Below are 60,948 nucleotides of genomic sequence, written 5' to 3'. Positions count from 1 at the left end.
AACTAAAACAAAACTCATAAAGTACATTTTTCATTGGATTTTAATCATGATGATTTATCTGAATTTGATTTATGAATATCCTTCTCTATTTAAGCTTAATACGTATCCGTAATTAGTTAACGTTATTGTAATGAAAATGACAAGAAAACCTGTCCAATGCTTGCCACAATGTCATTGAGTCATGTAACGAGAAAATAAGCCCCTCAAAACTATACGTTTGCATGATGTCGAACGGTGGGGCATGTTAACAGATGGTACCAAACTTTCTTCTATATCCGACTTCATGTCTCAATGTGATGGTTGATGGGGAATTTCTTATATGCTATAGATACCACTTAACTTTTTTTTCCCTACCTAAGCTGAGAGCCTTGAGAGGCTATTTCAGCGTAACCTTAACTAGTAGGTGAGCTCACGGGGCTCAAACCTGACGACGTTGCTAACACAAACCCTAGCAAGAGCCATGCTTCACAGTATCTACCACCGGATCGGAAACGCGACCCACTGAGAAGATCCGGCAAGAAACTCAGTGGGCTGTGTCCGAGGGTACTTAACATCAGGCGGACAGTAAGCTCGTCTGCCTGTACATATCACCATTAAATGGTTTGGCCTAGTCCAGAGACGTGTTAAAATATAATGTATCCCTAACAGTATCTTTTATGTGCACTATTATTAGCTTGGCTTCGCATAATACATTTTAAACGATCAATTCACTGTAATTTCATACAAACACCGGTCTACCAAAGTAAGCCCATCGATCAAAGCTCTCGAAGGGATCGGCCGAGCTTTTTATTTGACTTTTGATGAGCGGGAAATGTTGACAAATTCACTGACAGTATTCATTACCAGAGAGCTTTCGTCTTTTCGTGCTTCAGAAAGTTTTGTCTGCCGATGCTCTGATTGGTTAGGATCGAGGAGAGTACTTAAATATTGAATATTTGTAGGACAAATTGCATTGACAGCTATTGAGTAACTAAAATCTGAAAATGTACTTAAGTATGTAAAGAATAATTTTTTTTTAGACGGAATCACTCACCTATCATTCAGTGAAAAGAGAGCTCGGTTTTGTTTTAAGTCGTCGTGGCCTATAAAAAAAGACGTCCGGTGCATTCGTGTTGAGCGAGGCACCGGTGTTCGAATCTTAGGCGGGTACCAATTTTTCTAATGAAATACGCACTCAACAAATGTTCACGATTGCCTTCCACGGTGAAGGAATAACGCCGTGTTATAAAAATCAAGCCTGCAAAATTATAATTTGCGTAATGACTGGTGACACAAACACTTATCATTTTCTCCGATTTTAGCAGATTATTGGTAATATATTGACTACACATATTACTAAATATATTAAATGAGATATTGTTCTGATAACTGAATCTAGCTAATAATTATTTAAGAAATATGGAGCTTTAAGTTCTTACCAAAATTGGACTGTCGCCGAGCACAGAAAATCAAACACGTCAATAAAACGTTCCCTACGTACATATTATGTGTGTGTATATAAAATTCACATCAAAAGCAAGCTTTCTAAATTAATTAATCTCACATTTCGAAAATCTTATAAGGTAATATAAATCTCAAAACATTGAATTACACGCTTCAAAGAAACTCGCATGAACAGAATGAAGCACATTGAAACGAGAGTCTGAATCTCGCTAGGAATCGTACCCGGCCACTCGAAGTACATACGGAGACGTTCAAGAAAGGCCGCAACGAGCCCGCGTAAGTGCGTACTTGGAAACAAAAGTCATAACTCACTTTTTGACAGAGGGCTGGGTGCGTTCACATGACTCACTCGTGTAACTTGTGCTCAGCGAATAATTCGAGAATACACTTTTATTTTATTGCTAAGATGGGTGAACGAGCTCACAGCCCACCTGGTGTTAAGTGATTACTGGAGCCCATAGACATCTACAAGGTAAATGCGCCACCCACCTTGAGATATAAGTTCTAAGATCTCAGTACAGTTACAACGGCTGCCCCACCCTTCAAACCGAAACGCATTACTGCTTCACGGCAGAAATACCACCGCGCGGACTCACAAGAGGTCCTACCACCAGTAAAAGAGTACTATAGAGTTTTATTTATTTAAAGTTTCATATTAAGCTCTTCCAAATTAATTATAATACGAAACGAGTCCAAGTGCACTCAACCTCCGAAATCTTCACATATATTCGACGGTAGAAATGCATACAACCTGGGCTCCTAAGTGCAGAACTAAGATACTGCCAAAAAGATCATACGCACTGGAATCGCATTCACTACATGTCTGTGCATGTGATTTGCTTGCTGTGTAGTGTGTGAGTATTCCTCCGTTTGAAAACATTTAACTATGGAAATTTGAAGGGGAAATCTATGTTCAACAGTATTAGATCATTTAGATCTTGCAGACGCCATAATTATCTAGTGCTTGTGGTAAAAATCGTGCGATTAGCTTAATGAACAAAGGTAAAAGCAGTTGGTATATTATTGAAGATCGTGACGTATGAACATGCGCCCAACGAATTTACTTCGAGTAATATGTAGACAGAAGACAATCACAACTTTTCCGTCTTCACAGATATATTAGACCGCAGTGTGTTGCCTCCCTGTTCGTCATTTTAACTAACATCCGACCAAAAGTTGTGACTAGTACATACCAGATATGTATTCTTTTTATTTTGTAGTATTATAATAACCAAGATATTATTTGGAGATACTCGTGACGTTTAGAATGATGGGATGTAGAGTTATGAAGTTGTTACGATTGTGTTAGATAAAGTAACAACTAGTTTTTTAAAGATAATAAATTAAAATGTATGAACAAGAACGCGCAGCATGAGACGGTAGCGGCGGCGCACGATTTCGGTTAAAATGTTACTTTCACTAAACTTAAACTTATACCACACAAAATTGTAACGGTGCGAGAATGGTTTGTCTATATATATATATATAGTTTGGATAGACGAGCTTACAGCCCACCTGGTGTTAAATGGTTATTGGAGCCCATAGACATCTACACCCTTCAAACCAAAACGCATTACTGCTTCACGGCAGAAATAGGCAGTTAAAATAATTGAGGACTTGCTTCGTAAGGACGTGGATTCAAATATCGTATCGTCAAAAAATAAACAAAAATATACTGAATACATAATAGTGGTCGACATGATGGAACCCAAAAAATAAACTTCAAGTAATCCTTTTGTATATTCTTGGCGTATATACAACAAAGTGTAATGAAAACTGTACTATCGAAAAATCGCTCATTCTATGAGTTCTTTATTATATTTTAACTGTATTGATCCTGCGTGGGTAAATAAACATAATATATTACCGACGAACGTTACATGGCATACAAGAATTAAGGTTTATACCATATACTCGTAACAGTATCATTATCACTATCTATTCCCTGTTTTAAAGTAAGCTCAAAGGACATTTGGATAACTGTTATCATAAAATTGTTATTTATTTACTACGCTAATAACTAATAATTCAAATGCTTGTATCATGTTGAAAAGTTATTTTAAAACTAACATTAAATTCGTAACTAACTTTACCTTTTCATTCAGAATAAATTATAAAAGTTCAGCAAGTTAAATCAACACAGGCAAACTAAAAGAAGATGAGAAAAAATCAATTGAATCAAAACTAGCCTCGACGCTTGAAAGTTCACAAGGAAAAAGCTCTGTATGGAATCCGTAGAATTTTCTCGACGTGGTGGAGAAGTTTTTCTTTGAAGGTAAACTTTTAAAAGCTGATGCAGGCGGCACATTGTTACGGGACAAATTGCAATCGTGTTTCTCGGGATTGTTATTTTGAGTGGTACTAGAATAGAATATTAAAGTTATTTTTTAATACGTTGATACCGTGGGATGCAGATAAACGTTTACGATAATTCCTGGAGAATTTAACTTTTAACTTTTAGTTTGAAAATTACTGTACTTAAACCGTTTCCATCGAATTTTTTAATGTGTTCCACGTCGGGCTACTTTAAAACGCCCACATAATACTTCAGATGTCTCTATAAATTTCAAAGAAGTCAATAAGAGGCTGTACTTCTCAGGGGGACGAAAAAAAACTATCCGAGAAGCAATATCATTGAAAAAAAAAACAATTTCTTCACTGAAAAAACTTAGTGCCAAACTCGACAGCAGGTTCAGTGCCGTGATTCTTAAATCAAGTAAGCCTTCAAAACTACTGAATATGTTCTGTTCAATTATCTATAAAGAGCGAGGTCCACGGTAAGTTCAGGCAACGTTTTTATGTTTTATTTGGATCCGGATTCACCTTTGCGTCGGGCCATAAGAACGCCTCTTATTAAGTTTGGTATATATTTATTTACTGTTTTCGTACATAATAAAATAGGATCCGTATGATTAAGCTACTCTGTAGCTTAGTTTGATAAATATACAGATTATACGAACAGAACGTTACAAAGAGTACACACAGAGCATAGGCAACAAAATGTTTTTATCATTGTACACCATGTTAATTTCTACTAGTATTATTACTATCCAGAAGCAAAGAGCTTTGGTGTTTCGATTAGATGGATGAGACTGAGTCTTTGAGGTTATGTCACAACCTGTGAGGCGACATTTTAATGTCTACGAGCACAGGGAATCACTTAACATCAAGTAGGTCGTGAGTTCGTTTATCCGTCTATGTAATAAAAAACAAACAAACAAAACGCATGGCTTGAAGCCCAACAAGGTCATCCTCTTCGAAGTAACTTTTCAATTTACAGCGAATATTCCAGATACAGTTGTTTTTTTGCTGTTTCACGACTGAAACTTTAGTAAAATGTAGATTTATTTTCTCATTCAAAGTGTAATTATTCCTTTGTTTTATACACTAAGGATAATGAAAAATGTCGCAATCAGCTAACAATTCCATTAAATCTTTTTAGAAAAACTCCTTAAGCTTTGAGCGCGATGGCCCGAAAATGCTAATTTTGAATTACACGTCATTATTTTTTATCTATATGACATTCCTGTTTATTTATGTAACTGTGCTTAAAGCGAATATGCTAAGTGACCAGGATGAGCTTACCTTAGGACATTACAAGGAAAAAGTTAACGCTCTTGAGGAAGCTTTGAGCGAAGATTTTTAAGGACTTTTTTTCAGAACCATTTAGGAACGAAGTTCCTTATGGGACGATGCGGTGGGGTACCCAAACCGGGAAAAAGCGTCCGTAACGTAAGATTTTTATTATTTATGTATAGTCTTAGTATGTAGGCTATACAGTGTCTAATGTATAGTCTATGTGATGATGGCTATTATTATTCATATAAATAGCTGTTTCTTTGTATATTATTATTATTGTATATATTATGTATATTATTATTTTTTTTAAATCATTGTGAATCAAATAAAGTTGATAACTTTGTAAAGTAGTTTTTTTTGTTAATAATAAAATTATAATAAAAAATGTATACCCGAATAATTATTTTCTTTATACTTCGAATAGAACTTAAAATTAATATTTTTATAATAAGGAACTTCGTTCCTATCCGATGTCCTACGACACCACACATCTTTTTTTATTGTACCACATCCACGTACGGGTACAAGGCCCGCCTAGCGTTAAAAGGTTACCACTAACTACTCTTGGTGGGTTTACCCCTACCACGAGGCTACGGTCTGATTTCGTGTTGCGATATCGATGGGCCTTAGTTTCCAATGGCTATTTACCAAAAACGGAGTTCATTGGACTATTTGTTCACCAGAATCGACTACTGGAAATTACATACCCGATCCTGTGGACCGAATGGTAAGCAGTCGACGTCGCCCTAAACACGTCATTACGGATCCTCCCGATCCATCAACGGTGCTTTTGGGTACCACAAGCACTGGTGACCGTCCTCGTCGAACCCTTCGCTTGTGTCGAAGGACTCGACGAGTGAATTCACCCATAGATACAGCCCACTGAGTTTCTCGCCGGATCTTCTCCGTGGGTCGCGTTTCCGATCCTGTGGTAGATTCTCCGAAGCACTGCTCTTGCAAGGGCCAGTGGTAGCAGCACACCCGGTTTGAGCCCCGTAAGCTCACCTACACGTCAAGGAGAAGCTGAAATAGCCTCTCAAGGTTATCAGCACAGGTAGGAGAAAACGACTATAAATAAATTTGCGTTAAGCAGACAAAATCTTTATACAAAAATCTTTGCATTGAAGAGAAATTTTGTAGAATCATTAATTTAAGTTTCTCAAGTAGTTAGAACCTAATTGCGTTATTACGTTAAAGTAATCCGTTAAGATTTAAACGAATTATTACATTAATAATAAAACTAGCTTCGAAACTCGAAAGTTTCTATAGAAACACTTCAGATGTAATTTGGGATGAGTTTGTGGCTCGTTCGGTTGGCCTTATTCAATTTTAGTTTCACTTGTAAATTTAGTTTGCTGAAAAGACTAAGTGGTTAATTTATTTATTTATTATTGTCTGAGAATTTGTGTGGCTAAAATCGTGTAGCCTATTAATAAAGTCGACGTTTTTACTCTTATGTAGTTTCGCTGACCGACTGTGAATATATTTTAATAACATAACTGCTTCATGGCAAAAATAAGCAGGTTATTGGGGTTTTTTTTTTATAATTATGATTGAAGTATTACTGGTGGCCTTTCCAGTTTCACCAGGACAGGTGGGCGAGCATTGGCTCAGCCAGGAGGGGTGGGAACAGCTGCCCGAGCGCCTCCGAAGGAGACCTAATAACTCAAGAGCAGCTGCTACGCGATTGAATCTACTACCGGATCGGAATCGCGACCCACTGAGAAGATCTGGCGAGAAACTCAGCGGACTGATGCATGCTATTTGCATATTTACTACTGTTAGTAGTCTATAATAATACTGTTAGTATGCCTTTCTATAAACTTTACAGCTATAAATTTTAATGCACAAAGCTGTTCAATCATCGTGGATGTCGACCATAAATACATTTTATGTAAATTTAATAAAATAAATTAATAAGCCTGACTTCTTCATTCATATATATTTAGAATAGACCGAGTTACTTCTTCATTGGGCACCGGTCACTTTAATTTAAAATAAAAAAATAAAAAAAATTATTTGTTAATGAAATGGTTTTGTTATTACCGTTTTAGGTGGCAACTAATGACTCGTGAAAACAAACATGTTCATGGTTTTATCTAATAATAAACGAACAAACAAAATACTTGTAGATAAGATTGAAGATGTAATTGTTAGTATTTATTTTGTGACACAGTGATGCAAACTTACATCAGATATAAAATCAAATTGGTTAAATTTGCTGATATCTTTACGTACCCATAAATAGTTTATGTTCACGAACACTCAGGAGCGGCATGGTTACGACAGTAATCGGATAGTAATAAGAGAGTATGTGCCTCGACCTGGACTCAATGCCATTTTTCTCGGTCATCCGTTTCGTCTCACCCACTAGAGTCCCGTCATCCTCGCCTTATGGTCTCCGCTTAGCTTCCTGTACCCCTTCTCTAGTTCCTCAACCGAATAATGATGGTGGCCCGTGTTGTCAATCCCACATAAGTTAGTACCACAGCTTTGACATGAAGCAATGAAACCCGCAATTTTTTTATTTGCGTAATTACTGGTGGCAGGAATTCTTGTGAGTCCGCGCGGGTGGGTACCACCACCCTGCCTACTTCTGCCGTGAAGCAGTAATGCGTTTCGGTTTGAAGGGTGGGGCAGCCGTTGTAACTATATTGATACCTTAGAACTTATATCTCAAGGTGGGTGGAGCATTTACGTTGTGGATGTCTATGGGCACCAGTAACCACTTAACGCCAGGTGGGCTGTGAGCTCGTCCACCCATCTAAGCAATAAAATAAAAGTGTATTCTCGAATTATTTGCTTATTTGCTAAAATCCTTAATTTTCCAATCTCATGTTAAAGTCATCGTGGCCCGAAGGATGAGTTTGGCGTACTCGTATCAGATGTTACGAGTATGTCATTGTTAAAGTATATAATATTATCTAAGGGAATACGTACTAAACAAATGTCCGCCAAAATCTTCCATAATTAAAGAATAATCAGATAAATTTCCCATTGTTGTATCTATGGGCTCGTCCACTCGTCAATTTAAAATAAATAAATTAAAAGCTTTTAGTTCGCTTCCCATTATATTACAAACATTCAAATGACCAGTGGGCGTTGCTAGTGTGGCTATTAAATATCCCACAAAAAATTGGAGCAAAGCAAACCTTGCTAACATTGGAATTAACCTCACTGCTTAGAATTCTTTAAGTGTCAAGATTTTATTATGACCGTATATCAGTGTTATGTATATGTCGTGGATAACGACTTTTAGTTGTCGTGGATAACGACTTTAGTAATATTAAGACGGTGGTTTTGATTATTATTTTAAATGATGAAATGTTGTTTTGATAAATATTACAAAACGAAGGGTAGACTCCGTAACGCCACAGTATAAAATGGCGGTACGTGGACAGAGTCGTGGCATTCCGTGTCAGACAGTAATTCTGTCCGTCCCAGTCAGTGAGTCTCTGTCAGTCAGTCAGTCGGTCTGTCGGTATATGCAACGAAACTGTCGGTTTACCCTGTCATTGTGAAAGTTGTGTGTGTTGAGTTTCAATAATTATTATTGAAAAGTTTTATTGACTAAACTGAGTTCAATCGAATACGAGCGATGACGGAACCTACCGCTCAGCCATCCCTGACGCCTGCCGACATCAGAAGTGAGATCAGGACTCTACTCTCACTGGCGTGACGTGTTTGAACATGTTCGAAGTACAGCAAAAAAAACTTGATGCAGATCAGAATACTAGTAGTGGTACGCCACAAGAGCGTGAATGCAGCATACGTAAGTCGTGTAATAACGTCTCTGTTACCTCGATGGAAGATCTGACCACGAAGAAATCGTCACATCTTACGTTCTGGCTCATGTTGCCCAGTTTGACTGTCGACTTCATCACATGGCATTTACTTAAGGCAAGTGCAAATCTCAAGTGAAACTTCGATCGCAATAATGGATCTGTCATGACGAGTGGGTAGTTCCGACAAGAATTATTTTAAGCGGCTGACTTCTGCTAGAGTTACATGACACTAGTGTAGTAAAACCAGGACATGAGACTGTGAATTGTCGCTGAAATTTTAGAATCTACTAGATTCAATACCAATAACACTACACGTTCGATGACTTCGGGCTCCAGCAAGCAAGCAAACAAGAAAGCAAGCAAGTTTCCGTGGGGAAGAAAAATTGACACATCTGAAGTCGTCGTGACCTGTAAGATAAGACGTCCGGTGCGTTCGTGTCTGGCGATGCGGCGGTGTTCGGGTTCCGCTGGCGGATGCAGGTTTTTCCGGTGAAGTGTGTGCTTGTGCGTGCTTGACAAGTGTTCGCGGTTGGCTTCCTCAGTGTGGGAGTAACATCGTGTAGGAGAGGTGGAACCCGTAAAATTGTAGTTTGCGTGGTGGCTGGTAAGATTTGTTGCGGTAAGAAGTTTGCATGGTGGTAAAATGTCTTGTGAGTCTGCACAGGTAGCCGGAGGTGAGACTTCCGCGGTCGCGGCCCACCCAGTCCGCGAGAACCGGGCAGATCGCCTCGACGGTACGGAGGCCGGCCGACGGGTCCGCCAAACGACGAGACCACGCCTCCAGCACGGACTGCCGATATTGGAGCCCCCGCGCTCCGGCTGCACTTGCGCTAGGGCGCGCCGCCTCGTAGGAGACTGTGAGGTATCCTTGAATAACTCTGACTGCGATCGCGCGCTGCCGGCGTCGCAGCGCGGCGACGTTCTCGTGGGTAAGGACGTGGCACCAGACGGATGCTCCGTATAGTGCCATCGACCGCACGGGTACCATCACCCTGCCTATTTCTGCCGTGAAGCAGTGGTGTATTTCGGTTTGAAGGGTGGGGCAGCGGTTGTAACTATACTGAGACCTTAGAACTTCTATCTCAAAGTGTGTGGTGCGTTTACGTTGTGGATGTCTATGGGTTCCAGTAACCACTTACCACCAGGTGGGCGTCTACGCATTAAAACGAAGAGCGTAATCAAACGAAATTAGATCCGAAGTTTAAAGGGCCGTTTAAAGTAGTTGAAGTATTGGATGGTGACCGTTACACATTGAAAGCTTTAAATTCAAAACGTATTTACAAATACCCACACGATAGGCTAAGAAAAATGCCAGCATGACGCATACCAGTCGAGGTTGATGTAAATGATGATGATGAAGAGCAAGCTTAAATTGTGGTGAAAACTCGAGTAAGGATAGTCTATCGGCCGTATTGTGTTCGACCGTACCAGTAGCTATTACGTAGTCGTAGCCCGGTAGAAATCGGTGTCTCTTGAGGCAACTCAAGTAGTCCGTGGGTGCGCGGTGCGCGTTTGGCTCTGGCGGAGGTCGGGGTCTGTAAAGACCATCGTGTGTAGTCAGCGGGTGATGCACACGGGCAATCCACGCGGTGGATGCGCATCATGAGGGCAATTGCGATTGCTGGTCGGCTGGAGAGCCGTGGCGTTAGATATTTTTACTCGGAAGTTTTCTTTGATATGAGTTCCTGTAAGCTATGCCTGATTTGTACAGAGTAAATTTGAAGTTTGATGAACGACTGTGGTACGTGCTCTGACTGCTGAATAGTGAACTTTGTATACCCTATTGTTTGATTTGGTTAAAATGGTATTAAAACAGTTTAAAGCTTTGATGACTTTAAAGTTTCCGATAAGTCGTAAAGTGTAGTCAGGAGTGATCGAGCGGAACAAGTGTTCTCGTGGATGTTTTTGATTGTAGGTTAACCATCACACGAGGACATGTACAATCAGGAAGACCATGTCGCAATCAACACGTGATTGCTGCAGCCAATACGAGATATGGGACGCAAGCACAGTCTGTCGGCGCTCGATGGGTCAACTATTCACCGGCCGAGCGGAGCGACGTGCCGGTAGCTGCGTAATATCGGTATTTTTGGTAAATAAGAACAATCTGGTGAGTCGTATTATTTTTATTTGGATTCTGGTGCAGAATGCTCTCTTGTCAAGAAATCTATTAGTAGTAGCTTCATAATTCAGCAATTTTATACGATGGTTCTCATAAAAGGTTTCTGTTGTTTTGACTCAAAACTGTACGGAACAAATCCTATGCGATGGTTTATTGCTTACCTATTGTATGTAATGTACTACCTGATAGTTGTTTTAATCGGTTCAGTGAGATTGAGCATTCAGCGAAATAGAACTCTTAAATCTAGTGTCCTTATTCGAAGCCCAGACTTGCGTTATTGATGACCAAGCTCGCGATGAGCTCATGGAATTGTTCTTGACAAGAAGTGCTAGAAGCCGTACATCTTTTGAAGTGAAAACTTCTTTAGAATCGTTGTGATTTCAAACCGGATGCAACGAAAAAAAAAAAAAACGACAGGTAAGAGACACAAATACAAAAATGTGTAGGATGAAGCCAGCAAAGAATGAGACAGAAATATACAACATACTATTTAATACAGCGCCATCTGTGAGATTTTTTAATACTAACGTGTGTATGAAAGCTCTTGTAGTGAATTTTAATTTAGGATTATACGTGAAATTAAAATATCAATTCACAGAGGGCGCTACCTTACAATTATTTACTAATGACAAAATTTTACATTTACTTAAGACGTTTAAGATAATTGTATTTTAATTTTGGAAGGTTTCACTTCTACCACGTGTGAATTGCACACATTTTGTTTTTTTTTTAATTGTTCTACCATAAGATTAACAAAGGCGAGCCCCTTCGAATTCTTTATAGTTCGCGTGCCATATCCCAAAAGGTTTTTACTTAAAATGATACTGAAAGTAAGAGATTAACTTTGACGAGACCAGAACATTGGAAATTTAGTAAAATTCGATGTTGAATTTTGTTGAAATGAAGACAGATTGCTTTAACTGGTAATAGAACCTATGATTACATAAGGTTGCCTCTAAGTAGTGCTACTGACGAGACTGATCAGTGAGGTGAGAGTATCTCCATCGATTGGTACAGCGGAGACCTGGGTCTGAATGGAGACTATTGTTGTGTTGGTCTACTAATGACCTTGACTCTATATTGTGAAGTGATGTGTATTGGTTTTATCATTTGTTTTAATGATAATGTGGGTGGTAATGTCACTAGCTGCACCGGCAGCCAGGCCAGGAGCGTTCTATATGATTTTGTTGACACTAGTGATGTAGAAGATGTAGGATCAAATGACCACGATACAACTGACTGATTAAAGTAAGGATTTTGTTGTCCTATTTTGTGTGATTAGTAAAGAACAGTATTCAGTGTTATTTATGACTGGTAATTGAACACCTCGCTCGATTTAGGTGATGTGTTCGTTTTATTGCCGGATGGAGGCATTGCGATGTGTTTTATGGTTGAAGTTGGGTACCGGATGGAGGTCCCACTTATTTGCCGGATGGAGGCAATAAGTAGTCAAGAGCTACTCGATGGAGGTGGCACTTGAATTGGGTTATCGTCACTCGATATAGGTGGCATGAGTTACTCTCACTAGATGGAAGTAATTGTAACGATAGTTTGTGGTTGATACATAATACTGATGAAATACTGCTCAGATTGAGTTGTTTTGTAATAACTCGGGTTTCTAATGCTTATTGAGCATTAATGAAATTTTTCAGTTGTATAGTGTGTCACGAATAGTTGAGTAATTAAGTTATCTACTCACACAGGTTAACATAGTCTGTTAAAGATCTTGTTGAAAGCTAACGTTATGGTTTGTAATGAAACGAATCCCAATCCTCAATCGTGAATGTATCAGGAGTGGCCGAGACGAAACCTGTTAGATATTGCAGAAGGTTGTTTTCCTTGCAGGAGCGTCACACAGGGACGTGTGACATGTCAGAATGGCCGTGTCGTGGATAACGACTTTTAGTTGTCGTGGATAACGACTTTAGTAATATTAAGACGGTGGTTTTGATTATTATTTTAAATGATGAAATGTTGTTTTGATAAATATTACAAAACGAAGGGTAGACTCCGTAACGCCACAGTATAAAATGGCGGTACGTGGACAGAGTCGTGGCATTCCGTGTCAGACAGTAATTCTGTCCGTCCCAGTCAGTGAGTCTCTGTCAGTCAGTCAGTCGGTCTGTCGGTATATGCAACGAAACTGTCGGTTTACCCTGTCATTGTGAAAGTTGTGTGTGTTATTATTGAAAAGTTTTATTGACTAAACTGAGTTCAATCGAATACGAGCGATGACGGAACCTACCGCTCAGCCATCCCTGACGCCTGCCGACATATAGATATTAAGTCACATTATAAAAGGGCAGGTAGATGCAAAAATAAATCAGTCTGCTTTGGAATTCCGACTTTCATTTGTAATACACAACAACTGGCGACGAGGATGGGATGTTAAAAACATTTTCGACGCGTGTTTTCTCTTAAATTGTAATAATGCCGATTGGGAAAGTTGAAAGTTTTAATATGGGATCTCAAAATTGGGACACATACATTCGTCGTGTAAAACAATTCATGGAACTCAACGACATTGAACAGAGACTTCACGTTGCAACGCTCGTGACCTTAGTTGGGTCTGAGTGCTATGACTTAATGTGTGACTTGTGTGCTCCGGACTTACCAGAAGAAAAGGATTTCGACATACTCGTAAAGTTAGTCAAAGATCATCTAGAACCTGAAAGATCGGAAATAGCAGAACGTCATATCTTCAGGCAAAGAAAGCAGCAAAATAACGAAAGCATTCGTTCCTACCTACAAAGTTTGAAACATTTGGCTAAAACTTGCAATTTCGGCATCACATTAGAAATTAATCTACGCGATCAATTCGTATCAGGATTATATAGTGAGGAGATGCGATCAAGGCTGTTTGCTGAAAAAGATATAGATTACAAGCGCGCTGTTGAGTTGGCATCAGCACTGGAAGCAGCGGATCGACATGCGATGGCGGCTGGGGGCACTGGGGGCAGCTCACAGGCTGCGTCCGAGAGCGATGGCATGCATCGGGTCGGCGGAGCGCGCGCGGAGGCTCGGTGCGCCTGCAGACGCTGCGGCAAGCTGGGCCATGCGGAGGGTCGGTGTCGGTACAAGCACTACACCTGTGACTCATGTGGCGAGAAGGGACACCTAAAATCAATGTGTCGGAACCGTAAAGGTAACCAAAAGATTGAAAAAACCCGAGGTCAGTACTATTTAAACCATAGTGACTGTGATTCTAGTGATAATGGTTTTTATAACTTAAATGACCTGATCAGTAGCGAGGGTGAGGGACCATATTACGTGAAAATTTTTGTACAAAATGTTCCATGTAAAGTTGAGATTGATACGGGTTGTAAAATTTCGGCCATATCTAAAGTTTTTTATGAAAAGCATTTTATGTATATTCCTATACAAAGCGAAATCTTGAATTTTAGTTCATATACAGGCGATGTAATTGAGACTATCGGTTATATAATGGTAGACGTATCTTGTGGTCGTGAGTCCGCCAAATTAAAACTATATGTAATTAAAAACGGTGGCCCGCCACTGCTAGGTCGAATTTGGATTAAAATATTAAAATTAAGTTTTCTAAAATGTCATTTGATTTCTGAGACGACCTCGACGGTGGAGGCTTTACGAAACGAATTTCCAGAAGTGTTTGCTGGAGTTGAGCTCCTTTTCTCCGGTCATACACGGACTTTCCCGAACTTCACCCACACTATCATTTACTGATTTTGTCTCGAAATCAGTGTTTCACGATCTTTTTTTTCGATCACGATTTTCGATCACGACTTCCACTGGATACTAATTTTAAGAATAATATTAAGGAGTATAATTACCTAAACTTCGTTCAAGAAAGCTTTCCACTCAGTTTTAAAGAAATTAAAAAGGAAGTTACGAAGGATCCTTTACTAAATAAAATTTACGGTTACGTCATGTTTGGCTGGCCCTCTGTCAGTAAAGAACAAGCAGAAAAACCCTATTTTAACAGAAGAGAATCCATACATATTGATCACGGTTGTCTTGTATGGGGTTACAGAATAATAATTCCAACTTCATTGCGAGAGACTGTGTTACAGGAGTTACATGAGGGACATCCGGGTATTGTTAAGATGAAACAATTAAGTCGGAACTATGTATGGTGGGAGACAGTCGATGCGGACATTGAACGTGTATGTGCTCAGTGCCAGGCCTGTCGGTCTCAGCGCGCTGCACCACCATCGGTGCCGCTGCACTCATGGCCATGGCCGGAAGAGCCGTGGGCGCGCCTTAATCTTGATTTCTTGGGACCGTTTAATAACAAATATTACTTAATTATAGTTGACGCTCATTCAAAATGGATTGAGGTGGAAAAATTGAGCGGTACATCAGCCACGGCAGTAATCGCTTGTCTCAGACGATTGTTTGCTCGATTTGGCTTAGCAAAAAGGGTAGTAACTGATAACGGACCACCTTTCTCGTCGGTCGAATTTAGATCATATTTAAGTAAAAACGGAATAAAACATTTACCGGTGGCTCCGTATCATCCATCTAGCAATGGTGCAGCGGAAAACGCCGTAAAAACCATAAAAAGGGTGTTGAAAAAGGCTCTAATTGAAAAGGAAGACGACAATACCGCCTTGACAAAATTTCTCTTTATGTACAGAAATTCTGAGCATAGCACTACAGGGCGCGAACCAGCAGTTGCTTTGTTCGGACGTCGCCTGCGTGGAAGACTGGATCTGTTGCGTCCCAATACCAGCTCCATAGTACGAGAAGCACAGCTGGCAAGCGAAAGCTATAATGCAGGCACAGCCGGATATAGGGAGGCTGCAGAAGGAGACTCGGTCCTATTGCAAGATTTCACACAGGGAAAAAAGAAATGGACCACAGGAACAATAAAAAATCGCTCAGGTCCGGTGACATACAGGGTAACAGCAGATGACGGGCGGGTACACAAACGTCACATCGACCAGATTTTAATAAGTAATAATAGTCGAAAATCACGTTATTCTTTGTCAAAATTAAACACTGATTTCGAGACAAAATCAGTAAATGATAGTGTGGGTGAAGTTCGGGAAAGTCCGTGTATGACCGGAGAAAAGGAGCTCAACTCCAGCTATGACACGGGACCGGAAAGTCCACAACCTGTGACTTCTAGTCACTCGCCGGCGCCGAATGTCTTGCAACCATCGCGTCAGCGCCGTAAAGCTGCTTTAACGTGTATTCAGAGAATTAAGGACCAAAATTACTAAATATATTTACATACTTGTGTATAAGATTATATACTTGTATTTATGACAGGTATACTAGTAATCTAAATGTCTAGAATAAGAACAACATGAAAATTGTGTTTAGAGCCTTATAGGGTTATTGTTCGCATATTATTTAGTTAGGAAATAGCGGTATAAACATCATTTGTGTATATGTATTTTTATGTTAGTTATAATCATACGATATTTGTTTCTTGTGAACACTCACTTTTGAAATTGCCTGTTTTTACTGTCATGTGTAAGCAATATCATATAACGCGTTGTTTCAACCATATTCTGGAATTTGTATTCATTAATTTAAGAGGAGGACAATGTTATGTATAGATATTAAGTCACATTATAAAAGGGCAGGTAGATGCAAAAATAAATCAGTCTGCTTTGGAATTCCGACTTTCATTTGTAATACACAACAATCAGGTTAAATAATAAATTATTAAATATTAAATAAATAAATCAACTGCAGCGTGTCTCGTGAAGTCTAGAGTTTCAATTCGAATATAAGTATTACGTGTGAATAAGAACTGATATTATTGCATTGGCATTATTGCATTCGTTTCATGGATAGCCACAATGATTGTTTATCAGCTTTCATCAGAATTACCTGAAATTAAACACGTGTGAATTAAATAAATAGTCGTAAAACTCTCGTATTCAACCGAAATCAAAACCGGAAAATGTAATTCCACTTAATTTGAATAATAAAACGTAACGTAAAGATAACGTGAATATTATGTTATATCACTGGTATTGTACCGATAGAGTACTAGTCGTCGAGCTTAGAGCTCAAACGAGCGACACGTATTGTGCAAGTGAAGAGAAAATAACACGAGTCTCAAGAATACAGAGGACATGTCACAAACAAGTGAAGAATCTACGAAAAAAGGACACACGTACCTGCAGTGGACTTTCTCTATAATATGTATGTATGTATGATTATTATTTTTATTGTTTATTTCTGCATATTGTGTATAGTTTCCTGAGTTTGAATAGTGAAAATGAATTAAACATAAAAAGTCTGTAAAATCTTCACATTTTTTTATTGCATAGATGGGTAATAATAAGTTATTTAATAATAATAATTTATTTATTTCTCTCTTAAAGGTATAGTACAAATATAAATGGAAATTAACCTTATAATTTATTTTGTAAACCTTTGAAAGAGCTGAAGTCTGTACTAGGTTCAAAGACCTGTATTACTGATCTCCAGGCTCCCTCCTTCTTAAGATAGATTAGGTTAGGTTAAGTCGTGAACAGATGGGTGGATGAGCTCACAGTCCACTTGGTTTTAGGCGGTTACCGGAGCCTATAGACATCTATAACGTAAATGCCATCCCCCACCTTGAGATATGAGTTCTAAGGAATCTAAGATCAGTATAGTTACAACGGCTGCCCCACCCTTCAAACCGAAACGCATTACTGTTTCACGGCAGAAATAGGCAGGGCGGTGGTACCTACCCGTGCAGACTCACAAGAGGTCCTACCATTAGCACAAGAGGTCCTACCCCCAAATTCATAATCATAAAATTTTCTTCCAGCAAACATAGCCTACTTGAATTACGGGTTGCAAAATGGTTGGATTTCACCGTTCGCAAAAAAACTACAGTCAGAAGACTCACCGACCGGGCGACCGTTGACCAGCACTGAGTTTTATTGGGTAGCTAGTGTATCATCACTGGCTGCAATGTTTGGTGTGTCAGCATTCGCGGCCTTAGCTGATGGACTAGGCAGAAAAATCGGGGTCGTCGCCGTGGCTGCGGTGCAGGCTGTGAGTACCTTTTATGGAGTAGCTTAAATCAGGAGCCGTAATTTAAGGTGCAAGAAGTGGCGGTAAACAACTGGACGCTCGTTGTTTGTCCACAGTATGATTATCAGTTGTCTAAAAATGTGGGCTCATCGTGAAAGGCAAATCAAAATTGGGTATTTTATCATTTACTCTTGTGAAAAGAATATTAGAAATAATCTTAAACAAGAAAAACGATAAAATCACGTAATATTAATTATGTTTATGGGATTGATGAACATGACATTGTAATACAATTTAAAACAAGAATAAAATCTCAAACATAACTAAGACATCGCCTTTTATCATTTGTATGTTTTGCGTTATTTCGGTGTACATTCGTACTAAGGACATTCATTTAAGATATTAAAAATTTGACGATAAAAAAACAAACATTTTATTTTGATGAATAGACGTCACTATTGATAAAATAACTGGTATTAAATCTAATATTATTTTTAGCTCTGCTGGATCATAAAACTGTGTCCTTCAACAACAGTAACTCTGATAATTGCGAGAATCTGTAGCGGCCTGGGAGCTGGTGGAGCTTTCGCGATAGTCCCAATGTATATAAAAGAAATTAGCCAGAACAATATTAGAGGAACCCTCGGAGTCATCATGACAATGTCTCAGAATTCTGGATATTTGATAATGTATTCGATGGGAGCATATATGGAGTATTATACGGTACTATGGATAGCGGCTGTTCCGCCGATACTGAATCTGTTGCTGATGCTATTCGCGCCAGAATCTCCTGCGTTCCTATTGAAAAAAGGAAAAGTCAGTGTGAGTAGCTCTTAAAAAACAAATCCTCCCAACAAATTAATAACTTGTACTTTTAGAAATTTCTCTGTAATATAAAATGGGCAGAAGAATATGCTATTGCAATATGTTCAGGTTCAGAAAAGCTGAGTATTCCCACAGTAAATTTATTATTTATTATGTTTTACTACCAAACCAATGAAGTTCGGTATTTTATGCTTTAGGAAGCTACTGAAGTGATAGCAGGCTTAAGAGGCTTAAATATTGATGACAATGTAGTTTTAAATGAGATTAATGAAATAAGAAATGAAGACGATTTTTACAAGTCTATACCCAATATTTCGTTTTTTGGAATCTGTAAGTATCTAATATGAAATCAATAATTTCTCTAACGTGTATTTTTCTGATAGGTCACACTTGAATGAAGCTAAGTGCGGTTGTGTTATATAATGACTGAGGTCTAGAATTCTACACCGTATCACGCATATACCTTATATTCTGACTTTCATTGTATACGCTAGTTAGTTTTGTGTACTTGAACTATCCGTGTAAACAAACAGGAACTGAATTTGGTTTTCTCACTTGCAGTTAAACAGCCAGTATGGCGTCGTGGATTTTTAATAATGTTCGTAATAATTACCACCCATGGTCTAAACGGCGTATTTACTATAGTAACATATGCTTCAACGATCCTGCGAGCCTCTGGAATAACATTAAATCCTGAACTGCAGTTATTAAGTATACCAGCCTTTATGATAATATCTTCAGCTCTGTCCATAATGCTTGTGGAAAGAATGGGAAGAAAGGTATGTTGAATTTTGTATACGAATATCATAAATTAGATGAGCAAAATATGAAAACGTGCTAAAACATAGTTAATAATATGTATTTATTATTTTATTCCTATCAAGCAAATATCAGTATCAGTATAAGATTTTATTAACTACATATTTCGAACTTTATTAAATAATTACGCCTGTTACCTATTCTGCATCAGATATAGCTTTCTAAGAGCTGTATATAAATTAAGTTACTGATTTGGAACTTTAGACGTTAGGCAGCGGCTTGGCTCTGCCCCTGATATTGCTGACGACCATGAGTGACGGTAACCACTCACCATCAGGAGGGTCGTATGCTCGTCTGCCTAAACGGGCAATAAAAAAAAATAGAATATACACCACTCATCATTTCATTCTCCTGCCCTTCTCCCAGTCACCAGGGGTCGGCGCAACATGTTTTCACCTTCCATACTCTTCTGTCATATACCATTTCTTAGAATGTCTCAGAATGTACACCATTATCACGATATATTTATTCCGAATTCGCTCTCATTCCATTCATTGTTACGATTTCCAGTTCCTTCTAGCAGGTACATATATAGTATCAGCATTCTCATGTGGAACATTAGCTACGACGTTACTAATGCAGGAAAATGGATTCGCTACACCAGGCTGGTTGCCAATTGTAGCTATTGTAGCTACGGTAAGCTGCTATGCGGCTGGAATTTTGCCTCTTCCTTTCGTTATTATGTCTGAGATGTTTAACTTCCAGGTAAGTACAGCTTTCTGTTTTATCCCTGCTTTGTTTGTTAGGATAACGGACAATCAAAAAGGGTGTGTTAAAAAATGTTGAAAACTAATTACAACCACATAATCTGTTATGTCTATTCTATGGCTTAATAATATATTTCATCTTTAACAGATATCAAAAAAGTTCATCTTTAACAGATATTAAAAAAAGTCGACGTGGCCTAAAGGATAAGACGTCCGGTGCATTCGTATCTAGCGATGCACCGGTGTTCGAATCCCGCAGGCGGCTACCAATTTTTCTAATGAAATACGTACTTAACAAATGTTCACGATTGACTTGCACGGTGAAGGAATAACATCGTGTAATAAAAATCAAACCCGCAAAATTATAATTTGCGTAATTACTGGTGGTAGGACCTCTTGTGAGTCCGCACGGGTAGGTGCCACTACCCTGCCTATTTCTGCCGTGAAGCAGTAATGCGTTTCGGTTTGAAGGGTGGGGCAGCCGTTGTAACTATAATGAGACCTTAGAACTATATCTCAAGGTGTGTGGCGCATTTACGTTGTAGATGTCTATGGGCTCCAGTAACCACTTAACACCAGGTGGGCTGTGAGCTCGTCCACACATCTAAGCAATAAAAAAAAAACAATTTAAATATTTATCTGATTTCGTCAAACATTACCAAAAAAAACTGAGTGATCGTTGTGTTGAGCCTTGGGGAGGCCTTCGTCCAGTAGTGGATGTCGATCAACGAATGATGATGATGTCAAATAAATGTTTGTTGAAACTAATTTCTATTTGGCTTTTAGATCAGAGCAAAAGTGATGAGTTGCATAATAACCACAGGCTGGTTAATGTCATTCGTCCAAGCAGCATCTTATGGACCAATCACAGAAATTTTAGGCTCCTCCGCAGCCTTTTACTTTTTCGCTTTCGTTAATTTTTATGGTGCAGTCACTGCTCTGTTCTTTTTACCCGAAACAAAAGGTAAAAGTGTGGAAGAAATTGAATTTGAATTAAAAGCAAAGTAGGACCATTCAATACTATACTTAGGTATATTTGGAGGATGATAATCTAGAATAAAAGGGAAATGAAAATGTTTATGCAATTAATATTTCCGAATCTAATCAATAACTTTTTGTATGCTATTCATGAAATTCATTTAATTGGTGATATGGAAAGAGACTGTGAATAAAATCTTGATTGTACATCAAAATAATATAAATTTTTTTATTCCTACCTAATCTGATAGCCTTGGGAGGCTATTTCAGCGTAACCTTAACTAGTAGGTGAGCTCACGGGGCTCAAACCGGAGTGATGCTAACACTGACCCTAACAAGAGCAGTGCTTCGCAGAATCTACCACCAGATAGATTGTTATTGTTGTCTAGCACACTGACTGATTTTATGAACCTTTCTTGAGTATCAGTATCTGTCAGATAGCTCGAATTGTGCTACTTTATGAAATGGCAGTGGTTTCATGTTCACCCCTCTAGTTTCATGATACTTTTTCAGAATTTGTCAAATTATGGTGAATAGCTTTATGTGCATGCTACTTAAAAATCCCAAAATTTGATTAACACATATATCTAAAAAAAATATTGTTAAAGTGCAGTCAAGATTAGAAGTAGATTGCAGTTAATTCACAAATCAAAGGTGTCCATTCACTGGAATATCTGTAATAAAAACCGTCCCCGATAATCTGTAGAAATTGAATACCAAGACTCGCCCTCTCATTGAAACAATAAAATGAAGAGTTCATCTTAAGAAGTTACAAACCATAATGGACCGACAGAAAGATATTCTCCGTCATCTTTGTATCTCCCAACGAAATAACGAACGCGGATAACATGTATGAACTATCCAGATTCTGCGCCTACAGGATATATTGTAGTAGAAAACCACATAGCTGTTGAACTTGTTTTTATAACGATATTCTGTATTTTACTACGTTGATGAGGCATCGCATTGTATATATTAATTAGACCGTAGTTTGTGCAAACATAAAATATCCATAACACGCCCCTCGTTGGTCACCACAGGAACTATAAAACTGTCAAAGTGGTTATGAACACAAGGAATGCAGAACAAAGCCCTAAAATCAATTTTAATGACATTTGCGACTCGATAGAATGAAAAACTTAAAGCATCATATTTTGTAGAAAGAAGAAAATTTCATTTCTTAGAATAAGTAAAGCTGCGTCGACCGACATCATTAGTGTATCTGAACGCTTTGAGATGTCGACTTCATCTCGGAGACGCCAACATTATACTGCAAACGTATTGAGAGATATTACTGTCATTGTGTAGGGATTAATGCGGCTTCATATTTTGTACTGTTCAGCAAGTAACCTTTGTCGTCTGTGTGTTGTATATTTATTTATTTTATTTAAGTAATAAAATGATAATTGGAATCACGCCTTCCTCCCTAACATATCTTACCGAATTCATTGGATTGAAATAATTGATAGCATTAGAATTCCATTTTACGTTCTAAAACGAACAATAATAAACGTGTAAAACGGTTTTATCGTTATCAGTAAACAGAAGCGTTTAGCCGGTATCTGCGCGGCGGCCGAGCGCTCCAGTTGAGGCGATTCAATATCCGCAGCGAACGAGAACGCCTCACTCTAGTCATTTCCGTCGCCTCTACACATAGGAGGGACGTAGTTAGGTCATAGATGGGGGTCTGATTAATTTAAATGTGAGTCAGCAAACGTTTGCGGTACACTCGACGTATCCAATGTTCAAAAAGCGGGTACTTCAAAAATACTAATCACTAGACTTGGAGTACAGATCTGCCATCCATTTCCTACTATCACCTTTTGCATGTGGTCAGACTATAAGATTCTGAAAGCCATACAATACTTTTTGCTACAATTAGGTTATAGCAAGCTTAGAAAAACATGTTGAGACAAGGCATCAAAGTTTCATAATATAGTTATTTTAAGAAAACCAAACACTCACAAAATGATAGAGAGATAAATAGAAAAGATAATACAGTAATAACTGTTAAGTTTCCAATAACAAAATAAACTTGCAACCACAGCGCACTAGGTAAGTGTAGAAATTGAAGAAAGAAAACACTCGCATCAAGACCTTTTTGTGAGCATCGGTTATTAATAATTAATTTAACGAAAAGGAAGTCACAGGTAACTGCATTTTTTCTGTTTAATTGTCTATCGAGCAACCCTTGTCGCTGTACCTGTAACTTCAAAGACTTGCTTCGGAAATGACGGCCAAAAGTGTACTTTCTCTGCTCGATATTAATTATTTCACACGTCACTTTATGAGAAAACAATAAACCATAACAAAATGACTGATCTCCTTTTGCACATTATCCATATTCCCCCGACCCCCAAGGTGCCTCGATACGGCCCACTTTACCATTATATCTTCGATGAGAAGGCCATTTGCTTGTAACCTGATTTCTATAAGTTATATGAGAATACTCTAAAAGCGCTAAAAGCTCTGAAACTCGATATCATGAAAATTCATAAAGTGATATTAACTAAAACTAAGATATTATGAAGAGTTTTTTGGGTTGAGGTGGCTTAGGAATCAGTCGTTTCTGCTAATACTGTAACAATTAGAACGATTAATTTTTGGTTCGTGACCTACCTAGTATTTAATAGTATCAACATGGCACATGCACAACGATGTGAACGCCACTGACCAACGACCTAAGGTCAAAGCTTCAATTTAAAGTATTTTAAATAGAAAATATGTAGTATAACAGAAATATTTAGGATAATATAATATTTAGGATATTAAAAAAATACCAATTTCAGTATTCACAGTATTTATTATTTTTTTATTATTATTAAATTCTTTATTTCAGATAATAATCTATATAAATGTTAGTAACAGTTATTTCTTAAAAATAAGTTAGTAAGGACACAGTAATAAAAGAAAGCAACAACATACATACTACATACGATTGCAATAGCTGCATTACGAGAAAATTTATATAGTTCCATAAAAATTTAAAGCAAAATGCTTTTCATTACTTCACCATGGAATGAATGCAGTTTTATGACTAAACAGAATAGAAAAAAAACTCAACACTTACCCTTTTTCAAATTTGCGTAGATCATACAATCAAAGAATTGTTTTTTTATTTAATGCATACAATAAGAATGACTTTAGCTAGAAAAAAACTGGTCATAATTATCGAGCATTGGCCACTGATCTGCCCATACTGTTGTTCGACATCTCAGCCTGTACATTTCCTACTGCTGAAGATAGCGATCTAGAAGAACATAGGGTCGTCAGTCCATCTGGTAGGTGGATTTGATCATCTTGGCAACATCTTGAATTTTTTTACAGTTATTTTAATAATTTCTTGTAAACTACTAAATATTTGAACCCACGTCTCAGGTTGAACTGCGATTTTGTGACGTTTATAGACTTCATAAATTACTAGCTGACCCGGCAAACGTTGTATGAATAAAAATCGGTAAAAAAACTTTTAAGTTAAACGGTTTTATTTTATGTGCACTGAAAACTACAAAATAAATAAATAGTTACTTACCTATCAACCTACGTAGGTCATCTCGGTCATTAATATCTCTGATGGTAGTGGTTGTCATAACATGAACCATGTCAGCGGCCGAAAGGCAGTTCATGAAAGAACACTAACACCAGGGTTTGCTTGGTAGGTAAACTAAGCACACACTATAACAAGTAGGTATTTTGACCTTCTAGTTCAGAAATATTTTAGTACTAGGCAGAATAGCTTTTAGGCATATTAGACTAAAATAAAAACGTGGGGCCCATTATTATTTCTGTATTACTTTCTACTATACTAAGTGTGGATTGTATCGACTTATTATAATCGTCATCATCATCATCCTAGCGGCTTATCCCGGTCGCATCTAAAACCTCATAGCTCCGGAGTCCAGGGTCCGCTGAATCGACTTACTATAATCGTAACTGGAGGTTTTGACCATCAATAACCAGCCGTGGCGGCTTCACCAGCGAACGCCGAGCTCATGATCTACCAAAGTATAAGATATGCTCTGCCATAGATATGATTTCAGAGGGGCCCCACGTTTTTATTTTAGTCTAATATGCCTAAAAGCTATTCTGCCTAGTACTAAAATATTTCTGAACTAGAAGGTCAAAATACCTACTTGTTATAGTGTGTGCTTAGTTTACCTACCAAGCAAACCCTGGTGTTAGTGTTATTTCATGAACTGCCTTTCGGCCGCTGACATGGTTCATGTTATGACAACCACTACCATCAGAGATATTAATGACCGAGATGACCTACGTAGGTTGATAGGTAAGTAACTATTTATTTATTTTGTAGTTTTCAGTGCACATAAAATAAAACCGTTTAACTTAAAAGTTTTTTTACCGATTTTTATTTTCTTGTTTTTAGTATTTAGTGAAATTGTCTACCGAATATTCCTCATTCTATTTAATTCATTCAGTGCATCATTATTACATGGTTTCTTACCTGATAATTTAGTACAATCTAATTCCTCAATACATAGATAGCCCTTCCAGAGACTTGACTCGACTTAGAGCCACGTATGCTTGTCCTTCCTCAAACAATTTTGAGCCTAAATATACTACTACATGGTCGACGGTGCTGCCCTGCATTTTATGGACGGTGGATGCCCATGACAAAGCTAAGGGCAACATCCTTCTTTCAGCCGTACCATAATTGAATTTTGCTGGAAACTGTATGGCTTTAGGGTAAATAACGTGCATGCCATTACATTGCACGCTGGCAAATCCCGAAGTGAAAACGCTGTGGTCACCTTGATGCCATGAAGCCCGAATAATTCTAGCAACGTCATTAATACTAATGAATACATTTGGAATTTCAATTCTTTCAGGTTCACCGTTTTCAGGTATATCTGGCACACTAAGTCGTATTAAGTCTTGTTCACTAATCTGGACATTTTTGTCAATGCGTACATCTCTATAAAGTGGGTTATTTCTAGTTAACCATCTTAAAGCGCTGTAGAATTTTTCGCGAGATATTGTGAACTCTCTTGTGATGTTCAAATTCTCCAAACGTTCTGTAACTACAACGATACCCACCTGGCTGGAAGATCTTGGAAGCATATTAGGTAATCTTTCACTGACCTCAAAGATATCTTGGGCAAACAACACTGCTTGTCCGCGGAAACCGTACTGCCCGTATAGCCCAGTAAATTTTACGATTTTAACAAGCGGGATGATTCTACACAGCAATCGCTGCTCTGCTTGCGTCAGCGCTTGAATCTCATCTGGTATTGAACCTGGATCCAGATTATTCCAGTACGCCTTTGATGGTGCTATTGTTTTATTACTGGTCACATGTGTTTGGCAGCGCGAACATAAAAGTAATGTTGTTTTTGAAGACAGTTCTGCAGGTAGATATCCTAATACAGCTGTGTTGTTTGTAACGTACAGTATGAATTTGGTTAGGATATCTGTTCGATTCGAACCCAGCGACCTCGTGGCAGCCTAGGGCTACGGAAAACAGCACGAGGTGCGCGTCGAACATGTGCCGCGATTCGCGGCGCCGTATGTACTATTTTAACAAAATATCATGCAATCACTCACCGGAACCGATGCCTTCGTCTTCTCACGCCGTATCACTTAGGGAGAAGGGTATGGGGCAGGAATGGATAAGGATTAGCGATGATACACAACTTTAGCGTAGACCGTCAATATACAGGTACCGTCCCGTTCGAGAAGCAAGACAAAGTGACAGATGTCAAATCGCGACGGCACCGTCAAATCGCGACCCGTGTTGCCGTGGTAAAAATTCAAAAACTAACGGATTGGTTTCGAACAGTCACCCGCCCGGACAGGTCCCCTACCTGTCCCTAATCAACTGGCAGCCGGGACAACGTTGTGACCGCTCGTTTGAGAACCGAGTCCCCGACCAGAACCTCTGCAGACCGAGGGGTCCCATCCTTACCGGGAAACAGATTAACAATGCGCCCCCTACGCCAACGCAGTGGCGGCAGGTTAGCATCCTTAACCAACACAAGGTCACCGACGTGAGGGGGACTGGTTCTATCCGTCCACTTAAAGCGCTGCTGGAGCAGATGTAAATACTCAAGGGACCAACGTTTCCAAAAATCTTGGGACATCTGCTGCAACATCTGGTATCGCCTCAACCGTCCAGGCTTGATATCCGAGAGGGGATACTCCGGCAACGCATTGAGTGGCTGTCCTATCAAGAAATGGCCTGGAGTTAACGACTCCAAGTCATTCGGGTCTGAACTGAGCGGGCACAACGGCCGTGAATTAAGTACCGCTTCAATTTTACAAAATACCGTGGTTAACTCCTCAAAGGTGAGCGAGGTTTGCCCTATCACGCGCATCAAGTGAGTCTTAGCCGATTTTACTACTGCCTCGAAAATTCCACCCCAGTGGGGGCATCCTGGAGGACTGAAGGTCCACCGAATACCGCGACGAGAGAGGGCCGTTTCAATATCCACCTGGTTATTGTTCAAGAAATTTACTACATCCCGCAAGTAACGGTCCGCACCTACAAAATTCGTTCCGTTATCGGAGCGTATCAATTCGGGTAAACCTCGACGGGACACAAATCTATCCAAGCTCGCAATAAAGGCTTCAGTTGTAAGGTCGGCAACAACTTCAAGATGTACAGCTTTGGTTGAAAGACAGACAAAGACGCACAGATAAGCCTTAATTAACCTAACATTCCGCAAACGTGAAGCCTTGATCATGAAGGGCCCAGCGAAGTCCGTACCAACTCCAGAAAACGGCCTCATCTTCTTCACTCTGTCTGGAGGCAGATCTCCCATCTGAGGCTGCATCGTAGACGCCTTAAGCCGATAACAGGATAAACACCGGAAAAGGACGCTCCGAACCGTACGACGCCCTGACAGAATCCAAAATTCCCTCTGGAGGGATGCCAGCAGCGCATTGCAACCGGAATGCGAATTTGCGATGTAGCGATCCATCACCAACAGGTCAACTAACTGGCTCTTCTTGGGAAGTAAAAGAGGATGGCGCGCCGAATAAGGTAAATTGGAGTTACTTAATCTACCTCCCACTCGAATCAACCCCTGGCCGTCTACAAAGGGGCTAAGACGAGCGATAGCTCCACGAAGCTTAGGGCGCTCAGTCCTTAGCGCCTTCAATTCTGAATGAAAGCTGGTGGCTTGCACAACTTCAATTAATTTCAGCAGTGCCTTCTTCCGCTCAATGGGACACACAACAGGTGTCATATTGCGTTGAGACACCGACAAACGACAATTCCGAATAAACCTCAAAATCCAGGCGGTAACCTTAACCAGCTTGTCCAAGGAGCTATAACGGTTGATGAGCAGATCCAAATCCAACCCCTGAATCACTCCTCGATCCTGGAACTGCGCCGGTGCAGCCACGAGACCTGGAGGAACTCCTATGCGAGAGGGTGGCCACTGAGAAGCCTTCATTGTGAGCCACTGGGGACCCCACCATAACTGATGATCAACTATTTCCGATGCTAAGCATCCCCGAGAAGCGCAGTCCGCCGGATTGAGCTCACCAGGCACGTGTCTCCATGTTAGAGGGACCTCAGATCCTTGAATCTGGGAGACACGGTTGGCCACGAAAACTTCAAGTGTATGAACCGAAGCCTTCAACCAGCACAACACTATCTGGCTGTCTGTCCAAGCATACACAGTGTTTTCTAAATCAATAACCGACCGTAAACTAGTAGCTGTATGGTTTAACAACCTAGTCAGTAGAGCGGCACCAGACAACTCGAGCTTCGGAATTGTCATGCGTGTCCGAAGCGGAGCGACCTTACTCTTAGCTAACACCAACCGTATATCAACCCTTCCAGTTGAAGAAACCGTTCGCAAGTATACCGCAGCTGCGAATCCGCGTTCCGAGGCATCCGAAAACCCGTGGAGAGACGCCTTGTATTTGCCCGCAGGAACCAGCTTCCGAGGTATTGACACGTGGTTAATATCAGGAAGAGACGAGAAAAAGTTCAACCAATCCTTCAATAGGTCACCAGCAATCCCCTCGTCCCATGACAGGTTAGCAGACCACAGTCGCTGCATGAAGCACTTTAAGAGAAAAGTGACAGGAGCGATCCAACCGTTTGGATCGAAGGTTCGAGCAATTGTGGAAAGCACCGTTCGCTTAGACCATACCTTTGGATTTTCCAACTCCACCCGATAGGTAAATTCATCTTGAATCGGAAGATATTGAATCCCTAGGACCGACAGCATGTTAGGGTTATCGACATTCTCGAAAAGATGGGGATCCTGTTGATACTCCGTTGGCAAACCAGTCAACAACTCAGGACAGTTAGACAGCCATTTTCTCAACTCGTACCCGCCCCTGCTCAAAAGGCGGATCAGTTCATCCTTGCGTGATAAGGCCTCTTCGACACTGTCGGCACCCGTACATACGTCATCGACATATAGGTCCCGTTCCAAAATGTCCGCAGCACGAGGGTAGTGCAACCGTTCCCTCACTGCCAGCTCCCGCAAAGAACGAACCGCCAAATATGGACTCGACCGCAACCCGTAAGTGTTCGTGTTCAGTTCATAAATTTTTATGGGCTCATCTGAGCTTTCACGCCAGAGAATGAGTTGATACCGCCTATCCTCCGGATGAATCACCGTTTGCCTGAACATCATTCGGATGTCTGCCACGAAAACGATCTGGTGCCTGCGGAAGCTCGTCAGTATGTCTGAAATGTCCCGGTTCAGCTTTGGACCCGAATGGAGACACTGATTTAACGAGACGCCGGAGGAGGTCGTAACCGAACCGTCAAACACGACCCTAATTTTACCGTTAGGAGTTTTCAAAACCGCATGATGAGGCAGGAAACAGTGCTCCGTAGCACTCCAATCTACCTTGGAAACCGACATGTGACCTAAGGATTCATACTCCCGCATAAACTCTACATATTTCTGACGGAACACCGCGTCGCGCCTCATGCGTCTCTCCATTGACAAAAGTCTAGTCTCTGCTGCCTTCCTCGAACTGCCTAGCAGTGGGCGATTCGCCCGAAAAGGAAGTCTTAACAAGAACCGGCCCGAATAGAGACGACCCGTATTATTCTGGTAAAACAGCTCACATTCCTCCTCATCCGGGTTAACTCGATAAGCTGTAGGAGGTTCTTCTAGTTCCCAAAACCGTTGGACTACTTCCGAAAGCGTAGACCCGACCAGAAAATTGTCCGATTTCCTCGCAGCGACCGGCCGGAACGCAGGACCCAACAATACATGCCCTAATTTTGTGTCCATTGCAACCAAACCCTGCGCATGAAGAACGCGCTTCCCAGTCAGGAGCAGCTTCCCTAGTACATCCGCCCCAAGTAGTACGTCTACTGGCCCCGGTGTGTCAAACTTGGGGTCCGCTAGCCGTAAGTCTGAAGTCAATGACCGTATGTAACTATTTACCTTCACCGGAGGGTGACGACCTATCACCTCAGGCATCACCAAAGCTGAGACTCTAAACTGTAAGCGAGGGTTAGGATTCGATGAGAAAATAAATGAAGTGTGACCGATCACGTCCGAAATTCTAACATTGCCCACTCCACGAATAGAATAAGAAGACTTGTAAATAGGATTGCCCAACCGTACTGCAAGGTTGCTCGACATAATACTGCCCTGTGCGCCGGAATCCAACAGAGCTCGAGCAAACACAGTGTTGCCATCCGAATCCAACACCCGAATAGAAGCGGTAGGAAGTAAAACAGCTTCTGGGGCTGGGGCAACACTGCAGTGAGCGGCAATTTCCTAGCGGGGGCCCGGGTCCCCGCTATCCCGGTCGGCGCGCGACGGAAGGTCGTAGCGTGCCAGCGGATCCCACGCTCCCACATAAGGCCCTCGTTTCCCGTCCCGCCTCATATACCTCCGCGTACGATGGCCAAACGGGCCAAACACTGGAGGGAGTCGCTCCAGCGTCGGCCGCTCCCTCAGCGGAGGGGAAAACCGTACTTCTGAGGGAGGGGGAGACGAGTGAGCAGGGCTACTCGATCCAGCAGGCGAACACGGCCCCGCACGGGGGGACAACGTGGCCACCCCGGCGTAGCTAGTGGGCATCCGCTGGCACCCGCCCGCAGTACCTAACCCGGCGCCTCCCTGCGAAGCCTCTTTCCGAGGGTCCACGCCGCCGAATTGGCGAGGGCTACGACCGGTGCGCTCACCGGTCGGCGAAGCTGGATGCCTGCGTCCGGATGACCTCGGAGTGGCGGCAGACTCCAGACACAGGAGGGCATGGTGCCGACCGTCGCAATTAGGGCACAATTGTGGCTGTGGACAGACGCTCGCCGTGTGCGGCCCAAAACAAAAAAAGCACCATCGCCGCTGGGCAACGATGTTGCGTCTACCCCTGATGCGCGTCGACCGGAACCTCGGACAGGCGGCTACGTCGTGCCCGCTCTCATGACAGAAGGCACACCGTGGGCCTCCCACCGCTGCCATGAGCGCAGTCAGTCGTTGAGACGGCCCCCTCTTATCCCCTCCCCCTCCCCTCTGAGCAACCGAAACGGCGTGGCCGGAAGCCGGCACACGCGACCCAGAGGAGGAGGGCGGTGGCATAATCTCGTGTCGGCGACTTTCGGCTTCTAAAAACGCCAGCAGACTGGCCAGGGTAGGCAGTTCGTCCCTACCTGCGTTGTCCTGCTGCTCGAAGCGAGTGAGCACCTCAACCGGCAGCCTACCTGCAACAATATAAAAGAGCAGATATGACCATTGGTCTACTGGTAGACCCAAATTGCCCAAGGCCTTAGTGGCCACCGTAACTGGATTCAGTACCTCGGCTCTGATATCGGAAGCCCGAGAAAGTTTGGGTATCGCAAACAGCCTGGCCAGCTGAGCGTCCACCAACCGTCGTTGATTTTGATATCGGTCGAACAGGATCTGGCGTGCGACCGCATAATTGTCGTTGGTGATAGGCAAGTGTGCCACCAATTCACCAGGTTCACCTCGCAGAGCACCCCGAAGCTGAGCCATCTTATAAGAGGCAGTCAAGTCCGACCGACCATGGACCAGGCTGTCAAACAAATTGATAAAGCCGACCCACTCGTTCAGATCACCGTGGAAGATCGGCAGGTCGATGGAGGGGAGGCGTGATATGACGCCTGACGAAGTTCCCGAACCTCCATTACCACCGGATGACGACTGTTTCTTAACATCGGCCACCCGTTGCAGAATGGCATCAGCGTACTCCTGACACTGGTCCACGTCAAGACCGATGGCATGGATCACCTCCTTCTCCACTTCGGACCCCAAAGCAACGAGGTCAGACAACCGATCGTACACTACCTCCAACCGTTCGTGCACCTGAGACGCCCTATCGAGCAATGCCGCATCCCTATCTGTTCTGTCAACCAAAGCATGAGCTGATGCGAACCATCGGAGCTCACTAGTCAACTTCCCGCGAATGTAGGACACCGACATGTTACTTGCAGTTTACAACCAGAACAAAAAAAAACTCAAAAAAAAATTCAAAAAAAAATCAAAAAAAAATTCAAAAAAATCAAAAAAAAATTCAAAAAAAAAATTCAAAAAAAAATCAAAGGAATTATTTAAAGGAGTGTACGAGTGAGCCCACCAAAATATTCCTACTCCTAAGTATTTAGGTAACCTAGACCTCACCACTGTACCAAGGACACCCCAACAAATAAGAACAAACTTAAAATTAAAAGTTATAAGATAGAAAATTGCTGATACCAGGTTTTGAGTTGCAAACTAAACTCAAGCACACCTGGCCTCTAGACTATAACTAGAAGCTAGTCACCAAGCAGGACCCAATCAACAATTTACTATCACAAAGTATTCACACCGTTCAACGGGTAAGTCAAATAACAAAATTAAAATTAAAAATTAATTATATGATAGCAAATTGCTGATAAAAATTTGTGAATTAATTTTCAAACACTGATGGCCTCAGGACTATACCAAAGCCAGTCACCAAGCAGGGCCCACAGTCAGCAATCCACTACCACAAATTCAAACAAGTAATTTAAATTTAGAACAAATTAAAACAAATAACAAAAAATATATATAATAGCAAATTGCTGGTATAAGTTTTGAAATGACACTCATACACCGTTGGCCTCTGGACTATAACTAAGCTAGTCTCCAAACAGGGCCCAACCAGCAATCTACTACTACAAGTTCAACAAGTACTCCAGTTATATTCAATTACAAATGTGTTGCAGCTCAATTATACTAAAATATAAGTAGGAAGTGAGCTACAATCATACACAAATTAATAATAAATTATAAACCCAAACTGTAATAACATTCAGATTGTTACACACAACTATGCTTAAATAGATGTGGTAATCTACTGCTATGATGAGCAGAATTAACATAAATCTGTAGTAATAGTATGAAAATAGCTGACCACTGTAGCAGCTGTGTGCTAGGTCATAAACTCAGCCAGCACAGCTGTCCAACTCACGTACAATTAGTCAGCTATGCGCAGTGGAAGCTAATAAATCAGTCTTACTATTACTAACTATTACTACTCACTAATTTTCTTAACCAGGTGGATAGAAACACACTAAATGACCTGACCTAGGTCAGCAGAATGATAGTTTAAACAGAACCGAACCCTATGCCTACACTACTTCTGCTGACTAGTAACAAAATTAAGTGAGGTTAGACGTAAAAAATTTTACATTCGTGGTAATTACTATAGATTTCAGAAATCTAACCACGCTCTGCTACCAGAAATTGTTCGATTCGAACCCAGCGACCTCGTGGCAGCCTAGGGCTACGGAAAACAGCACGAGGTGCGCGTCGAACATGTGCCGCGATTCGCGGCGCCGTATGTACTATTTTAACAAAATATCATGCAATCACTCACCGGAACCGATGCCTTCGTCTTCTCACGCCGTATCACTTAGGGAGAAGGGTATGGGGCAGGAATGGATAAGGATTAGCGATGATACACAACTTTAGCGTAGACCGTCAATATACAGGTACCGTCCCGTTCGAGAAGCAAGACAAAGTGACAGATGTCAAATCGCGACGGCACCGTCAAATCGCGACCCGTGTTGCCGTGGTAAAAATTCAAAAACTAACGGATTGGTTTCGAACAATATCAATGCTTCGTGCAAATGTCACAAACGTGTATACACGATGTGTTAATGGCATTTCAAACGCTTGTACATGATTTTCAGCTCTGCGTTGCTCAGGTGTTTCTGAAGCTTCTAACTCCTTTCGTCTCTCACGCCGTCCTGTTAACCTGGCCTCATGTTGCTCAGGTGTTTCTGACGCTAATAGCTCTATTTGTCTGTTACGTTGTAATCTTAGCCTGGACTCATGACGCTCAAGTGTTTCTGACGCTATTAGCTCTCTTCGTCTGTCACGTTGTGATGCTAGCCTAGACTCATGACGCTTAGATGTTTCTGATGCTAACAACTCTCTTTGTCTGTCACGTTGTGATGCTAGCCTGGACTCATGACGCTCGGGTGTTTCTGACGCTATTAGCTCTCTTCGTCTGTCACGTTGTGATGCTAGCCTCCACTCATGACGCTCAGGTGTTTCTGACTCTACCAGCTGCCTTTGTCTCTCACGTTGTGCTATTAACCTGGTATCATGTTGCTCAGGTGTTTCTGTTGCTAACTGTTCTCTTCGTTTCTGTAGTCAACTGTGGGTTTCATTTTCACTCTCCTTTGCACGTTTCGTTCTATACTTTTCTTTTGCCTTTTCGAGCCTTCTTTTTCGTTGTGTAGCAGTTTCGTTTTTATTTTTGTTTGCTTTTTTATTTATTGTTGTTCCTACGATTAAGGGGCATTTTGACGGTCGACCCCGCCAGAAGTCCAGCAAAGGGGCAAGGCTTAATATACAACAAGATGCGCCCAATCTTGAGGGGGAAGCGCTGACGACATTAAATTTTTACCCACCCTAATGCCATACAGTCCTCGGCACGTTTTAACCTATTACCTTAACTTGGGTGGTATAGCTACCGCTTACTAACGAGGTATCTAATTACCTATTTTTTTTTATCTGCCCCTCTAACGTCACACAATCTTGGACGCAACTGTTCTCGACACGACTAATCATGCCCCCACCTAATACGCCATTTTGTAACTTGTAACACCTAATACGAAATTTTGATATAATGACAGTATTCTGCTAGTGTAGTCCTATTATTTGATACCCATATTGTGGTGGTTGTGGAAAAATATGTACCTAGTCCGCCATATTGGAACGGCGTCCATCTTGAATTTTAAATTTGACATAATCATCGTGTTTTACTAGTGTAGCCCTTTCATTTGATACCCATATTGAGGGGTTTAAGGAAAAATATGTAATCCGCCATTTTGTATCGGCGGCCATCTTAGATTTATAATGTCATTGATTTTATTATATTGTATTGTCATCTAAATTAAATGTGTGTACCAAATTTCAGATCAATCTGACAACGGGAAGGTGCTTAAATTTCAATTTCTAATTTTGACCCAAATAAATAAAAAACAAATTCCGTACAGGTCGAGCTAAATAACCCGAGGGACCTGGGCGGGCCCCCCGGCGCGCACTCTGCGTGGCCGGGGGCTCCGTCTGTGGGGGAGTTTTGCTGGACTTCCACCGGGCGCGTCCGTAGGTGGCGGATAACGGGATCCTCTGGGAACAGTCCCACTCCCAGGGGTATCGTCCGGTCTTTTTCGTTGCAAGGATTTCTAGGTGTTAGGTAGGTAGGCTAGGTGTAGGAGTAGGGTAGCCTAGTTAGGCTTTGCAACGAAAGAGATCGGATGACGCGGACCAAAACCAGCAGGGGGAGTTGCGGGCTCTCCACGCCCTTCACTCGCTGAAGGGTGCTCCTCCTGGAGACGCTCGGGCTCCCTCTCTCTTCCCCCTTCTTCCCCCTTTTTGTTTTTCGGGTGACGTCCGACCCGTTTCGGACGTAACCCATGGGTGGTGGTGGGCCACTTTTGGCCTGCCCTTCGATGGAGAAGTGAGCCGGCGTTGGTTACGCATCTTCCGGCCGCTGGTCGCCATGTCCCCGGCTTCGGCTACAGGGGCACGCCCTCCAGAGGGGGGTACCGGTATACCGGCGTGGCTTCGTGGTTGTTGCTCTTTTGAGCGTCGGGCGGTGGTCTGTCTTGTTGCTCGTTGCACTCGGCGGGCCGCCGGCCAACCCGTAATCCTCACCGCGTGGGGGACGGGGGCCGCTGCCGCGAGGCACGGGGCCGCGAGGACGTAAACCTCTTTAAAAAATGCCCCAATCCTAAGCTCTGGTGCCCGGCGATGGGATGAATGGCTGGAGGGAGTCCAGTCCCGAGGGTACCAACCAGAACCCAGGGGACCGACCCCTGGTTAATCAAAAAGGAAACATGAAAAAAAATGGCACCTGTTCAAAATTTATTACCCCAGGAGGGTACCTCCCGCTCCGCGGGGGGAGAATCCCTCCGTGCGGTCGAGCGATCGGCCGCACGCTGCCCCACCGTTTCTGGGGGGGGCAAACACTGCCACGACGAAGGGGGCGACAACACGGGTCGCGTAAGGGACAGAGTCCCCACCGTGCTGCTGGAGAGGTGCGACAGCCTCATCTCACTACACTCGGCGCGAAGCTCCGTGAGGGGCGACGTGTCCAGTGGGAGGGAGACACCGGCGCTGTTTGCCGATTGTGTTCGGCAGCGGACTCGGCGGAAGCGGAAGTCGGCTCGACAGCCGGCGTCCTCCGCTCCGTCCGATTCCTCGGAGGGCGAGCCTGCCAGTGCCAAATATATGGCGTTGGCGGAAGGGCCGGCGACTGCTGCGGCGTCGCCCGCCACAGGATTTGACTTTGACAAGCCGTCGTCTTGCGGACTGGACGCTGCCTCCTCGGCGCAGTCCAGGGCCGCCTGCCGTGAGACAAAAAATAAAAAAAAACAAAATCGGAGAGATCGAGCGCCTTCAGCGGTCCCTGACGTTGGTGGGTCCTTCTGACCCCCTCCGATCTTGTCAAATAGTCGGAGAAATAGTTACGACCATAGCGGCCAAATCAACTGCAGGCCTCAATGGCTCAGAAGTGTCGGCCATGAAATCTGCGGCCGCCACACTGGAGGAAAGGCTGCAGGACGTCGTGGACCGCACCACGACGACGGAGACGGCGGGCTTGCGACAGGAAGTGGCTCTGCTGCACACCCGCCTTGAGCAAGTGTCGACTGAGAATGCCCATCTTCAGTCGGAGAATGGGCAACTTAGAGTGGACATGGCCGAGTTGCGAACGATGGTTGCCGACCTCATCGAGCGGCAACGCAGCTCGGCCCCTGTCCCTCCTCCGCCCGAAGTGGAAGGCCTCAGCGAGGTCGAAGAGTTGAGGCGGCAGCTCCTTATACAGGAGGCGCGCAGCTCCAAGGTGGAGCGTGCGCGGCCGCCCCTCGCCCATGAGGCGAAAGGCAGTGCACCTGTGCCGGCGCCCCGCAGACGGGTGCAGCCCGCTGTAAAAAGATACAGCGGGAAGAAAGCAACACCCGCGCGAGCTCCCGCTGCGGCTACACCTATACCCGCGGCTGCGGGGGTGCCGGCACCCACGGCCCCTGCAAGAAAACCGGCGTCCGCTCCTGCTCCGCCCCAGCCTGTGAAGGCAGGGCCTGGCAGGAGCCGAAATAAGAAGAAGGGGGGCGTCAACGCCGCCAAACCGGCACCGACTCCCCAGCCCCGCCCACTGCCCCCCGCCCCGGCCAACATGAATGAGGCCTGGACGACGGTGGTGCGGCGCGGGCCCAAAAAGGTGGCGGCGCCTCCTGCGCCGCGCCCTAAGCCCGCCCCTGCGGCTGCCGCTCCCCGCCAAGGGGGTCGAGTGGAGCCGAGGGGCCGAACTGGACGAAGGAGGCCGCGCGCCCCGCGGTCGGCTGCAGTGGTTGTGGAGCTGCTGCCGGCCGGCAAAGAAAAGGGCATCACCTACCACGAGGTGATGACCCAGGCGCGCGGTGGCGTAAATGTGGACGCCCTCGGCGTGGAGGGTGGCCTGAGGGTCCGGCAGACGGCCAACGGGGCCCGCCTGGTAGAATGCCCCGGCGCGAATTCCAGCGCCGCGGCAGAAAAACTGGCGGTCCGTCTGCGGGAAATCTTGCCGGACCCCGAGGTGGTGCGCATCGCGCGGGCCGTGAAGATGGGAGAAGTCAAAATCACGGGCTTCGACGAGTGCGCAACTAAGGAGGAGGTCGCCGCGGCCATCGCGTCGCAGGGCAACTGCGTCCTCGCCGACGTCAAAGTCGGAGAGCTCCGGGTGACATATTCCGGAACCCGGACGGCGTGGGCGCGTTGCCCGATTGCAACGGCGACCCTCCTGGCCACCCCTCCACAGGGGCGGCCTTCCGACAGCCCAGGAAGGCTGCGCGTGGGCTGGGTAGTGGCCCACGTGCAGCTGCAGGATGCCAGGCCGTGGCGCTGTCTTCGGTGCTTCGGCACCGGCCACGGCCTCGCCAAGTGCCCCTCGACCGTGGACCGCAGCGGCTTGTGTTTCCGCTGCGGCCAACCGGGGCACAAGGCAGCCTCCTGCACCACAGCCGCGCCGCACTGCGTTTTGTGCGACGCGGCCAAAAGGAAGGCCGACCACCGGGCCGGGGGCCCGGCGTGTAAATCCGCCCCCTCCTCTACAAAAACGAGGAGGGGCGGAAAGAAAAAGAAGCCGGCTGCAAAAAGGGCAGCCGGTGAGTCAGCTCCCGCCGCGGCACCAGAGCAGCCGCAAGGCGGGACAGACGAGGGAGCGATGGACGTAGCCCCGTAATGGGTTGCGTCCATCGCTTCCTTCAAAGTAATTTGAACCACTCCGCCAGGGCACAGGATCTCCTCGTCCACACCATGGCGGAGTGGTCAATCGACGTCGCTGTCGCTGCGGAGCCGTACTTCGTCCCCACCGACCAGGACTGCTGGATGGGGGACGTCGACGGCTCCGTGGCCATTGTGTTGAGACAGTCCGCGGCGTTACCCCCCTTGGAAATGGTGGCCAGGGGAACCGGGTACGTCGCGGCTAGGATCGACGGGACCGTCGTGATCGGGGCGTACTTTTCTCCGAACAGGAGCCTCGCCGAGTTCGAGCGGTTTCTGGGCGGGCTCGAGGCGCTTTTACACCGCCTCGGGTCCCGCCCTGTCATCGTCGCGGGGGACCTCAATGCCAAGTGCACGGCTTGGGGTTCCCCCCGCACGGATGCGCGAGGCGAGACCCTTTCGGAGTGGGCGATCGCGACCGGCCTCTGTCTTCTAAACAGAGGTACGGTCGCGACTTGCGTGCGGTGGAACGGGGAATCTCACGTGGACGTGACGTTCGCGTCCCCGTCCGCCGTGCGCCGCACCCGCGGCTGGCGCGTACTCGAGGGGGCGGAGACGCTCTCGGACCACAGATACGTCCGATTCGAGCTCTCCGCCTCCTCCTTGTCGTCGTCGTCAGCCGCGGGCGCCCGCGGTGAGGAGGAGCTCCCGCAAGGTGCGCCCCGTTCGTTCCCCAGGTGGGCCTTGAAACGAATGAACAAGGAGTTGCTGATGGAGGCGGCCGCTGTTGCTGCGTGGGCACCAAAACCCGCGCGGCTCGCGGACGTGGATGCGGAGGTCGACTGGTTCCGGGGCACCATGGCAAACATTTGTGATGCCGCCATGCCCCGGGTCGGCCCCCGAGCACCACGTGGGGGTGCGTTCTGGTGGTCGCCCGAGATCGCAAGACTCCGCGAGGAGTGCGTGAGGGCGCGCCGCCGGAGCGCACGCCACCGCCGCCGCCGTCGTCGCGACGCTGCGTTCGCGGAGACGGGGGCCCAGCTGCACGCTGACTGTCGTCAAAAGCAGACGGCGCTGCAGCTGGCCATCGGCGAGGCCAAGAAGCAGAGCATGAAGACTCTCCTGGAGTCGCTCGACGAAGATCCCTGGGGGCGCCCATACAAGATGGTTCGCAGGAAACTGCAGCCGTGGGCGCTCCCGGTGACCGAGCGGCTCCAGCCTCGGCAGCTGCGGGAAATTGTTACGGCACTCTTCCCGCCGGCAGCGGGGGGGGACTTTGAGCCCCCCCAGATGGACGCCACGTGGGGCACGCCTCCGCGTCGCCCCAGCGTTCCCGCTGCCGAGGAGCCCCCTCCCCCTATCACGGGGGCGGAGATCCATGCGGCCGTGTCCAGAATGAGAGCGAAGGACGCGGCCCCCGGCCCTGACGGCGTTCACGGCCGGGTCTGGAGCTTGGCCTTCGAGGCCCTAGGGGACCGGCTCGGGGGGCTTTTCGAAGCGTGCCTCGAGTCGGGACGGTTCCCGTCGAAATGGAAGACGGGCAGACTGGTCCTTCTGCGGAAGGACGGGCGCCCCGCGGACTCACCCGCGGGCTATCGCCCCATCGTGTTGCTGGACGAAGCGGGCAAGATGCTCGAGAGGATCGTCGCGGCCCGCATCGTCCGGCACCTGACCGAGACGGGTCCCGATCTTTCGGCGGAGCAGTACGGCTTCAGAGAGGGCCGCTCGACTATCGACGCAATTCTGCGCGTGCGGGCCCTCTCCGATGAAGCCGTATCCCGGGGCGGGGTGGCGATGGCGTTATCCTTAGATGTAAGGAACGCCTTCAACACCCTGCCCTGGTCGGTGATCGCGGGGGCGCTGGAATATCACGGCGTCCCCGCATACCTCCGCCGACTGATCGGCTCCTACCTCGAGGGCAGGTCGATCCAGTGCATCGGACACGGTGGGGCGATGTACCGCTTCCCCGTCGAGCGCGGTGTTCCGCAGGGGTCCGTCCTGGGCCCCCTGCTGTGGAACATCGGCTACGACTGGGTCCTGCGGGGCGTCATTCGGGGACCCCTCCCCGGGCTCAGCGTAATTTGTTACGCTGACGACACGTTGGTCGTAGCTCCGGGGAGGGACTACCGGGAGTCTGCCCGTCTGGCGTGCGCAGGCGTGGCACACGTCGTCACCAGGATCCGACGGTTGGGGCTCGAGGTGGCGCTCGACAAAACCCAGGCCCTGATGTTTCACGGGCCGGGACGAGCGCCGCCTGTGGGCGCCCACCTCGTGATCGGAGGCGTCCGCGTCGGGGTCGGGGTGACCAGTCTTCGGTACCTCGGCCTCGAACTGGACGGTCGGTGGAACTTCCGCGCTCACTTTGAGAAGTTGGGCCCTCGACTGATGGCGACGGCCGGCTCTCTGAGCCGGCTTCTTCCAAACGTCGGGGGTCCCGATCAGGTGGCGCGCCGCCTCTACATGGGGGTGGTGCGGTCGATGGCATTATACGGCGCTCCCGTATGGTGCCACGCCCTGACCCGCGAGAACGTCGCGGCGCTGCGACGTCCGCAGCGCGCGATCGCGGTCAGGGCGATCCGAGGATACCGCACCGTCTCCTTCGAGGCGGCGTGCTTGCTCGCCGGGGCGCCACCCTGGGACCTGGAGGCGGAGGCGCTCGCTGCCGATTACCGGTGGCGTAGCGACCTCCGCTCTAGGGGGGAAGGGCGCCCCAGCGAAGGTGTAGTTCGAGCGCGGAGGCTCCACTCTCGGCGGTCCGTGCTGGAGGCGTGGTCTCGCCGCTTGGCGGACCCGTCGGCCGGCCTCCGAACCGTCGAGGCGGTCCGCCCGGTTCTCGCGGACTGGGTGGGCCGCGACCGCGGATGCCTCACCTTCCGGCTAACGCAGATGCTTACCGGCCATGGTTGTTTCGGCCGGTACTTGCACAAGATAGCCGGAAGGGAACCGACGGCGCAGTGCCACCACTGCGCGGACCGCGACGAGGAAGACACAGCGGAACACACGCTGGCGCGTTGCTCTGGATTCGACGAGCAACGCGCCGCCCTCGTCGCGGTCATAGGAGAGGACCTCTCGCTGCCGCGCGTCGTGGCTACGATGCTCGGCAGCGACGCGTCCTGGAAGGCGATGCTCGACTTCTGCGAGTCCACCATCTCACAGAAGGAGGCGGCGGAGCGAGAGAGGGAGAGCTCTTCCCTCTCCGCACCGATCCGTCGCCGTCGAGCCGGGGGCCGGAGGCGGGAATACGCCCGTACGTCCCGGCCCCTGTAGGTGGCGGCCTCCCCCCGGTGAAGGTCAAGGGGCGACCTGAGGGGGTGAGGCCGCGCGGCGCGCTACCAGCACTCTAGCGCGCTGCCGTGGAGTGAATAGAGCGACCGGTCGACGGTGTATCGCGTCCCGACCCGGCAGGCTGGTTCTGGTCCAGCGGGGTATTCCGGGACACCAGCGGCACCGTCTGGGCGGCCCGACGGGCTGCCGTACCGAGACGGCCGACGTTTCAGAGCCTTCGATTCGCCTCGAAGGCTCCGTCGGCTGGGCGTCCTTGGGGTGAGCCGCGCCGTCTGGTTGTAGTGTTGACCGCGGTAGCCCCCCTACCTCATCCGGGTTCTGACCTCGGAGGGGATCGGACGTCGGGTGTAAGAGTGCAGAGGAGTCGTTTAGTGGGTGGGCTCTAAAATCCTTGGGCCCGCGGTCTGCTCACAACACCATGCAGATCGTTGAGTCTCACATACCCCGCGCGCCCCTTTTGCGCGGGGACCTCGTAGGAGGTTCGGCCCTCTACCCGAAAAAAAAAAAAAAAAAAAAAAAAAAAAAAAAAAAAAAAAAAAAAAAAAAAAAAAAAAAAAAAAAAAAAAAGGTCGACCTAAATAAAACCCTTTAAAAATATGTATGTGTATGTATGTATGCTAGGAGTATGAAAAATAAATAGTAGCCGATTCTCAGACCTACTTAACATGCTTATAAAATTTCATAAAAATCGGTCAAACCGTTTCAGAGGAGTATGGTAACTAACATTGTGACACGAGAATTTTATATATAAGATATTTACAAAGTAGTTCTTGTGCTAATTTGCTCATCTAGATCAATGATAAGTGGATCCCCACTGAGTACAATAACGTGTATCTGCGAGGAAAATAGATGGACATAGAGGAGAGGTTTAATTTCAGACGTATTGTCTGAACAATCGATCCAATGGCAGGCTGCGTGTGAACGAGTAATTATTGTGAAGCTCTCACTGTGCACAAGTGAGCGTTAAATCACGGAGATGCAGATTCAGTGAAAATACTCCAGCTGTCACTTGTTGAAGTATTAACATTAATAGTGGTCCCCCAGTAGTCGAAACTCGACTATATTTAATTGAAATTATAAGTTTGAACATTATTATACTTCAAAAATCACAGATTTCGCCAAGACGCTACGCTACAGACAAATAATATTAAAGACAAACAACATTATTCTATTCTCAATTTGACCACAGACCTTAAACAATAACAAGAGTTTTGACAATAAACAAATATGTGTGTGTGTCAAATACACGGTAGTCTGTGCAATGTTTTATTTTATTAATTTATTTTATTTTGTAAACGTAATTTAAGAAATAGTAGCATTCTGCACTTCGTCTCTATATTCTCTATAAGTGTGGAAAATTTTCACACTCCTTCGTCCGCGCAATTTTCGTAAAAAGGGGTACAAAGTTTTTGCTTCACGTATTAATATATAGATAATTATTACAAATTAATGATATCATTATTTAATTCTTACACACTAATTTAAAACAAACTTTGGCCGTCGTAGACAGCTCGTTTGTCTGTGCTATGGTCTGTTGAATTCGAACTTCAACAACTTTTTAGTGTCAACTAATTATAGCTGTGCTTTACTTGAAGACACAAATAAATAGGGTTGTCTCTTAAGCTTCTAATATGATGCATATTATGATCAGTTCCATTAGCTATCAAAATCGTTTTCAATAAACATTTATTAAATAGAAATTCTGCAGAGTTTTGTATATGTTTTTCATCTAATATTAACGGAGCCTTCATTGTTACTTAGCACGTTTTAAAAATAATAAGTCACTTTTATATTGCTAAAATATCAAATACAAGAAAAATACATTTCCTTAACCGTCTCTCTCTTTAGTGACCAAGCGCTGAACCTTTCAAATATAATATCATTAATATTCATTAGGTGGCAGCGGCTGGTGTTCTGAAGGCGGCGCTCCTGACGGGACTACTGATCACCGTCGGTATTTGTTCCTTTCGCTGTTAATCCGCTCGTAATCCAAAGAAATTGGACTCATTTCACTATCTTATTTGTCTATTATTTCCTATTGTTAGTTGTGGGAATCTGTGATTGTAGCTAAACCTAAGTGAAAATATATGAAAACCAAACCTTTCGTGGTCGGCATAGAGTTGCTGGCTCATCAAAACGTCCCACTTTGGAGTTACAAGATAATAAAGAGTTTCCACCATGCTGCCAGCTCCCACTACGAGGCATTCAAGTGTTTCAGTATGAGGAGTTATACAGTACAAATGAAAATTCGACCTCATGTCACAAGCTGGTGGAAGTGATATCTATAGACTCCAGCATACCCTTAACAGCAGCTGCACCCTGAGCGCGTTCATTTATACTCGTAGTATAGTTACAGATTTATCAAAACTCTCAAATACAAACCCACCAATAAAAATGATAAGACGCGCACACAAAGTAATCTCCATCAGGCTGTGTGCTCAGTTTCTCAGAACATCCTCGTGTTTGCTACAAATATTTATTGTAGTAACCGGTCCTTCGATACACTGTCGACAAACAAACCTGCCCTTATACACTATATCGATGAAGTACTTCTAAGGGAAATGAGGGAATATAGCTTGAGAAAGGTGGTTTCTATTGGGTTTTTTAAATATATGGACACAATGTTTTTGCTAGTAATCTACCCTTTAATTATTGCAGCCTGAAACTGTCACAATGTCTACAGTGCTAATAGTTTAATGTATAAAATATTATGTACTAGCTAACCCGGTAGACTTCGTAGTGCCTTAATCGATAAATAAAAGACCTAAAATTTTGTATAAAATAAACTTAAAACAAATAAAAGGAATCCGTCCGACGGGGAACACATCTGAGGAAAAACAAAAATGTTATTTTTATTTAATTAGCCAAATCGATCCAGCCGTTCTCGAGTTTTAGCGAAACTAACGAACAGCAATTCATTTTTAAATAATTATATAGAAGATAGAAGATTTACCATTCAAATAGTGGGAAATCAAGTGCTTCCTTTAAATAAAGGCTTAAGGATATTTTTACCACAGCAACAGCAACATTGTTGATGTATTTGTGAATTTATAATTTGAAAAATTATGTTCAGATGTGGTCCAGCGCAATTGTTAAGCTATATGAAATTATTTTGCTATATTATACGCTACTATTACTCGTAGTTGAAGGTATTCTTATTAAAACAAAATAACATGAATTAACCAATGTATAATATAACTTTCGTTCGTAAAAACGGTGCTAAAGTGATATGTTGTATATAGATCAATATTTTCTCTATTTCAAATTTAAGTCTTCATTGACATTCTCCGAACAATCCCGGTTTTATTATAAATCCTTACTTTTCCACTGTAGGCATTTTATGAGGTCGATCCACGAGACGTATGTAAGCGTCGGCTGTCGTAAATTTTGACAATAATCTTCTAACAAACATTCGTTTGAAAATCAACCCTACGCCTTGGCGATAACGTGTGTGGTTGTAGTAAAACGTAAGTTCGTAAATTCGAAGAAAATATGTATCTTCTACGTCAACGAGGCCTCCGGATTACCGATGTATGGATCGTTAATACCACAGTGAGCTTGTACGAAATAAATCTAATAAAATACAAGAGTATTCGAGAATTCACAAATGAACGACAGACAACGTTGAGCTGCCGAAGTGTTGTCGTAAAGTTTAAAAAATAATATGAAATTATATTATGATCCTTTAAATCACAGAGAAGCGCTCTACAGCTGAGCTGTGAGCATCCTTACACTTAAATTAAAATTCGCGACATATACCTAAGCCGCGTACTTCAGAATAAACAATAAAAGACTTAATTGCGTTTTCTGTGATGTAATAAAGAAAGAACATTTAAAGCCCTTAATCTCTTTTAAAATGAATATTAAATATTACACAGTAAACAGTATTAATACTGTTTAAACTATACAAAACTCAACTCTCTTTTCTACTGAATGACAGACTTCGCTCTATGACACTGAAGAAATATCATTTTTAAAAACTAAAGAGTTTTAAGTAATAAAGGTTTTTCTTTACATGCATATCACGTATTTTGTCTGCATTTTTATGCAGACGAGCATACGGCACACCTGACGGTAAGTGGTCACTGTCGCTCATGGACGTCAGCAATGCCAGGGGCAGAGCCAAGCCGCTGCCTATATCGGCCGTTTAATTGTTATCTTATTGCTGGGGACTAATAAACGAGTTCACGGCTTACCCGCTATTAAGCGGTCACCGGAACCCACAGCCGTCACAACGCGAATACGACTTTGAGGCACGAGGCTGAAGTCTCAATTTTATTTAATAACGACTGTCACACCCTTGACACCGGCACGTAAGACTGCTTCGCGGCCGATATGTGCTGGACCGTGGAGCCCACCAGTACGGTCAGGGCGGTAAGCTGGTAAATTGGCATATTTGTAAATCTTCAGGGTTTGTTATTACGAGACGTCTTTCCGTCTTCATGGTAATGACTCATTAAACTAGCCGTGTACACGGCATCGACACGTATTCCCTTTAGCGAAATGGGTACCAGATGATTGATGATTTCAATACCGACATATTCATATCGCTTGATATGAGTACACCGGACGATTTATTTACTTTTAATTTCTTGAACATAAATTAAAAAATCAATGATAACGATTTAATTATTTACATGGATCGAGCACAACATTTAATAGGCCGAGTGTATAGTCGAACTAACATATTTTTCAATAAATGATATCCTGCAATTTCATGTTTATTTATTCATCCAGTATACTCGTACGTTTCCTTGCTCTTAATTAAAACAGAAGGAAATCCCAAAATTTCGTTTAATCACCGAAATTCCTGCCTATAGATCAAGGTTCTTAGCTCCTCCTGCCTTCCCAACGTAATTTCCGAAGCATTTCCGAAGCAGCTAATAAAGGTGCCGAAATAAATCCTCGCCAGTATATCCTGGCCCCTGGTAGTGCGTGACAGTAACGCTCAATTAAACGGATGTTTTATTAGCCGAGCTCAGGTAGGGAATCCAGTAAATTTGGAAGTTATCTTCGCACACTGATGTCTGGAATTCAGAAGATGAAATTAGTTTAGGATTCGGGTATTCGGATTCGATACGAATGAAATATTTGGTTCTCGTAAGATGCGTGTATAATGTAATGGACAGAAATACAGGAATTTGATATAATGTTTAGATACTTATTATTTATCGTTTATCATAAGGTGGCTCACACTAGCCATTCATTGATAGAGAATATAATAAAATTACTTAATGCACTTTTAACGATATTACAGAGACAAAAGACTCAAGATTTATTTGTAAAAAAAGTTGTAAAAAAAACTGGGAGACATGCTTATGGATTTTGGAACAATAATGGGCACTGCTAGTTACAATGACAGAAAGTTACATCGTATGTAGTGGTGTCAAGTATTTTCGAGTAAACAATGTATCTGTCACTGTCTACTAACGTCTTTACAACACGCCGAAGTAATCATCATCTACACAATGAAATTAGTAAAATAAATAAATAAACCAATTAAATTAGTCAACCTCATGAGGTCAACTCTTTTCTCAGCATCTAGAACAAAACTAAAAAGAACACGGATACCTAACAAAACAAACAATGACGGCTGAATTTCGTAAAGTAAACAAAATATTATATACAAAAGCATAAAAATAAACTGTCAGCTTATACCAGAATCAAATATTTATTCAGCGTCGATCTCTGAAAAAAGTCCGGGTCATATTGAACGTTCAACATTTGAACTCATTTCAAGGGTATAATTTTTTCGGGTCACAACAACGTCGGCTACAATGGGGCGTTAATCTCTGGGGTTAGAACGAATCTTATTGCTGTTATATTATAATATTTATATTCAACTTACGGACCTGGTCGCGCTTCGTTGAACTACTGTAGATTTTGAGCCATATACTTACTAATTGCAAACAATCTCACGGCTATGTCTTGAGTTTTTGTTGGTTTATAATTATCCACATGTCGGGGTCTTGCTTCTCTTTGATGAGTACTAACGAAAACTTAAGTATTGGAGATTTCTGGTGGTAGGACCCCTTGTGAGTCCGTGCGGGTAGGTACCCTGCGTATTTCTGCCGTGAAGCAATAATGCGTTTCGGTTTGAAGGGTGGGGCAGCCGTTGTAACTATACTTGAGACCTTAGAACTTATATCTCAAGGTGGGTGGCGCATTTATGTTGTAGATCTTGTCTATGGGCTCCAGTGAACACTTAACATCAGGTGGGCTGTGAGCTCGTCCACCCGTATAAGCAATAAATAAATAAATAAAAACTGGTGAAAATTTGTGAATTAAACCAAACAAGATACAATCCATCGAAGAACCAGGATGATCGAACGATAGTCTTAAAGATCAAAGTCAAACTGACAATGTACTGGCCACACATATTGCAGAGCCTTTGCAGCTAATAAAGCAAACGTAGTTTCATATTGAGATTACAAACCGGAAAATACAGTGCCAGTGGCAAGAGAACTGCGGAAAATAGATCACTATAGTTAGATAGTTGTATTTAAATCATTTAACACCGTGGCATAGTCAACTAATTCTGGAAAAAAAAGTTGATCTAATCTAACCCGCTCATGATTTATTAATCCTAAGAGAGAAACAAAAGCGATCAGATTAAACGCACCAACAGGCAGCCAGAATGCCACGGGTATAGCCTTAATATCGGATCCTGCACGGGGCGGCCCATTAATATCAATAAGCGAGCCAGATATTAAATTAACGTAAATTCCCAGCCATTAATCAGGATTTGTTTGTGGCTTAAAATTTTACTGTGCGGAGGGAAGTGTTTCTTAGAATCGTTTTTAGCCTGGTTGAGCTCGAGGCCTACCTGATATTGAATGGTGACCAAGGGGCATGGCACTGCATCGTGAATACTTGATTAATCTAACGTTAATAATTCAACATTGAAACTACGAGCTCAAGGTGCTACAGAAATAGATGCGTTGGAAATCAATAAAATAGAAATATATGTTCTAAGGTCTCAAGTATAGTTACAACGGCTGCCCCACCTTTCAAACCGAATTGTATTACTGCTTCACGGCAGAAATAGGCAGGGTGGTGGTACCTACCCGTGCGGACATGTATCTAATGGGTATACAGATTTATTTTGCAATGTTATTTTTGTAGGGCGCGGTGGGGGGCTGTTCGAGGTTGGGTTGTCGTGACTGTATCTGCAGCTATGAAACAATCTATCTAGCAGCTGATCAATTCTAAATCAAACCTATACTCTATTATAATCTCATATCTGGGCAGGGCTTATGGCTCGTAGAACAGACGTCCGCCGGAGCCGAAAAGTTCTCGAGTGGCAACCACGTACCTTAAGGTAGACCGACGACCTATTGCGGTTCGCGGGAACTAGCTAGATGCAGGTAGCGTAGAACCGCTCACTGTGGCGAGACTTGGGGGACCTAGGCTTGATCTGTGGGCTGAAAGATAGATAGATTTGAAGGCGTGGAATTTGAGACTTGTTGTGTCAGTCCTGTGGATGGAAATCGCTATGATGGTTTTCTAATCTTGTAATTGTTATTTGTATCAATTAATATGATGTGTACCCCATATGCCAGTGTACGATTTCCACGGTGAAGAAATAAAATCGTGTAATAAAAGCAAACCAGCAAAAATATACGAATCTGCATATTAGGTGTTATGTGGTATTTTTAGTCCACCCATGTGAGTCCCACGCATCTCTTGTTATCCATGTACCCGTCTTATTGGAGTGGCGGTAGCCATCACAGAACACAAGATATTTGACAGACTTCTGAATCTCGCTTACGACATTTTCAAGATAAGCTCGCATATATACAAGTTCCGAACAACAACATTCGGACCGTCGGTCTACCGAGCAAAATATCACCCGCTCAGTGGAAGATCTTCCCTTTGTCGTATATCTCTACATCCGTATAAGTTTCAAGTCCATTTGCAAGAGATGCGTTTGGATTCGAAAGGCGGGATTTCTCAAGGTTCATAACAGTATTGACGTGATGCTATCAATAGGCCCAAACACATTAAGCTATTTGATTCGCCAGATATAAGTCCGTAACTTAAGCTTTACGATGTCAACAGTTATTTGTAGTTCCACAGCTCAAGTTCCACAAACTTACCTGATACGCTTAAACACAGTTGAAGTTTCTACAACGAAGACGCACTCATCTTGGACTTAGCTTTAAAGCTGAAAGCATGCCCGGGAAGTCATCTTATGTAAATGCGGTTTTATCTGTGGTCTAAGCTTTAAAGAAAAGTCTTAAACCTTAGGAATTTTAAGAGACAATGTCCCTTAATTTATAAAAGAAATTATTTTACATACATGTAAAGAAAAACCTTTATCATGTAAATCCTTTAAAACTCGTCCCTCACCTGTCTGCCATTCAGTGAAAAGAGAGTTCTGTTTTGTATAGTTTAACATATTTTTTTAAATATTAATTTTAAAAGAGATAACGTCTTTAAATGTTGTTTTCTTATTATATCACAGGAAACGAAATTAAATATTTTATTTGTTTATTCATTTTCATTTAAGATCAATTTAATAGTTATTAAAGGCTTTTAAAAACTTAATAAATACTCGTTACATTTCGGGTTTTTTTTTCTAAATAATTTCCGTATGAAACTCTTACGACTTCTTGCATTCTTTTTATGTTATTAATTCTTCTTGTCCGTCATCGGGTCGCCCATTACTTGCCATATTTTATTAAGACATCCCTTCATAATATTACTGTTTGCTATTTTCAAAGCTAAGCATATTTATAATTTTAATACAATAGTTTTTCGTAGCATTGCGAATGCTGCGATACTGCTTTAAATTAGACCACACCCGACTGCAGACAGAAATGTAGACACGCGAATATAAAGTTGCACCACTGTTTCATTTCATTAGTTGTGTGAAATTGAATTTGATATTTTGCTAGAATAGTTCAAAAACGATAGTTCTATTACTTACGTTTTAATCCAGTACTTGGAATGATTCAGTTGTATTAATCATTCGGAATTCTAAATTCAACAAATAATAATAATAATATAATAATTATTTATTTATTTCTCTCATAAAGGTAGAACGAAGGAGAGAACGGTAGAAAGGTAGAAAGGTAAGCAAAATATGTAGTATAGATTTTATTCATGTGGTTTTGTCATTACATAAAATGAATTTAATGTATAGCTGATGCAATATAACTATCCTCACCACCATCATACAGGTAATATTAAGAACAAAAACGTATAAAACCGAAGCCTATGGCGGATATCCGGGCCTTGCAGGTGACCTCAAAAACTCAACGAAGGGGGTGATGATTTGTTAATAACTGGCCTAGTGACACCAGATAAGATCGACAGTTCAAGGTGAGTTGCATCGCGAGTGTATATATCACTGGATTGGAACCGCGATCTACTCAGAAGATCCAGCAAGAATCTCAGCGGGCTAACTCTGTTTTACGTCAAGTTCTTTGGCGACAGGTCACAGGCTAAGCTTCGAATGTTTTTACCAGTATGCTCCAAAAGCAATGAGAGTGAATTGGGTGGAAATGACGGGATGTGTCTAGAGCATAGGCGGTGACTGACTCCCACATGAGCTATCATGCTGTGCCACTACTCCGAAATAGGGATCCATTAAGGATTTCATGTTTTTCTGTATGGCTTGAGACACAGATCATAGTTTTGTAAAGTACCGCCTTATTACCAAGGGACATTTTACTCTGCTTGTAGATCATGAGAAATGTGTTCTGAGAATAAGCGCGATACCGTCACGGTCTGACATTATGTGGCTAAATGCATGCAGAAAGACTTGCAGGTACTTGACCTTTTTGCGGGTGTAGGCTTACACCAAACACCACTCAAGTGCGGCATGTTGTCAATCCAAGACCACATCGTTACCCATTTTTGTAAAACCTTCGTACGTTCCGGATAAAAGAACACTACATTTGTTATTCCCAAGATTTCGTTTCCGCATCTAGAGATCTCAATAGATGTTCGAAAATTCGCACTGTTCACGACGTTCAGGGCGAGAGAGGGGACGGGGAAGGCAGCGGGAGGAGGATGCGCCCGCGGCCTGAGATTCGTGTTCGTCGACCAGGAGCCGTGACACGCGTCAATCTTTGTTAATAATATAATGTATTTTGCAAGTAAATAAATAAACAATCAAAACTCTGTCATGCGTGGTTTCTTCTTCACCATCGTCATGAACACGCACAAATAAAGAGTTTTCTACACTCATCCCCAAATGTCAATAGTGTCGGGAACATTATCGACAACACCAGCAAAGCTCAAACCACTTCACTTAAACAGAGGTTCAACAAGAAACCAATCTAAAACTAAAATTACAAACTCCCTGTTAATTAAGAAAATAAGAGCGAAATGAACACAGAAGTGAGTCTCAACTTTTCAGTTTGCATTTAAAGTTGATCAGTCCGCCTCGTCCATTTCGCTCTCTGTTCACCTTTAGATGTTTTTGTTTCAAACTGAACTATAACATGAAGAAAATTAGTTTATGGAACTGTCTTCGCTGCGACAAAGTTCGTGAGAAAGTCATTTTAGATTTTTTGGTGGTTGGTTTACAGAAAACATTTTTAATATTATAGATTTTCAAATGTCGTAAAAGAGTTGCTGCTTTTACTAAGAAACCGTAATACCGACATTACCGATAGTTTTAATTTGATTAATGCAATCTTCTCCTATCATTTAACCCACACTTACTCTTTCAGTTTTATGCTCCCCCCCCCCCCCCCACAAAATTAATACTCCTGACCAATTGGATGGGAAGTCAGGAAAAAAAATACCAAAAATTGAGTCTAGAGGGGCTATGTTTCCAAAACCACAAAGATAATTATGACTAGGTACCTCAATTTAGCATCTCATAGCATATATTCGACAGTGCGATTCCATGGATAGTTTTGGCCAAGTAAGTGACCGGCTGTGGAATACTATGACATGATCTTCTACAAACGACTTAGCTATGCCCCTGCCACTGCTGACGTCCACGGGTAACGGTGATCGCTCACCTTCAAGTGGGCCGTGTGCTCTATCTACAGAGACCATAAAAAGCCAAAGTCATCGGGACTTTAGTGCACATTAATCTGCAAAACGTCATTTCATAGCGGTCTTCACAAGTAACATCGAAACACGCGATTTATTGACAATAAAATGTAACTGCATCCAAATGTACCGGCGCCCGAAACGACAATCCGCCGATTCGGCGGCAGTCATAAAACGGTGTGTCGCATTTTCGAGTACGAACCAAATTTATTTTCAGATACTTGTGAACGAATCGGGCATAATGTTTCTATGTGTGCGCCGATCGATTACTTAATTCTTTGTTTTATTATAGCTACGGCCAGACAAAAGTGTTCTGGAAAAGACAGGTCCCGCAACTATGCACGGCATTTTTCTTAATCTTTACGGTATTTCATTCTTCTTCTTCTTCTTCTTCTTCTTTGTCGTTTCCTCATTACTGAGGGTCGTAACCACTTTGGTCCAGTTTTTGCACCAGCTTTCTCCAATGTTGCCTGCATTCAGCCTGCTTAATGGCGCCCGGGACGCTGGTGTTTGTGGCCTCCTTGACAATCTCCGTCCACCTGGTTGGCAATCTTCCTCGACTTCTCTTTCCTTCCACGTGACCTACAACTATAAATTTTTCCAAGTTCTCAGGATTTTGTCGGGCCACGTGTCCGAAGTACTTGACTCTTACCTACACTTAAATGAAACATTAATTTTAGAGATAAAAACTACGGTGGTGTCTGCTGCACGGACTCTACAACCAGCAGCGTCTACCCTCAATAAAGTCGCACAAAGCCAGCAAAATCGTCAGAACTAATCTTCGCAAACATATTTAATGGGTCATAAAACACAATCATACACTGATACCGTACGAAATACGCTTAAAGCGACCTTTATGAATAAATCTGGTTTTCATTACGCGACAGGCTTCGGGTGACAAAGACCCTCAGTTTAACGCTCCTTACTAACTCATGAATATTAAAACGAAATGGAAATTATATCGGAGACCTTTTAGTTGAATTGTTGGCGTCTGCATTTTAGGATATGATTGGGCTAACCGACTTAGAAATGACGACTCTGATGTTTAAAGACTAGCGTGCCAGAGCTACAAGAAATAAATCACACGCTTATGGTTAGCTACCATCAAATTTAAATAATATAATTTGAAAACACCAATGGTAAGACGTACTTAATAAAGACGCTTATGGTTAATTGTGCAAAAAACTTAAAGTCGTGCAAATATGTCCAATTACACCCAAGTTTTAAAGAAACCCAAGTTTTGTATGAAGTCGTCGTGGCCTAACGGATAAGACGTCCAGTGCATTCGTGTTGAGCGCGATGCACCGGTGTTCGAATCTCAGGCGGGTACCAATTTTTCTAATGAAATACGTACTCAACAAACGTTCACGATTGACTTCCACGGTGAAGGAATAACATCGTGTAATAAAAATCAAACCCGCAATATTATAATTTGCATAATTACTGGTGGTAGGGCCTCTTGTGAGTCCGCGCGGTAGGTACCACCGCCCTGCCTATTTCTGCCGTGAAGCAGTAATGCATTTCGGTTTGAAGGGTGGGGCAGCCATTGTAACTAAACTTGAGACCTTAGAACTTGTATCTCAGGGTGGGTGGCGCATTTGCGTTGTGGATGTCTATGGGCTCTAGTAACCACTTAACATCAGGTGGGCTGTGAGTTCGTCCACCCTTGTAAGTAATAAAAAAATAATATAGTTGTTTTTTTGCGTCGTCAAATTACATTTCTGATTTGCTCTTATTTTTCATTTTCGTTAGAAAAATATTAATCCTATCAAATGTAACATGTTACATGCACACAGCTGTGAATCATTTGAAAAGTTAAAAATCGTAACAGCCTCGTGAAGTGTAAGTTTGTTGCGAGTTTAACTGTTCTCAAACCGTTTACAGCGGCCATTAAACTTATTTTATGGGAAAGTGGCTGAATACTTTCCATAAAACAGTAGTACTTAGTTGTTCCGGTCAAACCCAATTATACGGTTTTTGTGATTCTCTTTAATTCGTAAATGATCCAGCCAGCGTTTGGCAATTCATTGACGACTGTCAACCCGATATAAGCTTAGAAAACACTATCTGGTTGCGCTGGTTTACAACTGTTAGTTTTTGGTTTCGGAAGATACCAAAATTAATTTGGTTTTTGCAAATCCTGTCCCATTCCTCTCCCGCACTTTACCTAACGACGCGTGCGAGCCAGATCGCGTGGCGACATCGACTCGGAGAGAAAATGAAATGGCTGAACTACCGCGCGCGCGCTACGTGTCTCTGTTGAATTTGTACGAAAATAAGTGAAATTGTTGGTGTTTCTCATCTCCTATCGGTACGAGCCTGTAGTAAGGACTACATAAAGGTATTGTGCATCCTTCCTTTACCGCAGGACTGCCGCTTCATCTCGTCGCCATCCGCGGTCTGTGCCCTTTATTTGCAACGACCACATTTAAAAATATTTCGTAGTTTTTTGCTTATTTCGCGTCTGCACTATCTTTACTTCAGACTAATGCAACGTCTCTTACAAACAGTATTAACGACACCTCTAGATCTCCCCTTTGAATGGTTTCGTAAAAACAAACATTAAAAAAAAGAAACATTGTACCCCACAGCATCTACTTTACAACGGTCAGTTAATCGAGCGATAATTCCACACGAGCTTAACACAAACGAAACCATTCGAATGATATATCGAGACGGGATCACATCACTTGCAGCCTCCAATATTTTACTACTGGTATAAATTTTATCGTTCACAATATAGAGCCAATAAATGTTGAACAAAACGTGACGTTCGGAAATATATTCGATCTTCTGCGAAACGAGCGTTTCATGTACTGACAGACATTTCGAGCGTTAGCAACGATAATGTTTTTGTGCTTGGCTACTAGCAAGCGATAATAGAAGACAAGATGATGTGGTATTATTTAAATACAGTAATATATACCTGTCTTTAGATGTTGGAGGGTGGGAGGTGGGACGACGACGTTAGACAAGTGGTAGGAGTCACATGGAACAGAGTGGCTCAAGAAAGAAAGAAATGGAAAAGGTTTGTGGAGGCCTTTGCCGACTAGCAAACAGATCTAGGAAAGATGCCAAGCAACAGATATTATAATAGTTTAAATTTATTTATATCTATTATGTTCAAGATTTTAAAGCTAGTCTTATACGTAAGTTTAAAAATTCATTGTAATAAGAGATCTGAATAGAAGGCTATGTTATTATTATTATTATTATAATATAATCCTGTAAAATCATGAATGAGAAATCCTCTTAATCAAAGTTCTTTGGGACTGTAATAATATCTATTGCAGTGCAGCCTCCGTCAATGTTCGCTCAGAGCTGACCGATTGCGATGATTAATTCTAGAAAACTTGAATTTTATTATAATTAAATAGTTTTTTTCCTATTTATCCTATGTATAAGAAAATCGGCCAATTTTCCAACTAAAAAAAACCGAATCCAAAGTAATTTGATCAAGTGCAGTGTATGTAGTGAAGTTATATCTAAATTTCTTTCTTTAATTAACTGTAGTTTTTTTATAATTTTGTTGCATTAGTGTTAATGTGTTATATGCAAATTCTAGTACTTTTGTGTTACTTTGTGTATGTTTTATCTATTATGTATCTATTATTTTATGTAAAATAACATATTTGATTCTATTACATTTACTACGTACCTTCATGTTAATTCGTTAATGTTCTGAATTGGCAATTACTTTACATTGGTGATCACAACTACCCCTTGCTCACCCCTACTTATCCCTTTATATTATTATATTGAATACAAAGTGTTGAAGATGCCAAATATTTCATGAGACAGCAGTAGCAGCTCAAGTTTCTAACATAATTTCCACATTTCTGAGATTCATTCAAATACTCTATTATATGACAATACGTCTGCCTTAAAATGGTTGGTATATCTTTATCTACAAAATTGCCGCTTAGTATACAGAAAGAGTCATTTTTTGAAATATTTTTTTTATTTCTATGCTTCAAAATATGCATGCAAAATATGCAACCCATGATATCGATGCATTTGTCATCTCAGTGGTAATTATTAAAAACCTTTTTTGAAGAAGTCAGGTTGTACGGGAGCCAACAAACTCTTCAAAGGCATTTTGTACCGACTCTCGGGTAATACATTTTCTTCCCGTCAAGAAGTCGTCAATCGTCGAGCTTTGAAAAAAACTAGAAGTCTACTTAACTGGTGCAAGCTCTGACAAGTACGATGGTTGGCGCAAAACTTCCAACCCTAATTCTTGTGACTTAGAAACTGTCTGTTGTCTGTAATTAGTCGTCTTTCCATCGTTCCCATTTTGATGAGAAAGCTAAAAACGTAGTAAAAACAATAAAATATTAAATAAATTACTGAATAAGAAAATAGACTTCAATATTTTTAAAATAAATTTCGTTTGAAATTAGAATATAGGTATACATGCAGCCATACATAATCAAATCTTCAAATGGTCAGTACCATAAAACAGCAACTGAATAGATAAAGACGTTTTATATACGTTACCTACCGGTCGACCGCTGTATGAACTGGTTAATACGGTGGAACACCTTTTTTTTTTTTTTTTTTTTTTTCGGGTAGAGGGCCGAACCTCCTACGAGGTCCCCGCGCAAAAGGGGCGCGCGGGGTATGTGAGACTCAACGATCTGCATGGTGTTGTGAGCAGACCGCGGGCCCAAGGATTTTAGAGCCCACCCACTAAACGACTCCTCTGCACTCTTACACCCGACGTCCGATCCCCTCCGAGGTCAGAACCCGGATGAGGTAGGGGGGCTACCGCGGTCAACACTACAACCAGACGGCGCGGCTCACCCCAAGGACGCCCAGCCGACGGAGCCTTCGAGGCGAATCGAAGGCTCTGAAACGTCGGCCGTCTCGGTACGGCAGCCCGTCGGGCCGCCCAGACGGTGCCGCTGGTGTCCCGGAATACCCCGCTGGACCAGAACCAGCCTGCCGGGTCGGGACGCGATACACCGTCGACCGGTCGCTCTATTCACTCCACGGCAGCGCGCTAGAGTGCTGGTAGCGCGCCGCGCGGCCTCACCCCCTCAGGTCGCCCCTTGACCTTCACCGGGGGGAGGCCGCCACCTACAGGGGCCGGGACGTACGGGCGTATTCCCGCCTCCGGCCCCCGGCTCGACGGCGACGGATCGGTGCGGAGAGGGAAGAGCTCTCCCTCTCTCGCTCCGCCGCCTCCTTCTGTGAGATGGTGGACTCGCAGAAGTCGAGCATCGCCTTCCAGGACGCGTCGCTGCCGAGCATCGTAGCCACGACGCGCGGCAGCGAGAGGTCCTCTCCTATGACCGCGACGAGGGCGGCGCGTTGCTCGTCGAATCCAGAGCAACGCGCCAGCGTGTGTTCCGCTGTGTCTTCCTCGTCGCGGTCCGCGCAGTGGTGGCACTGCGCCGTCGGTTCCCTTCCGGCTATCTTGTGCAAGTACCGGCCGAAACAACCATGGCCGGTAAGCATCTGCGTCAGCCGGAAGGTGAGGCATCCGCGGTCGCGGCCTACCCAGTCCGCGAGAACCGGGCGGACCGCCTCGACGGTTCGGAGGCCGGCCGACGGGTCCGCCAAGCGGCGAGACCACGCCTCCAGCACGGACCGCCGAGAGTGGAGCCTCCGCGCTCGAACTACACCTTCGCTGGGGCGCCCTTCCCCCCTAGAGCGGAGGTCGCTACGCCACCGGTAATCGGCAGCGAGCGCCTCCGCCTCCAGGTCCCAGGGTGGCGCCCCGGCGAGCAAGCACGCCGCCTCGAAGGAGACGGTGCGGTATCCTCGGATCGCCCTGACCGCGATCGCGCGCTGCGGACGTCGCAGCGCGGCGACGTTCTGGCGGGTCAGGGCGTGGCACCATACGGGCGCGCCGTATAGTGCCATCGACCGCACCACCCCCATGTAGAGGCGGCGCGCCACCTGATCGGGACCCCCGACGTTTGGAAGCAGCCGGCTCAAAGAGCCGGCCGTCGCCATCAATCGAGGGCCCAACTTCGCAAAGTGAGCGCGGAAGTTCCACCGACCGTCCAGTTCGAGGCCGAGGTACCGAAGACCAGTCACCCCGACCCCGACGCGGACGCCTCCGATCACGAGGTGGGCACCCAGAGGCGGCGCTCGTCCCGGCCCGTGAAATAACAGGGCCTGGGTTTTGTCGAGCGCCACCTCGAGCCCCAACCGTCGGATCCTAGTGACGACGTGTGCCACGCCTGCGCACGCCAGACGGGCAGACTCCCGGTAGTCCCTCCCCGGAGCCACGACCAGAGTGTCGTCAGCGTAGCAAATGACGCTCAGTCCGGGGAGGGGACCCCGTATGACGCCCCGCAGGACCCAGTCGTAGCCGATGTTCCACAGCAGGGGGCCCAGGACGGACCCCTGCGGAACACCGCGCTCGACGGGGAAGCGGTACATCGCCCCACCGTGTCCGATGCACTGGATCGACCTGCCCTCGAGGTAGGAGCCGATCAGTCGGCGGAGGTATGCGGGGACGCCGTGATACTCCAGCGCCCCCGCGATCACCGACCAGGGCAGGGTGTTGAAGGCGTTCCTTACATCTAAGGATAACGCCATCGCCACCCCGCCCCGGGATACGGCTTCGTCGGAGAGGGCCCTCACGCGCAGAATCGCGTTGATCGTAGAGCGGCCCTCCCTGAAGCCGTATTGCTCCGCCGAAAGATCGGGACCCGTCTCGGTCAGGTGCCGGACGATGCGGGCCGCGACGATTCTCTCGAGCATCTTGCCCGCTTCGTCCAGCAACACGATGGGGCGATAGCCCGCGGGTGAGTCCGCGGGGCGCCCGTCCTTCCGCAGAAGGACCAGTCTGCCCGTCTTCCATTTCGACGGGAACCGTCCCGACTCGAGGCACGCTTCGAAAAGCCCCCCGAGCCGGTCCCCTAGGGCCTCGAAGGCCAAGCTCCAGACCCGGCCGTGAACGCCGTCAGGGCCGGGGGCCGCGTCCTTCGCTCTCATTCTGGACACGGCCGCATGGATCTCCGCCCCCGTGATAGGGGGAGGGGGCTCCTCGGCAGCGGGAACGCTGGGGCGACGCGGAGGCGTGCCCCACGTGGCGTCCATCTGGGGGGGCTCAAAGTCCCCCCCCGCTGCCGGCGGGAAAAGCGCAGAAACTATTTCCCGCAGCTGCCGAGGCTGGAGCCGCTCGGTCACCGGGAGCGCCCACGGCTGCAGTTTCCTGCGAACCATCTTGTATGGGCGCCCCCAGGGATCTTCGTCGAGCGACTCCAGGAGAGTCTTCATGCTCTGCTTCTTGGCCTCGCCGATGGCCAGCTGCAGCGCCGTCTGCTTTTGACGACAGTCAGCGTGCAGCTGGGCCGCCGTCTCCGCGAACGCAGCGTCGCGACGACGGCGGCGGCGGTGGCGTGCGCTCCGGCGGCGCGCCCTCACGCACTCCTCGCGGAGTCTTGCGATCTCGGGCGACCACCAGAACGCACCCCCACGTGGTGCTCGGGGGCCGACCCGGGGCATGGCGGCATCACAGATGTTTGCCATGGTGCCCCGGAACCAGTCGACCTCCGCATCCACGTCCGCGAGCCGCGCGGGTTTTGGCGCCCACGCAGCAACAGCGGCCGCCTCCATCAGCAACTCCTTGTTCATTCGTTTCAAGGCCCACCTGGGGAACGAACGGGGCGCACCTTGCGGGAGCTCCTCCTCACCGCGGGCGCCCGCGGCTGACGACGACGACAAGGAGGAGGCGGAGAGCTCGAATCGGACGTATCTGTGGTCCGAGAGCGTCTCCGCCCCCTCAAGTACGCGCCAGCCGCGGGTGCGGCGCACGGCGGACG

General features: G+C 44.3%; 2 protein-coding genes and 1 long non-coding RNA gene across 4 annotated transcripts; all 3 read left to right on the top strand.

Annotated features, from left to right (window-relative positions):
• Nucleotides 1-13,359: 13,359 nt before the first annotated feature.
• On the top strand, nucleotides 13,360-15,648 carry LOC119629373 (uncharacterized). The gene is made up of 2 exons (XM_038015050.1): nucleotides 13,360-14,101; nucleotides 15,545-15,648. The coding sequence occupies exons 1-2, from the start codon at nucleotides 13,360-13,362 to the stop codon at nucleotides 15,646-15,648; spliced, it is 846 nt and encodes a 281-aa protein (XP_037870978.1).
• A 1,229-nt stretch (nucleotides 15,649-16,877) lies between these two features.
• On the top strand, nucleotides 16,878-21,442 carry LOC101740365 (facilitated trehalose transporter Tret1). Of its 2 annotated transcripts, none has more exons than XM_004926329.4 (7): nucleotides 16,878-17,070; nucleotides 17,687-17,916; nucleotides 18,394-18,717; nucleotides 18,918-19,050; nucleotides 19,282-19,499; nucleotides 20,050-20,244; nucleotides 21,033-21,442. In XM_004926329.4, exons 1-7 carry the CDS (start codon nucleotides 17,001-17,003, stop codon nucleotides 21,252-21,254), a joined length of 1,392 nt encoding a protein of 463 aa, XP_004926386.1. In that variant the 5' UTR covers nucleotides 16,878-17,000; the 3' UTR covers nucleotides 21,255-21,442. The 2 variants fall into 2 exon arrangements, with proteins under 2 accessions (XP_004926386.1, XP_062527949.1); XM_062671965.1 differs by having other exon boundaries at nucleotides 16,920-17,074.
• Nucleotides 21,443-25,984: 4,542 nt separating this feature from the next.
• Nucleotides 25,985-35,653, top strand: LOC134199932 (uncharacterized). Its single transcript, XR_009974605.1, has 2 exons — nucleotides 25,985-26,308; nucleotides 35,580-35,653. It is a non-coding gene; the product is annotated as an uncharacterized LOC134199932 (long non-coding RNA).
• Nucleotides 35,654-60,948: the final 25,295 nt, after the last annotated feature.

Source organism: Bombyx mori, chromosome 13, assembly GCF_030269925.1.
Source record: "Bombyx mori chromosome 13, ASM3026992v2".
NCBI lineage: Eukaryota > Metazoa > Arthropoda > Insecta > Lepidoptera > Bombycidae > Bombyx > Bombyx mori.
The sequence above is the reverse complement of the archived record's forward strand: the minus strand, read 5'-3'. Positions and strand labels throughout refer to the sequence as shown.

Bases quoted from the DNA above. Each gene is read 5' to 3' on its own strand.
- LOC119629373 (XM_038015050.1), top strand. From the start codon at position 13,360: ATGCCGATTGGGAAAGTTGAAAGTTTTAATATGGGATCTCAAAATTGG. The intron at 14,102-15,544 runs GTCAGTACTATT...CTTTATGTACAG, and splicing joins AAAGATTGAAAAAACCCGAG to AAATTCTGAGCATAGCACTA.
- LOC101740365 (XM_004926329.4), top strand. From the start codon at position 17,001: ATGTCACAAACAAGTGAAGAATCTACGAAAAAAGGACACACGTACCTG. The intron at 17,071-17,686 runs GTATGTATGTAT...ATTTTCTTCCAG, and splicing joins GTGGACTTTCTCTATAATAT to CAAACATAGCCTACTTGAAT. The intron at 18,718-18,917 runs GTGAGTAGCTCT...TTTATGCTTTAG, and splicing joins TGAAAAAAGGAAAAGTCAGT to GAAGCTACTGAAGTGATAGC.